Here is a 66,917-nt window from a genome sequence, read left to right as displayed (position 1 = left end):
TTCACAGTGGTGACCCCCATGCTGAACCCCTTCATCTACAGCCTGAGAAACAAAGACATAAAAGGGCTCTTGGAAAAGTGGTTGCTATGAAATTCTTTCTACTTTGTAATGAAATGGGCTAAGAAAATCTTGGAAGGAACTAATTTCTAAGAAGATCATATTTGTTTTTTCTATTGTGCAAAACTTAGCCATTTGTCATTTGAAAATCATTCTAGTTTCTGTCTTGGGAGATCAAACTTGATATAGCCGCTTCAGGTTAAAGGTGGAAAGAGAGATCCTTTTACCAAATCACCTGTTAGAACTGTCAGTGCCCTCCTGCCAAAACCCACTAGGAATATATATGTCTTGTTGAATGATTCTGGTTTATTAGGCTCAAAAGGGTGAATACATACCATGGAGAGTAGTGAGCATCTTAGTAAGAAGGTGCTACACAGGACATACTAAAAGACTTGAGTTTGTGTGAGGTGAATTTAGTGAAGACTTAAAGAATTGGGTCTGTGCTCTGGATTACATGTGTCACATAGTGGGGATGATTCTGATTGAGTATCTGAAAATATTTTATCCAGGAGGGGCACCTGGGTAGCTCAGTTGGTTAAGCATCCGACTTGATTTCCACTCAGGTCGTGATCTCAAGGTTGTGAGATTGAACCCTGCATTGGCCTCTGCGCTCCATAGAGAGTCTGCTTGAGATTCTCTCTCCCTTTGCAACGCCCCCCCACCCTGCCACACACTCTCTCTCTCTCAAAAAAAAAAAAAAATTAGGAGGAGGGAAGACTAGACTAAGGCCAAAGCTATGATTGGCAAAGAATTAGCGGTGACTCATATCAGCCAGCATAGGGGGGAGGAGTTTGGTCATTTTTGTGGGTTGGACAGTGTTCACGTTTTTGTGTTCAGACATGATTACAGAGTAGTCTCTTTTTGTTTTGCGCCATAACAGTCACAGAATGACCTTGTGTGGTACTGATAGTGTCTGTGTCCATCGGGAGAGCACCAACACTAGCTGTGAATGCCAGGAAATCTCCTGTATGTCAGCGCTGATTTCTTTTTCTCACAACAGAGACGTAGAGATAGGAAGACATCTTACTGGAGAGCCAGACTGGCAGGAAAGGGAAGGGTTCATTTAGGGCTCCAAGAAGCCCTAATTTTGCCGTGCATTCAAGCTAATTATTTTTTATCTTCTTACCTGAGCCTTCTGTGTCACACAGCATTACAGCAGGAATATGGGTAAGTTAAACAAGAAATATCTTCCAGAATCTCAGCCATGTCAATCAACTGCATCTTTTTTTCCACCCTGCCTTCAATTTATGTCAGTGCAGAGATATTTTATGTAGTTACTAATTTATATCCTGATTTTCTGCTATAATTTTGTAATAAAGCTTTTCTAAATTACTATATTGTCTCCACAATTTTATTTTACTGTACTTATATATTTCTATCAAGTTGCTCCAGGAAAATATGCTGCCTAGTAATTGTTTCTAAAATAAAACATAAGGGAGGGGTGCCTGAGTGGCTCAGTCGGTTAAGCGGCTTCCTTCGCCGAGTGTCCTGGGATCGAGTCCCGCACTGGGCTCCTTGCTCAGTGGGGGAGCCTGCTTCTCCCTCTGCCTTCCCCCTGCTTGTGCTCTCTCTGTCTCTCTCTCCCTCTCTCTCTGACAAATAAATAAAATCTTAAAAAAAAATGAGGGAAATATACTATTTAAAAGTATAACTAGGGACGCCTGGGTGGCTCAGTTGGTTAAGTGACTGCCTTCGGCTCAGGTCATGACCCTGGAGTCCCGGGATCAAGCCCCGTATCGGGCTCCCTGCTCAGTGGGGAATCTGCTTCTGCCTCTGACCCTCCCCCCTCTCATGTTCTCTCTCTCATTCTCTCTCTCTCAGATAAATAAATAACATCTTAAAAAAATAAAAGTATAACTAAATTTATTTTGAAAATGATTGCAGAACATAAAAATCTGACCAACATACGAAACTGGTTAAAACATCACTGAACAGGATGCTCTGGATTTTGAGGAACAAAGAGGAGATAGTGTAGTTTCCCTTGATTTCAGAGAGAGAGGTAAAATGACATCTTGTATAAAACTGAGAGAATTCAGAATCAGAGGATGTTTCTGAGTTTAACATGTGATTTTTATATTTGTCATATTTGTGTATTGATATGCTTGCCTAATGGAATAAATAGTAACATTTCAATTTTGTCTATATATCCAAGAATTCTTAGTAAGATAAAAAGTACCTGTTCCTTGAAATTTTGAAAGAAAGCACCAGCTTTTGTTTCTTGTATTTTGGTGCTCTCTTGTTAGATGCATATATGTTTATAATTGTTATCTATTTCTGTTTTATCCTTTTATTAATATAAAATTTATGGGCATAGAGATATTCATAATGTTAACATTAAAAGTAAAACTCAGTTATTTTACTAGCAAAAATGGGTTTATTTGGGAATAGGAGAGAATTGTAATTTGGGACATGCTAGCAGTGGCAAAACCATAGGCAATCCCTGAAAACGAAGTAGAGGACTGCTCTTTTACAGAGAAAGGCAGGGAGTTGGGAGGGGCTGTTCTAAGGAAAAAGTCCACTGGAGTTAACTGGGAGTTCCAAAGTGTAGTGCCTCCTCATTGACTGAGTTGTGACTGTCATTGTCTGGGTTCTTGCTGGGCAAGGAGAAAACTTTTCTTTCTCTTGCTGAGGTAGTCAAGTAGTATCTACTCAAAAAGCTTCTCTTCCTGTTGGGTCTGTAATTGATGAAGAGTGGTAGGGTGTGAGCGCTCCTTCTTCTGGCCTCCCTACTCCATTTAAAGTGAAGTTTCCTGGGGTGCGTGGGTGGTGTAGTCATTTGAGTGTTAGACTCTTGATCTCAACTCAGGTCTTGATCTCAGGGTCCTGAGTTCAAGCCCTGTGTTGGGCTCCATGCTGGATGTGGAGCCTACTTAAGAAAAAAATAAAGTTTCCCTTATTTTCACAATAATATTCCTTTAGTGTCCTTTTCATGTCCAAAGGATTCATACTGATGACCCCTTTTTCATTCCTGGCAGTAGTATTTGTGCCATTTCTCTGTTGTTAGCTTGGCTAAGGGTTTATCAATTGTATTGAACTTTTCAAAGAATCAGCTTTTGATTTTGTTGGTTTTCTCTATTGACTTTCTGTTCTTAATTTCATCAATTTCTATTTTTTTATGGATTTTCTTCTGTTCACTTTGGATTTAATTTCCTGTTCTTTTGTAGATCTCAAGGTAGAAACTTAGATTATTGATTTTAGATCTTTCTTTTCTAATATATGCATCCAGTGCTAAAAATTTCCCTCCAAGCATTGCTTTCACTGCATCCTACAAGTTTTGGTAAGTTGTATTTCCATTTTCATTTAGGTCAAAATATTTTTTAATTTTTTTAGTGGTTTCTTTTTTTTTTAAAGATTTTATTTATTTATTTGACAGAGACAGACACAGTGAGAGAGGGAACACAAGCAGGGGGGAGTGGGAGAGCCCTATTTTTTAATTTCTTGAGATTTATTCTTTGACCTGTTATTTAGAAGTGTGTTGTTAAATTTCCACAAATATTTTGGTATTTTCCAGTTATCTGTATTTATTTCTAGTTTAGTTTCACTGTGATCTAAGAGCATACTCTGTATGATTTCTATTTTTTAAAATTTGCTAAAGTGTGCTTCATGACCCAGATGTGGTCCATCTTGGTGATGTTTCACATGCACTTGAGAAGAATGTGGGTTCTGCTGGTATTGGGTGAAATATTCTATAAATCTTCAGTGAAGTGTTGGAATTGAAGGTGAAACTGGAGTGGGCCCAAGTGAGAATGGAAAGAGGGGCGCCTGAGTGGTTCAGTTGCTTTGGCATCTGCCTTCGGCTCAGTTTGTGATCCCGGGGTCCTGGGATTGAGTCCCGCATCAGGCTCTCTGCTCAGTGGGGAGTCTGCCCCTCCCTCCCCCCCATCTCTCTCAAATAAATAAAATCTTTTTAAAAGAGAATGGAGAGGATGAGACCCACCCAGCCAACTAAAAGCACTGTTTTTGATTAGCTATATAATATTATACATATTTATTCATTTAGGTTGTGTTTTAGTATTCTATTTTTCCTTGTATTGAGAAAAAAATTGATGGGACACGTAGTAATTTTTAACATTGTCACAATAGATGAATGCTAATATTCCCCTTTTGCCAAGCTGAACATATACACACGCATGCTGCTTGTTTAATACACCTAAGATGACCTTTTGTTCTTCAATTTTATAATTCTTAGATTACTAGTAAGCCTGAAGATTCTTTCATACTTCTTGTAGCCATTGAAGGTTACCTAAAGATTGTCTGTTCATGTATTCTTATTGGAATATCCCCTTGCTGCCCCCTTCCTCTGCTATCTCATCCATCCGGTCTCAGTTTAAAGGCCACTGCCCCAGAGTCCTCTCGGGAAAATCCACCTGTAACACTCTTCTAGAATCCTTTGCTTCCTAGCACTTGTCAAGATGGAGCTGCATATGTATTTTTTAGTGAATTTCTATCTCCCCTCTCCCCCACCTCCCACCCTAAGAAATTCCATGGATACGTGGCTTCCTTTTACAGCCCAGGGCCTTGTGCTGCATCTTTAGGGGATGCATGCCTTCAATTTGTAGTTGCTACTGGAATCAGATATCTGGTCCGTCAGATGTTCTGACCCTTGCTGCTCTATTGGAAAACCATTCATTGTTGTGTGCTTACTGTTTTTCATTAACTGGTTGTCAGCTCCTTATTGAGCACTTTCTCATCTAACACCTTCCCAGTGTACTCCTGTTTGGGGATGCTGACCCTGGGCATCCTGCTCTGAGCTCAAGGGCAGGAGTGAGGAACATTCTGTTCCAGACCCTCTGGGGTCCAGGGGGTAGGTGCAGGGAAGTCAGGCAGCCCAGGCCCCAGCCTCTGGGGACAGTAGTTACCGACTTTGCACAGGTCCTCATCTGCACCACAGCCCAGGGCACTGAGGGCCCCTCCTGGTGTGGGGAGGGGGTTTACGTCGTGGGAGTATCACACACCGAAAGGCCTTGAGGACTGTGTAGTCAGACCCTTTCATAGAAGACAGAACAGTCTTGCCCCATGGACCCCACCCTCCCCAGTCACTGCCTGGCAGCCAATTAGCCTTTGTTTTCTAGGTGTGATAATCAGGCAGACCCCAGCCAGTCTTCTCAAGAAATAAGAGAATTTAACATTGCTGGCAGCCAGTTTTGTCCCTGGTTTTTAAAGGGTACTGTAGGCTCAAAATACAAAGTTGATAAAGGACAGTTTTTATGTGTCGCCTTTAAGTGTTTGAATTAGGACTCAGGACTGAACTGTACCATCAAAGGTCCTTTTTTTAGTATGCTTTGGACCAAAACAAAGCTTAGAACTACATGTTTAAAAAATGAAAAAGAACAAAACTATTATTTGTGGATGGTATAATTTTGAACCACAAACTGAGAAACTGAGAAATTACTGAAAATTAACAACATTCAGTGAGGTGGCTAGTTTCACAAATATATAATTAAAAATAACTCCTATGTAAGAACAATAATCAACTAGAAAAATACAACGAAAAAACTATTTACAATAACAAAATTGTATAGAATTTACATGAAGAAAATTAGAAAAATTTACTCAGGAATATAATACTTTAATAAATGGAAAGGCATGTTTCTGGATGGGAAACAAAATTTATAAAGCTAACATGTTTTCTCAAATAGTTTATAGGATTAACCTATTTCAATCAAAATACCAATGTAAAACCTTAGGAAACCTAAAAGAAAAGCAAAAACTGATCAGGAATCTTTAAAATAACACACCACAGGATCGGTCCCGTGAAGGCACCGCTGGCCTTGCCTCTGGGAAGACGAGTCAGGAAAAGTCTGGGTATCAGGCGAAAGAGAACAAATATCCACTACGATGAAGACTCTGGAATCTTGTCTCCATGAGGGGCAATGTGAGCTAGCCACTGGAGACAAATGCTAAAAATAAAACACTTTGCTTGTGAGGTAGTGACCACCCATTGCCAAGGGTCTGATGACTGCTTGGAGGGGAATTAAGCACATGGTAAGGTTATTGACCAGTCATGGGTCTAAGGAAATGTCTTCGTCTTCCTCTTCAGGCTCTTGGATTTCTTTTATGGGCAGGTTTTCTTCTTGGCTCATCAGAGGGACAACATTTCTGAAGAGCTTTTCCAGTAATGGGGCTGGGTGGCTGGGCCTGAGCGATCCAAACTTCTTTTGGCAATGGAAAGGCATGAGAATGCTGTCTAAGCAATAGCTGGACAAAATACAGTAAGAACAGTAGACACTTTAAAAGTATGTTGTGAAAAGTATTCCTGTAAAAGTCACTTTTCACTACAAAATGCAAATGTTACTGAGATCAATTGTTTAGATCACATAAAAATGACAGAGTAAGTCTTTGACATTCAATCGCTGTATTTTCCCATATTCCAGAGTAAACAATCCCTTTCAACACTCAGGCTTTAACAGGGTATTCTTAGAAGGTTATGTGAATTGCTAACAGAAGCTATTGGCTTAACAAATCAGTAGTTTGGTTCTTTCAGGGGAACACAGTTCCAGATAAGGACCTTCGCATTATTTTTTTGTCTCAAGTGTGATTTCCTATGTGGGGAAAAATGGATATGCTTTCCGTATACATTGAGTCACTCTGTTCACCTTGCAGGTAAGTGGCCTCTGACTCATATTCAGAGCCATTTTGGGAAAGGGATCTGCGGCCTCTACACTGTTGTATAAGTTCACAAAAGAAAGCTCCTTAATCCTGTATGCTAACTGAGGTATAGCCCTTGAGGATGTTTTCTTCCCTATGAATTTTCTAAAAATTTGAGGTTTTAGCCAAGATGGGTATTTATCCAATTTTGGCTATAATGAGGTTTTCACATATCTGTATATTTTCAAACAGCCTGGGAATTCAGAATTCCTTATGAAACATTTCAGGTTGAGGCAGGATCATCAGACCTTTCTTGATCCCATTTCTGCTTTCGGGTCTTACATGCTGAGTGGGTTTTTTCATGCCGGGTACAGTTGGACAGCCGACCAAATCTTCTCCCACATTTTTTGCAACTATATGGCCTTTCAGCCTCATGACTCTGCAGATGAAGCACAAATTCTTTGTTCTCTGGGAAGGTTTTCCCACATTCTGGACACTTAAATATCTTCTCCCTTATATGGATTCCTTCATGGCGACTCCGATGAGAGTTTTGACGAAAGTTTTTCCCACATTGAGAACATGAATAAGGTTTCTCTCCTGTATGGATTCGCTCATGTTTATTAAGGTTTGTTTTATGATTGAAGCTTTTCCCACAGTGACTACAGTCATAGGGTTTTTCTCCAGTGTGAGTCCTCTGGTGGGAAATAAGGTAAGAACTTTCATTAAACTGTTTCCCACACAGAGGACAAGTATACCATCTTCTTGTTCTCCGATTTCGGCTAAGTGCAATCACATTGATATCCACATATTTTGAGAGTTCCTCTAGTGGAGTATCATTTTCAATGGTAACTAGAAGATTTCTCATTTTCCTTTGCTTGGGAATAGATGTATTTAGTCTTTCTTTATGGCAATCTGGTGATTCCTCAGAGACCACAGAAAAATCTGCTTCATCACAATCTGAAGTCCCTTCTCTATGATCTTCATTCTCTACAGTTTCCTTCTGAAGATCTTCACTCTCAGGATTAACGTCATTAACTATGGAAACAAAGAGAATTTAGCTACTTTTGAGGGATATGACACCAGGCAGGAAAGAACAAGTTAGATTTCTCATCAAACAATAATCTTGAGTGTCAGAAATCTGAGGACCAGCAGATAATCATTATCAACACTCCTTTTCCACTCTTACTGTGGGTGGAATATATGACTGATAAATCTTTCTATGCAGTGTGAGCACACAGTCTTTTTTTTTTTAATGAAATGAGTAGGACTACAGATGTCCTATGTTTGCTTTCTGAATAGGCACTAATTACTCAAAAAGTGCATATTGATCTTATTATATTCTGTGTAGAGCAGTGAGCTAAGGATCAAGGGATGAAGGACATAAATACTAAAAAGGGTACCACTCATACTCTTTATAGGAGGCTAGTAAGTGAACAGTAAGATGAGTTATTTCTAGATTTTCACTACACTAAATATTACGGTATTATACGATTAGATCATACCATATAGTGTCCTATACTGTATAGTCCTATATACTGAAAAACTGGCAACAATTCAAATGACCAAAAATAATGAAGGCATATCACATTCACTCAGTGGGTGATTATTTGGGCATTACAGTGATTACCACAAATAATAAAACTATAAATTATGGTAGAAAACAATGTGGTATTTTTAGGGGAGGAAGCTTCGGGAGTAGTAATTGGGCAGTGGGCACAAGATGGACTTCTGGGATGCAAGGAATAGTCAATTTGAGTGGTGGTTAGACAAATGTGTACATTTTGTGGAAATTGGAGGGGAACACTTATGATTTGTAGACTGTTCTGTATTTATACCTCCAAAAGAAGTCTGTGTAAAATAACATTATAAAGACTAGGTAACAAAGTAAAAAAAAAAAGCACGCCGTGAAAAGGTGGGTGACAAGGGACCCCCAAAACTCTGGGCAACTAGCTGAAAATAAAGGGTTAAATCGACCACTTCAGTATGTGGCAAATCACAGCTGGAATATGCATCTTTGCTGGACTTTGCAGTTTCACACCAAAAGGCGTTTTCTTTTTCATTCACTCCCTTAGGTAATGAAATGCTGGGTCAAAGCAAACGGCAATAATTATCACAGCTCTTGACAGAGATTGCCACACTTCTTTCAAAAGAAGCTTACCAATTTTAATATAACCATCAACATGTGGGTATCAATTTTACCAATTTTACCTAATCTTGCCAGCATTAGATTGAACTTAAAAACATTTAATGGGTATGAAATGTTTTCTCATTTTAGTTTTTTTTGTACTTTGTTATTACAAACTAGTAATTTATTGGGCTGAGATTTTTATAAATTTAAATAAATTTTACATATTGCAAATCAATCTGTGTCAATCACTACTGATGTAAATATTTAGCTGAAATCTTTCTCTGTAACTCCACAAATTAACCATAAAAAAGTATCAAAATCTGACAAATTTTCTATTTTCTAGCCATTCCTTTATAACTTATATTTACACTTAACTTTTTTTTTTTAAGATTTTATATATTTATTTATTTGACAGAGAGAGACAGCTATAGAGGAAACACAAAGCAGGGGAATCAGGAGAGAAGAGAAGCAGGCTTCCTGCTGAGCAGGAAGCCCAACACAGGGCTGGATCCCAGGACCCTGGGATCATGACCTGAGCTGAAGGCAGACGCCTAATGACTGAGCCACCCAGGAGCCCCTGTGGTTAACTATTTTATAGCCATTCTGAATGACAGCTTCCATCATTTTGTGTTACTTTAAGAATGCTATTGTTAAACATTCCCTATCTACCTACTTTAAAACTATTAAAGATGTTTTTGTTGATCCTTTTAGATTTTCTAAGTACAAACCATATTTTGGTTCCGTCCCTTCCCAATATTTTTTCTTCTTTTTAAAGATTTTATTTATTTGAGAGACAGAGATAACAAGAGAGAGCACAAGCGGGCATGACAGGGCAAAGCAGGCTCCCTGCCAGGGAGCCTAACGTGGGGCTCCATCCCTGGATGCCGGGACCATGACCTGAGCCGAGGGCAGATGCTTAACCCGAATGTGCCACTCAGGCACCCCAATATTTATTCTTCTTATCTTTTTGCTTTATCCAGTTAATGATTTTAATAGTGATAGCAGGTTTCCCTATTTTGTTTTTCAAGATTTTATTCATTTATCTGAGAGAACGCACGTGTGTGAGAGAGCATGAGCAGGGTTGGGGGGGTTGGGAGGGGAAGGGACAGAGGGAGAGGGAGAATCCCAAGCAGGCTCCATGCCTAGTGCGGAGCCCAACGTGGGGCTTGATCTTACAACCCTGAGATCATGACCTGAGCTGAAATCAAGAATTGGATGCTCAACTGAATGAGCCACCCAGGTGCCCCAGTGTACTAATTTTTAAGATTAAAAAAATTTTAGTAGCTAATATATGGTTCATATGGTTCAAAAATCTAAATATGGAAAGGTATATGCTAAGAAGTCTTACTCCAGTCCCTGTCCCCATCCATTCTACTCATCGCCCAGATAGGTACCAGTTTTTATTAGTTTCTTTTTTTTCTTCCACTGTTTCTCTAGATGATAGATTTTCCTTTCTCCCTTCTTCTTATATAACTTACTTTATTTTGATCATTATATTCCAGTGCATGGCGATTACCATGGTATGCTGTGTGGACACATCATATCCAACTAGTCCCCTGCAGAGACACTTGGATTGTCTTCAACCTTGTGCTTTCACAAACAATACAACAATGAGTAACCTCATTTGCATATTATTTTGAATGTGTGCTGTTATCTGTAGGATAGATTCTCTGAAGTGGGACTGCTGGATCAAAGTTAAATTCATCTTTAATATTAGATTCCCATATATAGGGAGTGTATCAGTCTGCATGTCTACCAGTATTATACCTGTCTCCCAACAATTTCACTACCAATGTGTTAAGTTTCTGATTTCTAGAAATCTGATAGATGAAATAAGATGGTAACTTAGTATAAGTTTAATCTGCATTTCTAATTATGAGTAGGGCTGGACATTTTTTTTTTTTTAAAGATGTTATTTTATTTGACAGAGAGAGACAGCGAGAGAGAGAACACAAGCAGGGGGAGTGGGAGAGGGAGAAGCAGGCTTCCCGCTGACGTGGGGCTTGATCTCAGGACCCCGGGATCGTGACCCGAGCCGAAGGCAGACACTTAACGACTGAGCCACCCAGGCGCCCCTGGACATCTTTTCATGTAGTTTATTGGTCATTTGTATTCCTAAGTCAATCTGCTGGGGCTTTTTCTTGGTGTGCAAAGTAGGGTATGATTTGCCAAATGGCTGAGCTGTCCCGACACCTTTATGAGCCCCTTCCTCTCCACTGCTCTTCTTTCCAATTTTCCTGGTTACTCATATTTATTTTTCCAATTGAATTAGAGATCAGATTGTCTAGTTCCAGGGAGAAAAGTCCTACTGGTATTTTTAAAGGGATTACATTCACTTCATAAACCGACTTGGGGAGAACTGACGTTTTAATGTTAAATTTGACTAGTCAACATGGTATTTCTTCCCATTCATTCAAATCTACTTCTGTGTTTTACTATAGATTCTGAAACAGGGTATATGCTAGGAAAATTATGTAATTTTTTAAAATTTATTTTTCTTTAAATATTTTATTTATTTATTTGACAGCGAGAGGGAAGGAGGGAGGGAGACAGCAAGCACAAGCAGGGGGAGAGGGAGAGGCAGGCTCCCTGCTGAGCAGGGAACCCAAGATGGGGCTCAATCCCAGGACCCTGGGATCATGACCTGAGCTGAAGGCAGACTTAATTGACTGAGCCACCCAAGTGCCCCTAGAAAAATTGTGTAATTTTAATTTGTATTTCCCCTGTGACCCAAGGTTACTTAATAGTTTAAACATTTCTTGGTGAAGGGAACTTTTTTTTCCAATTTCATTATTACTTTCTAGTTGTACTGCACTGTGATAGATCCTATTGTGTTATTTCTACTTTTTGGAATCTATTGAGTCTGACTTTGTTGAATAGTAGGTAGTCAATCTGCATCAATCTTGAAAAGGCTCATATTCTCTTAGCACAGTAGAGGGCAGATATGACCACAGAAAACTATCTCTTTGAAAATTTAAGTGTTCTTTCTGCATTTTCAGTTGTTTTATGTGATTCACTTGAACTGAGACACACAGTTTATCCTTCTCTGCCAAGGATTCTCCTGTGATTCCTGCCCCCACAAGGTTCATTCCCTTACACTTTTCCCTCTCCAAACTACTTAATGTTACTGTTTCAAATGTCAGCTATATACTGATGACTCCCAAATCTCTACATCTTTACATGTGACCTCCAATTCCTAATATTCAAGTGCCCAGAAAATCATCTCACTTTATTTCCTATCATGGATTCAATCTCATCTGAAATCAAATCTGTCTTCTTCCAAACTCTGCTCCTGGGTCCAGACCCTATCTTGATCTTATCATAACCCTTTATAGCTACAATGGTTTTGTAATGCTTATCTTTTTATGTGAACGACTTATCTTTTAAAAACAAATTGGAAGCTTTAGAGGGCAGGAATGGGGCACTATGTATCGTTTGAACCCACTGATAATCAACTCCAGAATCCAACTCTACTTAAGGACACAGCAAGTAGCATTTATTAAATGTTGGTTTAAATCATCAGCTTTTGCATATGGGTGAGGATTGGGCCTGAGAGTTTCAAGGTCCATGACCAAAGTGTTCCTGGAATTGGCAACATACCCACCAACCAGTCACCTAAAATATATGCTAATTTTACCCAAGACTGAGAAAAACTCAGTGTAATAAATCTGTTTATGCTTATCTCTAAAATAAGAAAATATTAGGGTTGCCTGGCTAGCTCAGTTGGTAGAGCATGCTTGTTGTCAGGTCGTAAGCTGGAGCCCCATGTTGGGTGTAGAGTTTACAATAAATAAAATAATAAATAGGGGCGCCTGGGTGGCTCAGTTCATGATCCTGGAGTCCCAGGATCGAGTCCCGCATCGGGCTCCCTGCTCAGCGGGGAGTCTGCTTCTCCCTCTGACCTTCCCCCCTCTCATGTGCTCTCTTTCTCTCTCTCAAATAAATAAAGTCTTAAAAAAATAAAAAATAAAATAATAAATAAACGTGTGTATACACACACATATATATATATAATACACAAAATCTTTTTTTTTAAGATTTTATTTATTTATTTGAGAGAGAATGAGACAGAGAGCACGAGAGGGAAGAGGGTGAGAGGGAGAAGCAGACTCCTCACTGAGCAGGGAGCCCAATGTGGGACTCGATCCCAGGACTCCAGGATCATGACCTGAGCTGAAGGCAGTCACTTAACCAACTGAGCCACCCAGGCACCCTATAATATACAAAATCTTAAACAAATATTACATAGAATAACTTGAGAAATTAAGCAGGCTATGTACCACACTACCCTGACCACACAATGTAAGACAACTACAGAGTTCGACAGTCATGGATTTGATTTTTGTTACCCCAGCAACTCACAAAACCTACTTTCTGTTCCACTTCAGCCTCAGAAGCAAACAGCCCTGAAGGCAAAGTAAAAAGTATTAAGCACTCAGCAAAATGATTTTTGAGGATTCCTGACTCTAGGTTAGCAGTGCATTTGTAGAAAAAGGCTGAATCATCTCTTAGCTTACAGAGAAGCTGCTGCCAGATGAGTTCATATGTAGTCTCACAAAACAATACTTTTTAACCATTACTGGGAAATAAGCACAAATGAAGAAGGCCCCATTCACCAACCATATAGGCAATTCACCGAAAAAGTTATGAGAAATGCAGCAAGAAGGCAGTATAATTCTGGGCTAAGACTGCAAGCTCTGATGTTAGAATCTCTGAGTCCAAATCCCTGCTCTGCTACCTACTGCTTTGTAACATTTAGCAATTTCTTTTCTGTTTGTGTGTTTGTGTGTGTTGTGTGTGTGTGTGTGTGTGTGTGTGTTTTGGTGGGAAGGAAAGCAAAGTTTATTGAGCAATAGTACGAGGCTCCTGAAGAGGAAGGGGACCTGAGAGGATTGCCCGAACTTCAGCAATTTCTTAACATTTTTCTGCTTCAGTTCTGTCATCTGTAAAATAGTAATAATTCCTATATTCTACAGTACTTTTGTGAAAAATGTATGTGATAATAAATGCATGCAAAACAGACTAGTGCCTCGTACATAATGGCACATGGGTGCTTAATAAGTGCTAGATATTATTGCCATCAACATGGGATATATTTTCATTCACACTAGTAGACTTCACAGCTACTAGACATCAAGGGGGAAAAAAAAGACTTAAAAGAGTCCTGGGTCCAATGAAAACACATTTAAATACACCTCCTGGGGGACTAGCACTAAATCCAGAAAATGGACTCAGAAACAATCTGCCTGCATTTTCTATCTGTTTGAATATCTGACGTCAGTACATCAGCTGCAGGTCTTGCTTACCGAGACAAGTCTCCTCAGCCCCTGCTGCCCTAAAGATATAGGAAAAATGACTGCCACAGCTGGTGCAGGCTCTGCCACATGGGATAGAACAAAAATTAAATGTGTGTGACCATGTACTTAGCTAGTGTTAATCAGGTCTTTAAAAAGTCTGACAGAAGGGGCACCTGGGTGGCTCAGTTGGTTAGGCGACTGCCTTCGGCTCAGGTCATGATCCCGGAGTTCCGGGATCAAGTCCCGCATTGGGCTCCCTGCTCAGTGGGGAGTCTGCTCCTCTCTCTCACCCTACCCTCTCCTGTGCTCTCTCTCTCTCTCTCAAATAAATAAAATAAAATCTTTAAAAAATAAAAAAAATAAAAAGTCTGACAGAACAATGTGCTTTTTCCACAGCATTCAATATGAACACACAAGATTTCTTACCCAGTAACATCATCTCCCCAACATTGTCTTCCTTCTCTGAGGTGGGCTGTTGAGTAGCATCCAGGCTCACACATTCTTCTTGGGAATGAAATATATTCAAATCCTCAAGGACCACCAGTTCCTGAAAGAGCAATTAGGCCCCCTTCCTCTTAATAACAGAGGTTCTTTGGTTCTTTGACAGCTCTGCTGGCAAAAAAGACTGAAACCCAATGATCAGGGAAGGGAAGGTGAAAGGGGACTATAAGCTCCACGCAGGTGCAGCACGGACCAGAGAGCCAGGCTCGGAGAGGAGCCAGAGGACAAGCAGAACAGAAATAGCCAAGGAGGCAGTGAAAAACAAGCCCACTCTCCTACTGACTCCCAAGAGTGTGTTTTTATTTTATTTATTTTTTTATTCATGAGAGACAGAGAGAGAGAGAGAGGCAGAGGGAGAAGCAGACTCCCTGCTAAGCAGGGAGCCCGATGTGGGACTTGATCCCAGGACCCTGGGATCATGACCTGAGCCAAAGGCAGACGCTTAACCATCTGAGCCACCCAGGTACCCCCCAAGAGTGTGTTTTTATACATGGGTTGGCTGAGCAGGGAGGGCTGAAAGAGCAGAGAAGGTGATGTACTCAAAACAGTGAATGGGAAAACCAAACCCACCTCAGGCTCAGTTTTCAAATACAGAGACACTGGGTCCTGTTTCTGCTGGATTCCTTCTCTGGGCAGAAGCTTCACCATGGGATGAGGTTGCACTGGGTAAAGAGGAAGCTGTAGTTAATGGAAAAATCAGTGACTCTAATATGGGAACCCTAACCACACCTTAAGGCCACACTGTCCTCACTCCTTCTGAAGGCAACTTACGGCTTTTGCTGCTTCTGTGAGCCCAGGAAGAGTTCAAGCCATAAACCACAGGGTCTTGAACCTATATAGGGTCTCCTCATTATGAAAAGAATGATTATCTTAAGAACTTTTAAAATTCCCATTACTACTCAAGGGAAGGCTGGAGGAGGATCATGTCTGAAGATGCCCACAACATGCACAAAATTTCCAAAATTCCACATAAACTGCAGTCAATTCAACAATTCATCCACGTTTCTTTATCCTAAAATGATATACACCCTCCCAAAGTTTGGGTAAAACTGACACTGTTTATTTTATGGGTTTATACACACCCAGCAATCCACTCAAACTCCAGCTTGAGAAAAAATACTCCCTCTCCTCAACAGGTTGACATTAAAATCAACTTTTTTCAATACCCACTATCCTAACTTGAATTCGTTACTAACATAAAAACCTATTTCAGCCCCTAGTACCATTCCCTTCTCTTCTAGCGAAACAGCATGTGCTCCTTACGTCTGTTCTGAAAGTTTGAGCTCACATCCTTCATAATAACCAAGGTCTCCTTGACTTTCTGATTGGGCTGGACCAGGCTTGGCTTGGGCAAGAAGGTGAGGAAGTGCTCCAGAACCAGCTGGTGGATGGTCTTGGGCCCACTAGTAGCATCTCGAAGTAGGTCTTGGCCCAGCTTGGAGTCCGGAGGAACTCTCAGTATAAAGGACTGCTTTGGCTTTAGGGGCATTGGAACCACTTTTGCAGCCATCACGCCTTGCAATCACACACCACACTCGTTTTGCAGAGCTTCAGGAGTCACCTCTTACTGAAGGAAATCTGTCAGAGAGCCGAGCTGCAGATGAGAGAAACCATGGTTTACCCACAAAACCAGGTCCAATATACGGCCAGGATAGTGAGGCCACGTGAAATTTAAAGCGGAAGGAAAGATAAGTTGGTGTGAGGAACTCCTAACTGAAACGGAAGGTCGCTGAACTAGACACTCATAGCAAGGCCTGAGAGGAAGCTCTGAGAACGAAAGCCAGAGGATATCCAAACCCCAGGGATCATCCTCCTGAGAAATATGAAGTGCAAACTCCACTGGGAAGAGCAATGGGCCAGAAGGTAAGAAACCTGCTATCCAGTACCAAGGGCATCTGCTTAGAAGTTGGCCTAGCCATTAAATGAAGCCGTACTGCGCACCTTGGACCGCGGGTCCCTCGGATGCCCTTCGGGGGGCAGTTGATGGCTCAAGGAGCAAACGCAAGGCCGCACGATTAGTCCATACGCGACCTGCTGACTCCTTTCCGCCATGAAAGCCCTGTTGAGAGCGGCGAGGGACCAAACAGTGGGGCCCAGCTGAACAGGCCCACTCTGGAGCCTCTCCCACCGGCCAAGGGGTACCTTTAACACAAAGCCCAGGCGGCGGCATTGCCCGGGGTACGTTCCCGGCTCCCTAGCCGGCCAGGCTCCCCAGGCAACGGACCAAGCTCTGCTCCCCGCAGGCCACCTCAGCCTGGTTCCCGCCCTCGCGGAGCCCCTCACCTCTCAGGGGCTCTGCCGCCCCTGGGCGCTCGTAGGGGACGGCCCAGAGACCCTGGCGCAGAGACCGGGAAACTAGGCGCGAGAGGCCGAGCCCTCCCCTCGCCCTTCCGAGTGTCCTCACAGGCCGCCGGTGACTATTGGCGTGAGGAGCCGTCAGTTGGGGAGGACGGCCAGGACACGGTGCCTTCTGGGAAGCCGGGCGCCTCCGTAGCCGATACGTCACAACCGGTGCCTTGTTTCCGGTTCGGAAGCCTGGTCTCCCCGCTCGGAGCCGGCAGGCTGCGCTTGAGAAGGCGATGCTCGAGGACGACAGGCAGAGCTCTCAGCGCCAGAGGGAGAACAGGCTGGAGGCAACCGCTGTTTCTATGGCTCTATCTGGGAGACGGAAAGCAGAAGTTTGGCTCCAATCCTCCATGACGGGCTGGCTCCTCTCCAGGTACTGGCGGTGTAGCTCCATGGCCTGCTGGGAAATGTAGTTCGGCTCCAAACAGCCAATGGGAGGCCGCCAGGCGCGGCGGTTGGGGCGGGACAGTCCCACCCTCACCCCACCCCGCTTTCCCCGGGCTCGACCGGAAGTAGGCTGCCTACTCGCGACCGGAAGATCGCGAGAGGCTGCGGCTGTTTCCGCTGCAGCATCCAGGGTGGGTCGAAGAACCGCTGAAGCGGTGGTTGGGTGGCGGATCAAGGTGTATGCCTGGTTCTGGGTCCTTTCACAGCTGTCCCTTCCGGTGAGGGCGGCCCATAGGTCAGAACCGGGTGACCCTTCCCTTCCCCGCTTGCCAGCTTCTACCTTGCAGTCTGAACGGGCCATCTTGTTTTCTGAGAAATCCTAGTGATCCTTCTCCAGTCGCCTTCGTTTCCGTCCTCAGCCTCTCAGGGAGGCCGAACCGCCCTGTCTCTCTGCGTTGTTGCCATACTCAGTTCATTCCCCAGTGAGGCACTGATCAGCGTTGTGACAACCCTGGGGCAGGGATTGCTTTATTGCTCTATGTAACGCCAGGTTCCACCTGGGTGACCAAAGTAAAAATACGAATGGATTTTTTTTTTCTTAACGCTAACTATAGGTGACTCATTTAGCCATGGTTTAAAATATGTTACAGTCTAGTGTCAAAACTGTGTGGTACCAAAAGTTTTTCTAAAATTAAGGATACTTGCTTTTCCAGACATCAAAAACCAAAAACAAAGCAAACAATAACAAACTCCTTCAGGGGCGCCTGGGTGGCTCAGTCGTTAAGCGTCTGCCTTCGGCTCAGGTCATGATCCCAGAGTCCTGGGATTGAGCCCCGCATGGTGCTCCCTGCTCAGCAGGGAGCCTGCTTCTCCCTCTCCCACTCTCCGAGCTTGTGTTCCCTCTCTCGGTATGTCTCTTTCTGTCAAATAAATAAATAAATAAAATCTTAAAAAAAAACCTCTTTCAATTAAAGCAGTATGGTTTGAACTGGAAGTAAATAAATAGAACAGTAGAAAAGAGTAGTAAGTGCCAAAGTTGATCTGAATGTACCTGGGTCTATATGAAATGGTAGTATTTCAACTTAGTGTAAAATAGATGGTGCTAGCAAAAAATTGTCTATTCTTCTGGAAAGACAGAATGTGTCCTTATACTATATACAAAAAAATGGAATTTGATAACCAATAAGAGAAGACAAAAGAACATTAATGTTGGGGCACCTGAGTGACTCAGTCGGTTAAGCATCTGCCTTCAGCTCAGGTCATGATCTTAGGGTCTTGGGATCAAGTCCCCACATCAGGCTCCCCAATCTCTGGGGAGTCTGCTTCTCTCTCTGCCCCACCCCTGCCGCCCGCCCCCCGTTCATGCTCTCTCTCTCTCAAAAATCTTAAAAAAAAAAAAAAAAACCCTGATGAGTGGCTAAACAAGATGTAGTATATCCATATAACGGATTATTATTCAGCAATAAAAAAGGAATGAGTACTAATACATGCTGCAACATGGATGGACCTCGAAAACATGATGCCAAGTGAAAGAAGTCGGTCACAGAAGACCACATACTGTGTGATTCTACTTGCATGAAATGTTCAGAATAGGCAAATCCATAGATACAAAAAGTATGGTAGTAGTTGTCAGGGGCTGGGGGAAGGGGAGAGTGACAAGTGACTGCCAATGGACGCAGGGCTTGTTTTGAAAATGTTCTGGATTTAGTGGTGATGTTTGTATACATTGTGAATATACTAAAACCCATTTAACTATACACTTTAAAAGGGTGAATTTTATGGTTTGTGAATTATAACTCAATTAAAAAAAGAAACACCAGACAGGGAAATTTTCAATGTACAAATACAAATGTTTAGTATCTAAAATATTTTTGAGGGACGCCTGAATGGCTTGGTGGGTTAAGCATCTGCCTTTGGCTCAGGTCATTATCTCAGGGTCCTGGGATGGAGTCCTGCATTGGGGTCCGTGCTCAGCAGGGATCCTGCTTCTCCCTCTGCCTGCTGTTCCCCTGCTTGTATTCTCTCTCTGACAAATAAATAAAACTTTAAAAATAATAAAATACTTTTGAAGAAGTACTACGGACAACTAAGTTCAATATTTAGATTACACATAGCAAGTAGTCAAAGAAGCTGTGCTGTTTCTGTGGAATGAAGCAAAAGATAGAAGTCCGCATGGAAAATTCACAGCCTCACTAATAGATGATGAAATAAATTAAAACATAGGTAAAACCCCATTATATCTCTATTGAATGAACAATAAATTTTACTTTTTTATTGTATTTTATTTTCTATTATTGTTTAAAGATTTTATTCATTTGACAGAGAGAGACACAGCAAGAGAGGGAACACAAGCAGGGGGAGTGGGAGAGGGAGAAGCAGGCTTCCCTCGGAGCAGGGAGCCCAATGTGGGGCTCAATCCCAGGACCCTGGGATCATGACCTGAGCCAAAGGCAGATGCTTAACGACTGAGCCACCCAGGCGCCCCCCCCAAAATTTATTTTTTTTAAAGATTTTACTTATTTGGGAGAGACAGAGCACGAGAGGGGGGTGGGTCAGAGGGTGAAGCCGACTCCCCGGTGAGAAGGGAGCTTGATGCGGGGCTTGATCCCAGGACCCCAGGATCATGACCTGAGCCGAAGGCAGACGCTTAACTGATTGAGCCACCCAGGAGCCCCAGATGAGCAAAATATTTTAAATGACAAACATTGCTTTGGGCGTAAAACATTATTTAATCTTTCTGAGGGATTGTATGACCAACTGTAGCAAGTGTTATGAAATAGTTCACATTCTGGAGCCATTTTAGGAATAACAGGAGAAAAAAATGTGTATGGGGAGGTGGTGGAAAAAATACAGGAAGCTGCTCTTGGAAAGGTTATAGCAAGGGAGAATTGGGAACAGCTAAGCAAATAAAGCACATGAACTCTGTCAGGGTATGGATTATATTCATAGAACAAAGCTCCATGAAGAAACCAGGGCCACAATCATGGAGAAGCTGAGTCCAGTCTAGAATCTAGTGTGAAGATGGAAAGATGAGTTGGGGTAAGAGGGGTTTGGAGCCTAATCTTCATCTGATTCCTTTTTTCCCCTTACATCCTTTCTCTTTACATCTCTTTAAATGGGGGATGATAGAGGGGATATCTTTGAACTAGAATAGATTTTCAGATACAGATCAGGACAGAATTTTAAAAAAATCTGATACTTGGAATATTTGTCAAATTTTTTCCCACTATAGCAGCACCATCTTTTTCATGGTGTTCAGTAGGGAAATGGGATCTTACAATGATTGACTAAGTGACAACAAATTGAGTGCAAATTGAGTGCAATTATGACCAACTTTTCTAATTGATTTATTTATGATGCCTAGCCAATACTCTTAATATCCATAGCTCATTAATCCAGGTACAAAAATATAACAATCCAGTCTGCTTGTTTTATTTCTCAGCTTTGCAAGTCCTTAAGAAACAGGGGGATAGGATGAAGCGACACATCCTTGCCATAGAGTTCTGAGGGAAAATGAAGGTGAGATCTCTGCCTTAGGGGCATCTTAGGGTGCTAATTCATACAAGGATTTATTAAGCATCAGCCATGTACTTCTTCCTCTGAGGTGTCATCAGTACATGTGCTCTCTTCACCCTTGGCTTACCAATATTTAGGTACCCAGCTTATTTCTGCTACCATTCCATAGGCTCTTTGGGCACAGGCACTCTTCTCTTTGTTATATTACCCACAGCAGCTGGAACCCAGTAGGTGTTCAATAATGACCATTGAGTGTACAGATTCAAGATACAAGGCTGGGATCCAGAAGAGAGATGCAAAGTGTTGGGCATTCAGTGAGTCCCCTGGTCACCCACTGGACAGATGGTCAGAGGATCCATGTTCTTCCCTCCATCATGTGTTCCAGGGCTGAACATAGGCTGAAGGGGCCCAGAAGAAGAGAAACTGGTGAATGTGTAGATGAGGGATTTGTATGTTACATTGTAAAAGGAAATGTCTCCAGCCTTGTAGTCCAGGAAGATGCCCACACGTCTGGGGGGTTCCTTTATCTGCAAGCGTGTTGGGGGAATGGTGGACACCTGGTACTCATTCCGCTTCATCATCATCACCACCCAGTAGCCATTGTCGGGTGATAGAGTCATGCTCCCTTTCCTGCTCGCGGATGCCTTGCAGATGCCCAGGATCCACCCTGTCTTGTTTCCCACCTCCACTTCCCAGTAATGGCGGCCAGAGAGGAAGCTTGGAAGGCCTAGGGCAATGATGCAACTATCAAATCTTTCTGGATTATCAGGCAGACGATTCCACTTGTTTCCAAGTTTCACACTCTTCAGGTTATTAGAGAAGATGAGGTTGGGGTGGGCAGTTTCTGCATCCAGAATCACATTAACTGCAGAAAGAATTAGAATACCTAGCTGGGGTTGCATGGGCAGTGTACCCACAGGGTTCTCCCCACCTCCAGGAAACATGGATAGGGACAGTCTTCTGGAATGCACTAGAGTTCAGCACAGGTACCCAGCAGGGAAGTCCACTCGCCTTAGTCTGGGCACTTACCGGCATGTGCCTGAGCGCAAATCAGTTCTGGAACTACAGAGAAAAAGAAGATGTGGGGAAAAACCTGAGTATTCCAATTCAGAGAGGCTAAATGTACCCTCGTCACCACAACAAGGAAAGACAAGGACCCCTACCCCAGCTCAGGACCTTGCTTCCTTTGCTTGGATTAACCCCACTCCTCCTAGACCCTGGAGACTGCCTTGGTGACTCTGTGGTCTGATGAGTTGACCCAGCCAACAAGTCCAGCACAGAGCCTGTGAAGGCTTTCTTCTGCCTTTGTTACAGATGTTTTTCTCTCTTCTAAATAATGCCCAGAAATCAACAGTGTAGGGAATATCACAGTAACCCCTGGCAAGCACATTCTGCCATCACCATACTTACCATTAAAGGTGTCCATTTCTGAACGCAGGGTTTCTAAAAGAAGAAAGGGAGCTTGAGTTAGGTTCCCCATTTAGGGACAGATCAGGAAGAGGCTGAAGGCAGTGTCAGAAAGGCCATGGGAGATGAAGAAGGGATGCCAGAGGGGTTTGGGCTACATGGACATCAGGGAGGAAGTGAGCAGGTGCCTCCCCTTTTCCCCCAAGCCCACCTACCCAGGAAGGACTTCATGCTCTTCTCCACAAACTCTGATTTCTGGTAGATGAAGTGGATCTTTTTTTCCACCTCTGGAGGAGTGTTCCATGGCTTAGGAACAGTCGCCATCTTGACCCTAGAGACAAAAGACTGCTGGCCAGAGAGGGCTGGTGCATGGGGGTAGCCCAAGTTTCCATGAGGTGGAAATAAGGTGCAGGCTCCACAGGGGACACCCAGCCCACTTGAGCTTGGCAAAGAAAATCCTCTCTGGACTCTCAGTTTTTAACACTGGTTCTCAACTTTGGCCACAGATTGGCATCACCTAGGGAGTTATAAAAACCACTGATATCGAAACCATGGTGAGTTTTAATAGTGGCCTTAAAATGGTGCTAATATTGAAATGCTCAGCCTAGAATTATCTATGTCAAATTAATTATACTTCTTTAGTCCTTTTCTGTTGAAATAAAAATGATAATAAGAAAAAAACCACAGTGAGATATGACTCATTAGGATGGTTATTATTATTTTGAAAAAATCAAAATGACAGGTATTGGCAAGGATGTGGAACAGTTGGGACCCTTGTGCATTGGTGGTAGGAGCGTAAAATGGTACAGACACTGTGGGAAGTAGTATAGTGGTTCCTCAAAAAACTAAACATAGAATTACCATATGACACATCAATTCCACTTCTAGGTATATGCCCAAAATAATTGAAAGCAGAAGGGCGCCTGAGTGGCTCAGTCGTTAAATGTCTGCCTTCAGCTCAGGTCATGATCCCAGGGTCCTGGGATCGAGTTCCACATCGGGCTCCCTGCTCGGCGGGAAGCCTGCTCTCCCTTTCCCACTCCCGCTGCTTGTGTTCCTGCTCTCGCTCTCTGTCTTTGTCAAATAAATAAAAATCTTTAAAAAAATAATTGAAAGCAGAGACTCAAACAGATATATGTTCAGCAATATTCATAGCAGCATTATTCACAATAGCCAAAAGGTGGAAACAACCCAAGTGTCCACTGATGGATGAAAGGATAAACAAATTGTGGTATATACATACAGTGGAATATTACTCAGCCTTACAAAGGAATGAAATTCTGACACATTCTATAGTGTGGATGAACCTTGAAGACATTATGCTAAGTGAAATAAGCCAGACACAAAAGCACAAATACTGTATGATTCCACTTATATGAAACAGTTAGAGTAGTCAAATTCATAAAGACAGAACATAGAATGGTGGTTGCCATTCCTTGCTTCCTGGGTGAGGGGGCAATAGGGAGTTATGTTTTAATGGTATGGAGTTTCCATTTGGGAGGATAAAAAAGTGCTGCTGATGATAGTGGTGTTGGTTGTACAATAATACGAATGTACTTAATGCCACGGAACTGCACATTTAAAAATGGTTAGAGTGGTAAATTTCATTTTATATGTATTTTACCACCAAAAAAAGAAAAAAACAAAAAAGTTTATGCTAGGGTCACACTCTTAAAGATTTGGATATAATTTGTGTGCCAGGGCCTGGATGTCAGGATTTTGTAAAGCTCGTGGGGTGATTGTAATGTCCAGCCTCCTCCCTTCCCTCCCCTTCCTTCCCCTGTCTGGACTTAGCATCTCCACTCCTAGAAAGTGCTTCTCTCCCTGAGACCACAAGCACTTGTGGCCTCGGGGAGGGAGGCACTTCTGCAGGAACAGTTTTCATGAGGCAAAGTGCAATCTTTAGGGAGGTTTCTTAGGAACCATCATTAGCACGATAAGCTGTGTTCGTTCTTTCCAGTCTTCAGCCCATGCTCTCTCTCCTGATCACACTCCCATTTTTCCTACACAAATCCAGAAAGGCCTTAGGAAGCTGCAGGAGATAGGAGGAGCCCAGGAGGTGTCACAGACCCGGGGTTGGGAGCATCTCCCTCCTAGGGATGCCTCCCCGACTGCTTTCTGCAGGATACCCAAGGGAACACGAGGGGACCTCTCGGTACCTGTGCAGGGTGACTCCGATGTCCTAGGAGAGAAAAGACGGAAGCTCTCCATTACCAGTCTCCTAGGGGCTGCATTGACTCCTGGTCTTTCCTCCTGGGCTCACAGCCCTGGGGTGTCAGCAAAACTGGGGCATCTCTCCCCCATTCTAATTTTCATCACCCAAAATGGCAGCCTGGTGGGGCTTGCAACAGAAGTGCACCCAAACCCTGCTTTTCTCTTCTGGGAGATGCCAGGGGATCCCTTGAAAGCTGGGCCACCCTGGGCTTCTGACAGCTCATTAAAGGGGTCTGGGCACAAGACCTTTGTCTTGTACTGACTTGGGCAGAGTTAATGGCAGTGCTGGGAGCCCATGTCATCCTACTGGGCACAGCGGGCAGGGGAAGCCACACTCACCTGCATGAGCTCCCATTCCGGCTGGTACTGCTTGGCCTCCAGCTCCCCAATCAGCTCGTCAAGAAGGGCAATGTCCTTGGATACTTGGGTGCTGTATTTCTCCCTGACCTGGCCAATGGTCTGGTTCAGATCCTCTATTGAGGCCACAAAGAGCTTCTCTTGCTGCTCCAGAAGATGGTACAGCTGCTCCAACTGGTGCCGGAGTCTCTGCTTCTGGGTTTCAGTTTGTTTCTGGGGGAACAGAAAGGTGTAGGGGTCTATGCAGTGTCCTGATGTGTGTGCCCAGGGAATCCCAAGAAGCCCACCTCCTGGAGGTGGCTACGAGGCTGGATCCCTCAGCTTCTTGGAGGACTAGATTTCCTAGAAGGAAACAAAATGGGCCAGAACCTTCCAGAACAGACTGAAGGTGGCAGGGACTGGCTCTTGTAAAATGCCCTAAAACCTAGTATTCTGGGTTGATTTGTATCTCCTCCAAAATTTATGTTAAAGTCCTAACCTCTAGTACCTAAAGAATACGATCTTATTTGGAAATAGCATCATTGCAGATGTAGTTAGTTAAGATGAGATCATACTGGAGTGGGCCACTGGAGTGGGGAAGTTAGGACACAGACACAGGGAGAACACCATGGGAAGAAAACACAGGGAAAAGATGACATCTACCAGCTGAAGGGAGAGGCCTGGAAGATGTCTCCTTCATGGCCCTCAGAAGGAACCAGTCCTGCCTACATCTTGACTATGGACTTCTGGCCTGTAGAATTGTGAGAGAATACATTTTTGTGGTTTAAGCCATTCAGTCTGTGGTACTCTGTAAATGGCAGCCACAGGACACTAAGATATCTGGTGTCATCTTTTTCCTTCCTTGAAAGCCAGTGTGAGGATGACATTTGCCTGGGGTTGTAAATGGACAAGGTTATGACTACCAAAGTGTCCAGGAAGGAGACTTCTCTCTACTTCCCACCAAAGCGCTGGCATGCAGAAGGTCCTCAATGTGGCTCTGAATGAAGGCAGTCAGTCCATTTATGTGACTGTAAGTGAACTTGACTTCTACTACCATTGCACATAGGTCAGCCATCTGGCCCATGTTCTATCCAGAGTTTCTGTGGAAAGGTGAAGTGGCTCTAGGGAACCTTCTCCTTCCTCCATGGAGGGAGAAGCCCCTTCAGATCTTCTAAGACTGGACTTATGAAGTCTCATCATTTTGAGCTCTTTAGTCCTTTCGAACCAGAAATGTTTCCTCACCTTTTGTTGTTGAGGGTGCTAATGTTGGCTTTTTTTCCTTAAAGAGGACAGGTTAGTTGTCATGTTCAATGGCCTATGTTCTAAAATTGTCTGATAATTTTGCTCATGATTAAATTCAGGTTAAGCATCTTAGACAAGAATACCATATTCTTAATGTGCTGGGCTCCCTAGCACAGCCCATGGGGAGGCAAAGAGTGTCCAGTTTGTCCATCACCATTATTGTGATACAGAGATCAGTCACTTGGTTGAGGAGGGGTCTGCCACATCTCTCCAGTGTCAATATATATTATTTCCTTTATAATTATTAAGTAATTGGAAGAGTGGTACTTAGAGGATGTCAATATCCTGTTCTGTTATAATCTGTGAAAAATTTTAGCATTTGTTGATGATCTCTTTTGGTGTTGATTGTTATACTGGTGTTTGTATAGTGGAAAATTTCCTTTTTGAGATTTTTTAGAAGTTTTTATTTATTTAAGTAATCTCTGTAACCATCTTGGGGCTTAAACTCACAACCCTGAAATCAAGAGTCATGTACTGTCTGACTGAGCCAGCCAGACACCCCATAACCATTCTTCCATACTTGTTTTAGCTGACATTGTGCTATAAAAAAGAGTTTCCCCTCCCCCTTCCATATGATTAAAAAATTATATATATATTTTGACTATTGAAAGGAGGATGAGCAGAAGTCTTGAAAACAACATCACCTTTCCACAGGAGCTCATGTCACTGTAGTGTCTTAAGGGAAGACCAGACCTTCTTGTCTCCCTGAGTTTCACTGTGGCCCACGCTTCTGCCTCACCGTCATGGTGGGGGGCATCCCTGACCTCTGCTTCACCCACAAGCTCTAAGCCACCTGGTATTATAGGAAAGGTGTTTTCTTTTTTAGAAAGAGAAAGAGAAAGCTGGTGAGTGCAGGGGAGGGGGAGGTGATGATGGGAAGGGCAGAGGGAGAGGGAGAGAAAGAATCTTAAGCAGGTTCCACACCCAGTGTGGAGCCCGATGCAGGGCTCAGATCTCACGACCCTGAGATCATGACCTGAGCTGAAATCAAGTCATACTCTTAACTGACTGAGCCATCTTGGCGCCCTAGAAAGGGGTTTTCTTTTACTACACTTCATGAGTTTCCCAAAAGTTAGACACCTGGACCAATGCCATGCCCGCTCTCATTCCTGCCCTTTGTTATCTTTGCCTGTTTCCCATTGTGGTTTGGGAGATGGGATCCAACCAACAGAAATGGGTCAGACAATTTAAGGCTCTCTGGGGTAGCTGAATTTGCTTGCAGGGAAAATGGAAGCAACTTATGTGTCCAGGTTCAACAGAGGAAGGCCAACAGTGTATTTATTGAAATCCGTGGCATCACAAAATGACAGTTTTAAAGAGAATGTCTAACCATTTGAATTTTAAAATTCCATATTTAAAAAAAAACAAAATGGACAACAATTATAAAAAACGATACAAAGGAGTATTTAAAATGGAAAAGTCTCTCCTCCCATTTCCTCAATCCCATCCCTCAGCGACAGCCACTGGTGTTAAATTTCTCTAAACCATTTTGTAGTGAATATGAGAAAGCACAGGCTCCTCAGAGATTTCCTTCCATGCTGAGGGTGGGTCTCCCTTTTCAGGGACAAGCTCATCCTTGGACTCCTATTACCTTCCTGCCCCCTCAAGAGCAGGTGATTCTACATAGGTGATCAGTTCTGCTTCTCTATGAACCAGAACATAATTTGGGGACCCCCTGCTCACTTTTGGTCCCCTCCCTCCTTTTGCAGGGGTGAACTCAGGCAAGGATTGGCCACAGAACACCCCTGACCTTACCAGGAATTTCGCAGTCTTCTTATCCCCCTGAGATCTCTGCTCCTCCCCACATTTTCTCAACTCCTTCAGATGCTCCAGCTGCTTTTGAATTTGCTCCTGGAAAAGGGGCACTTGTTGAAGCCTAAACTTGGCCTCTTCCATCTTTAGTTGGTGCCAACTCTAGAGGGAAAAAATCTGCTTTAGGGAGTAAAGCTGAGGGTGCTGCAGCCAAGAGCACAGGGATGGTGCCCAGGAAAGAGGAAGAATGAATCCATCATACCAAGGGAAGCAGATCCAAGAGGTGGTGAGAGAGAGATTCTTAATGACATGTGGGCACCTGGAATTAGCAATACCTGAAGCTAGTGCCCTTGGATGTCAACTACATGAACCAGTAAATTCCCTCTTTGCTGGTCTGGTTTATATTGTGTTTTTGCCACTTACAGACCAGGGATGCTGACTAATGCACCAACATCCCAGGGTTGGGAAATAAAGTAGCCCTGACTACTTTTTTTAAAAAAAAGATTTTATTTATTTATTTGAGAGAGAGAATGAGAGAGAGAGAGAGAGCGCGCGCATGAGAGGGGGTTGGGTCAGAGGAAGAAGCAGACTCCCTGCTGAGCCGGGAGCCCCATGCGGGACTCGATCCCGGGACTCCAGGATCATGACCTGAGCCGAAGGTAGTCGCTTAACCAACTGAGCCACCCAGGCACCCAGCCCTGACTACTTTTAAAAACCCCTCCCCACCCCCCCCCAAGAAGCCCTACCTTGTATTCCAGGGCAGCCTCTTCGATGGGGCGCACCCAGTGGCCTTGATGTTCCTGACTCAGCCTGCAGATGAGGCAGATGGGCTCCTTATGGTCCTCACAGAAGAGCAGCTGGACCTGCTTCATGTGTCGCTCACACTGTGGCAAGGACTTGGGACTCAAGCTGGCTATCTGCAGGCCTTCTTGATGCTTGTAGTCTTCAGAGTTATTTACTGTGAGTGAGGCCAGGCTTAGGAAGCCGCTGGGTGAGCATTTGCCTGAGGTCTTAGGATACCTAGAAGCAACGGAGTATCTGCAGGAATCATCTCCTTCCTGGGCACGGCAAAGGGGATACACAGCCTCATCCTGTGGCTTCCCTGGGGACATAGCAGTGGAAAAATTTCCTGAGTGACAAACCCAAAATGTTATGAAGGGGTGCTACAAAACACAGAAGAGAGAGATAGAGAGCCCATGCCTGGGACACACAAGTTCCTGGTTAGACTGTGGCAACTTCTAACTTGTCCTCCCCTGACTTCGCTCCTGCAAGGTAGCAAACCACCCAGCAAAAGTGAGGGCAAAGGGCTAGATCTCATGACAGCCCTGAGACTTGGAATTCCTGGATATTTATCCTAATGAAAAGCCTTTTGTTATAAATTCTATGCCTTCCTCCCACACATATACAGATCTAGCAGGTGATATAAAGGCAGTGAGACGTTCTAACCAGTGTTTGCTTTGCCACTTAAAACCAACCAGGCTGCTCATGACTCGAGTGGGAGCTCCCTGGGGACAGTGATTCACTCATAGCCTGACCCCTAGCAGAGTCCCTGGCACATGGTAAGGATTTGAGAAGTGTGTGTTGAATGAAAGAACTAAAGGGACCTCTCCTCACATCCAGGTTCATGAAGAATTAAATGGAAGTAAGGAAAGGGTCTTGACTTTATAAGGATGAAGGGTATAATCCACCATGATGACAAACAGCCATGACTAGCTGTGCCCCAAGACCATAGCACAACTTCATAAAGCAGAAATGACAGGAGGTACAAGAAGAAACAGAGCCCCAGTCAATTCATTAGTCCCCTCCCACCACCTCTCACAAGGTCCCAGGAATTCATATCACATCTGTAAGTGAGACTGTGGGAGGCCCCCCCAGTAACCATTCTCCTCTCCTTCCCTTATGATAGAATTGATTGCTGCCCATCAATTGATGGCTGCTTCCCTCCCCGCCCCCCAAAAAAACCCATTTCTTGCAGTTAGGTGTGGCTGTTTGACTACATTCTGGCCAAAGGGATATAAATGAAAGCATCATGAACAGCTTCTAGAAACTTCTGGAAACTTTCCCTAAGTGATACTCTTCTCCTTTGTCCTTCTATCCTGCTGCTTGGAATGAGGATGCCACCGTCTGAGACCATGAGCTTGAGAGCAAATTTTGTGGAGCAGAAAAACAGCAGGAGCCTGGGTTCCTGGCCCATAATGTACCACATCTGTTCTGGACCATCTGTGTTATTTATGTGAAGGAGAAACAAACTTCTATCTTGTTTCAGTTAGCATTATTTTGGCATTTCTGTCATCCACAACCCAACATAATCCCAATTTCTGCCTCCTTAGTAAAAGAAATTTAGGATTTTAGCCAACAGCTCTCCTCCCTGCCCAGAGAGGTGAATGGCAGAATCTCAGTCCCATGACATACTGCCATGGGGTCATTGTGAGAAGCAGGTATTTTTACCCAGTCTTTCCCAGATGCTCAAGCTGGGGTCCATGAATTCCTTGGAATTCTAACGGATTTCAGAGTATCTAAGAACTTGAACTTTGATGCAACATTTTATGAAGATGTGTGTATGTGCATTTTTTTCAGGATTCACAGCCTACCTCAGATCCCAGGGGCACCCAGGGATCTGGTGTTGTGAGGAAACACCTGCACAGGTCACCATTCCTAAGGATACCAGGTTTTCTGAGTTTTGGGGTCCTTTCTTACCTGAAGAAGGAGGGACTTCTGGACCTGAAGGCTGGTGGAGCTCACTGCCTACCACCTCCCTCAAGGTCTCAGAAGGTTCTTGCCCCTCGATTCCATTTTTCTTTGAAGGTCCTGTAGATTCTGGATTCTCCCAGGTCGTCTGGTCTCCAGACAGTGATACATTGGAAAGTGTATTCCTGAATACTCCCCCCTTCAGGATCATGGACTGTTCTGGATTCTTGGAGCCTTTCTCTGGAGCCACAGTAGTACCTACATCCAGAGTGGCCACTTCACTGGGGGTGGCTGCTGAGTCTGGATGATCACTTCTCATTTTCTCTTGAGGCAGAAGAGTTTCTGGATTGGGGGGTTCTCTCTCTCCCAAAAAAATGGTAAATTCAAGACTTCTGGGTCTCTTCTGCTCTGAAGGTAAATGTTCTTCAGAGATCCTGGATTTTACTCTTCCTAGGGACCCAGTAAGCGACTCACAGGCAACTCCTTGGAGCCTTCCTAAAGAGCTGACATTCCTGCGTAGCCTGACACTAGGACTCCACTTCTCCACCTGTGGCTTGCCAGAGAGTGGGCTTCTCCTGGAGGACAGAGTCACGCTCCTGGCCCCTGGCTTGCCCAGCACATCCAGGCCCTCAGAGCTCTTCTGACCTCTCCATTTGCCCTGAGGCTTCTTCTGGGGCCCCCTTCCAGCCTCATGCTGGCTGGATGGCAGGCTGAGGGCCCCATCACCACTTTGCCGCTGCCTATCACCTTCCAGGCCATCTGGTATCTTCAGGCCCTTGGGCTTATTCTCCCCAGAAGAACAAGACATTGTTGAACTGTTTGGGCCACTTTCTTGTATCAGATACTCTGCGAAGACAACAGGATGCAAAGGCATGAAATTGTGCAGTGTTCAGGGCCAGGGGTTGGGAGAGAAGGGAGAGAAGGAAAAATCCCCTCAGAAATTACAGAAGTTCAGAATGTTCTAGGCAACAACAGTCAATTACCCTTAAATAAGAAAATGCTAATTATTTGTTATATATTTCTCAAATAGTGCTTTTCAAACTTCTTTGGCAGGAGAAGTTTCCAATATAAAGTCTTACACAAAATTGTTAATTCATAAAATAAATAAACCCCTAGTTTACTGGTATAAATGTGTGTGTGATTATAGGTGTATAAAACTCATAAAATCCATCAATAAAGAAGAATTAAGGTATTTGGCACAAAAATTTGAAAACAGATTTTGAAGGACAATTAAAACTTCAGAAACTAATTTACTTCTGTTTTATTCTTTGGTTTCACGATGTGAAGAAAATCCTAACACACAGGTAAGTAAGTGTAAATGGAGATTTTTTTTTTTAAACAGCTTGCTTGGTTGGAAGTTTCAGGATACAGTTTCATTAAACAGAAATGACAGGAAATGCTTAATTCCAAGGTCTACATAAAAAGGAATTCAAGTACAGCACAAACTATCACCTGGTGGCCTCTAGCATTTCAAAATTTGGTTAATGACACATTTTATTTTTTTGTTAAAAGATTTTATTTGTTTATTTGACAGAGAGAGAGAGACAGCTAGAGAGGGAACACAAGCAGGGGGAGTGGAAGAGAGAGAAGCAGGCTCCCTGCTGAGCAAGGAGCCTGATGTGGGGCTCGATCCCAGGACACTGGGATCATGACCTGAGCCAAAGGCAGATGCCCAACGACTGAGCCACCCAGGCGCCCCTAATGACACATTTTAATATGAATTTGTTGGTTTTGTAAATCAGAAAAATTAATAAAATTTGGATTAAGTGTTTGTTAACATTCTAAAGAATCCCTGAAATATCTTCCTTGGATGTAACTTGAAAACCACTAGTCTAATAAAGAAATGAAGATATCCTGTAATCAGCAGTTTAATTTGTGGTAGAAGAGGCTCTCATTAAAATTGCTTCAGAGTTGTTAAAACACTTTGCTGTTGCAAACACTTTGCTTCCTAGGAAAATGTTAAGTTCCCTGAACTGGCTCAAGAACTAATGGGAAAGCCCTAAAGATGCTAATAACCAGGTTTTATTGTTTCTGGTTTTTAAAAAAATTCATTTATTTGTCAGAGAGTGAGAGAGAGAAAGCATAGCAGGGGAAGCAGCAGGCAGAGGGAGAGCAGGCTCCCTGCTGAGCAAGGAGCCCGATGTGAGACTCGATCCCAGGACTCCGGGATCATGACCTGAGCCGAAGGCAGACGCTTAACCAACTGAGCCACCCAGGTGTCCAAATAACCAGGTTTTAAAACATGAAAAGGTAACTTAAAAATTCTACTCATCAAATTACACTGGACTCAGATTATGGTTTAGTCTTATCAGTCTTTCAAAGAGTGGAGAAATTTTATGTTATTTAAACATTTACTTCAGAAAAATACATAGAGGCCACATTCATTGATCACAGTGGGATAAAATCAGGAAGTTACAGCAAAACAGGAATAGAAGAAGGAGGAGAAGAAGGAAGAAAAACAAGGAAAGAGAAAAGATGAAAGAAAGGAAGGAAAAGAATTGAGAATTTTAGAATACCTTTGTGAAATATGTCAAAGAAGAACTCAAAACTGAAAACAGGTGGATTTCAACGTGAAGATTACCAGTCCACCCAGCTGATGTGGTCAGTTAGCAAGCCCTTTTTTTCTCTCCTGAAGATACTGGTCTGTACATAGGGGTTAATCACAATGAAGTTAGGGCCCCTCTAAGATCAGGCATCTTAGCTCTTGCTCTCCTGATTCTGCCCCACAGTGAGAATCTCAGCCTCCCTCGCCCTTTTTTAAAGCCATTGGGAGCCTTAGCTGTACTAACCCAGCTCCAGAGACCTAAGCAGCAGAAAGGACTTGCTCGGCCAGAGTCACTGGGGTCATGGTAGACCTGGGACTCCTAACCCCCCAAGTCACAACACAGTGGTCTAAACACAAGTTCCCTCTTGCACCTTCTACCCCACTCCATGAATAGCCAGCAGTCACACTGGGAGAGGAATGGGGCATGGGGCCTGCTTACCTGGGCTGATGGCCCTGTCAAGCTCCTCTGCCAGAAAGTTCTGGTTGATGGCCCTCAGGACTTGCAGGGTCAGCCTCACAGCATACTCTTCCCCATAGTGGGTGATCATCAGAGTGGCCAGCTTCACTGGCTTGGCATTCAGGAGCTGGCCCCGGGGGATCCGGGAGTGATCCTTCTCCAGGCTGGTGTTCTGCAGCTTAAACTTGAACTTCTCAAAGTCACTGGGCACCAGTGACTCCAGGGAGTCCAGCACATGGTCACTGGGGGTCTTGATCATGGTGTTGACCAGGAGAGGCCAGAGCCAGCTGTCTGAAACAGCCTCTGCCCTGGAAACCCAGAGGCTGGGCAAAAAGAAGCTGTTTGTGAAATAACGGAAGAGGCACAGGAAATGCTCTGCGCTCTGGCGGGAACTGAGCTATGAGTGTCATCATTTGTTTGTTCCCAGTGATGACACTTGTGTTCTCTTTCTCACAGATTTGGAGGCTTTTACAGCTGGGAGGGCTCAAGGTCAGCCACGTGGTCCTCTAGCGCCCCAGCCCTCACCTTCGAATACTGCCCAGCAGAGCAGTGGTAAATATGTGAAGGAGGGGCTGGGGCTGGATTCCAGAGTATTGATCCTGGGCAGGCACTCAGATGCTTCTTCTCCCTGGTCCCACGCAGCAGAGGACCATGATGAGGGTCAGTCTCTTTGGCCAGTTGTTCTCCTCCAGACTCTTGGGATTTTATTGGCCCTCCAAAGCAAATGGTGGGGAGGGTCGGACTGGGGGCAAAAATGTAGCCCTGCAAGTTTTGCCCTTCCCTGCCCAAGAAGGAGGTGAAGCCAGAAGGACACTGCCAGGACACCAGCCCTGGTGTCACCCCTGTTGATGTAGTTCCAGTTGTCTGGTACTTTCAGCATCATGAAGGCTCAAAATGCCATGCCTGGAACTGTCATCCTGATTTGTGTGTTCTCTACTCTGCCTGGCTTCCCGACAGCATACCCATGAGGGAGGATGCTTGTCCATGCACTTTTACTGAACAAGTTTTTTTTTGTTTGTTTGTGTTTGTGTTTTTGTTTTTTTAAGTAAGCTCTACATCCAATGTGAGGCTTGAACTCAGAACCCCGAGAACAAAGGTCACATGCTCTACTGACTGAGCCAGTCAGGTGCCCCTGAACACATATTTTGGACACCCTGCCAGGATGTGGAGAAACAAGGGTGAAAAAAGACATAGTTGTCCTTTGGAGCTCATGTCCCAGTGTGGGGCTCCAGAAGTCACTCCAGAGCTAATGGAAGTTGTATGTGGGTGAGCGGACTTCTTCCAGTTAACTGCTTCTGTCTTTCTGCATACGCTGATTTTTATCCCGAACTTTGTGTTTTGAAAAATTTCAGACCTACAGAAAAGTTACCGAGATTCACCAACTGTTTACATTTTACAGTATTTAGTGATTCTCTCTCTTACATACACACATGCATGCACTTCATTTTTCCTTTTTTTCCCTCTGAACCATTTGGTAATGAATTGAAAACATTATCAGATGTCACTCCAAATATCCTAAATACCCTAAGTACAATGAACAAGGATATAAGGATATTATTTTAAATAATCAGAATACAATTATCATACTCAGGAAAATTAACATCATTATAATACTATAATGAGTCCATAATCAAATTTCTCCAAAGGACTGATAATGTCCTTGACAGCTTTATTTTTTCCAGCCCACGGTCCGATCAGAGATCCTGCACTGCATTTAGTTGTCACATCTCTATACTCTGCTTCTACTAGAACACTTTCACACTTCCCCGCCTTTTTAAATTCTGTCAATGTTTTTGAAAAGTCCGTTCCAAGCAGAATGTCCCTTAATTTAGGTCTGTGCATCATTTCCTCATTATTAGACTGAAGGTATATTCAGGTGCTCAAGATGTCTCCATTGTAAAAGGATGTTTTTTGTTGTAATTAGTAAGTAACCTGAGAATGTGGAAACGTCTTGTTCTCCTACAATCTTTCACCCCATGATTTTAGCATTCATTAACGATCCTTTCCTAAATCAGTTGCTACAATGGTACTTGCAAAATGGTTATATTTCTATCACTTAGCTGGCATCATTTGCATGTCCTGGTTTAAGCTTTCTGCATTTCTTATGAAGTTTTTGGCTTACAGATTTTTTTTTTAAAGATTTTATTTATTTATTTCACAGAGAGAGATAGCGAGAGCAGGAACACAAGCAGGGGGAGTGGGAGAGGGAGAAGCAGGCCCCCCGCTGAGCAGGGAGCCCAATGTGGGGCTTGATCCCAGGACGCTGGGATCATGACCTGAGCTGAAGGCAGATGCTCAACAACTGAGCCACCCAGGTGCCCCCAGATGTTTTGTTTTTAACACAATTGTGGTTACTGTGTGCCAGGCACAGCTTGCTTTGTATCCATTATCTCCTAAAATCTCTGCAGCATGCCTTCAGGGAAGGATTTATCATCCTCACTGCCAGGATTAGTGGTTCAGTGACTTGCTCAGTGACTGAGCCAGGATTCAAACTCCCTCTTTTAACCACTTTGCAATATCGTCTCCGTGCACGATAATAATTTATTATTTTACTGTTCCTCACTAAGGCCAGCTGTCACTTTTTTCAGCTGTCTAACGAGACTCAAAATGGGCTATTCTGACCACTCCCCACAGGTCATTTGCAACATTCTGATGCCTGGCAGAACAAACAACACTGTGTGACCAGCCTGTGTGTGACCAGCTGGGACCAAGGCTTTGATGAGTTCTGCTTGGTTGAATGTTATCTTACTATCCACTTGGTCCACATACTTCATATTTTACAGATTACTCAGTGCTTTTGGTTTAATAGCTGACAGCATCCAGTTTTCTGGATCCTGCTGAGAAAATAACCCCAACCCCAACATACTCACTAAAAAATGGATGGACTCAAATGCATGCATATTTGTGGTGCAAATGTTGGATGTGTGATATTCTCAGGTTGGGCCGGAAGGGTGTTGACTGAGCGTCTCTGGGATCATGGCCTGTGCAAGATTTCAGAAGGCAGTAACACAGCCACCTCACAGGGAGCCTCCCACTCCTGAGACAACTGAAATTGTGCAATAACACACGGTCCTTCTTGTTCCTGGGGTCCCTAACCCTGTCTTGACTGGCCAGGAAACTCCTTTAAGCTCAAACTAACACACCCACAGCAGGATTGGGCAGGAACTGGGGCTTTCCAGTCTATAGCAGGATATTTTGCAATTGCAGTGATACCTTTTGCAACAGGGAGCAATTCTGAAGCATGGACTTGCCTTTTTTTTTTTTTTTTTTTTTTTTGAAGAGAGAGTAAGCAAGCAGGGGTGGGGGGGAAGGAGGGGCAGCGGAAGAGGAGAGAGAATCTCAAGCAGACTCCCCACTGAGCTTGGAGCCCTACACTGGGCTTAATCTTGCAGCCCTGAGATCATGACCCTGAGGCATGACCTGAGGTGAAACCAAGAGTCAGTCACTCAACCAACTGAGCCACCTAGTTGCTCCAAGGCATGGACTTACTTGTGAGGTAGTGGCATTTATTTCTAGGTCAAGAGAAGCTGAAAGAGGTTCCATTTTTTGAGGTTCCAGTAATTTTTTTTAAATGAAGAAATGTGGGGGCACCTGGGTGGCTCAGTTGGTTAAGCGACTGCATTCAGCTCAGGTCATGATCCTGGAGTCCTGGGATCGAGTCCTGCGATCGAGTCCCAGGATCAAGTCCCACTTCAGGCTCACTGCTCAGCAGGGAGTCTGCTTCTCCCTCTGATCCTCCCCCCTGTCATGCTCTCTCTCTCTCTCTCATTCTCTCAACTAAATAAATAAAATCTTTTAAAAATAAATAAATAAAATGAAGAGATGTGAAAAGACGATTATAGCTCTCGGTGACTTTTGAATGTTTGATTGAACAGCGGTAGTGGAGTGTCGATGAAATCTTTCTTGTGCCTCTGTGACTGTATGTGTGCCCTTATTTGGGAACAACATGACCAATCTAAATCTATCGCAGCTGCTGCAAGCAGAGCTACTTCAGCCTCTGCTCTTATCCTAAGTAATGCACAGCCCAGACATCCCAACCTTAAATCCATGCCTGGGTTTCATCTTTCTAACTTACTCCATCAGGGTTTCACTTTCTAACACATTCATTTTTGCATCACTTTGAGATTTTTTAAATCAATATGTATTACTTTTATAAAAGAAAAGGATAGTTTTAAAAAAGTATTTTATAATTAGCTCAGCCTCCAAGGGGATATCAGTTCTGTCCCCACAACCATCATGTTGAGGTTTATGGTAGTTAAATATAGTACATACTGGTTATTGAGAGAGCCATAGGCAAGATCATGGAAGAGTTCCTGTGTTAATCCAGAGTTGGAAGTAATGGATCCCATTGTGACCCAAATTCTTCCTCACCCTCCAGTATATTGAATTTTAAGGGAGAAATCTGAGACTTTGAGAGGCTAACATCTCAATTTCAAAGTGAATTTCCAGGCAGTGAACCTCCCACTGGGAAACATACTTGTAACTGGGCTTTCTGAGAGCACACCAAGTTCTGGTGCAACCTCCAACCTCCTGAGCAGGATGGAAACAGGGAGAGAAAGGCAGCTTCCTAGGTGGACTTGACTTGTGGAGGTTGTGCAGTAGTAGGGTCGGAATAGTTCCCGGATTGGTCCACCAGTGAGAGTTTCATTTGCAATATGGTAACGCCAAGCAAGAAGCTTTATGAGCTCTAAAGTGCTATACACATTATTTATTCTCATTGTTAAATCTAGACGGAGGGTAAGTGGGTGTTCATTTTACTCTTTAATTTTTTTTACATATTTAAACATTTTATAATTTAAAACACTGAAAAAATTTTGTTTTACTAATATTTCTAGGGACCCTTCTAGGAGGCTGGCTGTGGGCATACAGTCCCGGACCGCCAAAGGTTTACATGTTAGTGAAGGGGAATAACCCAGTTGCCTGCTCTCCCTTCCCCTGCACCCTTTGAGGTTTGATTTACATAATCCTGTCCCACTCGCATCTCCCTGTCCTTTTACCCGCGACAGACCTGCCCCGGGTGCTTCGGTCAATGCCTACTCAGTAAGTTTCGAATATAAACGAAGTAGTGGGGGAAGAAAACGGGACTCCAAGATCTAGGACGTGTGGCCTGGGCCAGTTACCCGACGTCTCTGAGTTTCCTGCCAAATGGGTGGTTTGGGAATTTCAATGAGATAATGTATGCTAAAGAGCCTGGCACCGTGGGTCAGTGTCAGCTAGGTCTTTTGATGCTCCAGCGCCTAGCGCAGCGCCAGGCTAGTCGTGGGCGGCGTCTGAGGGCCGGACACAGGATCCCCGCCCCCGCACAGCCGTCACCTCCGAGACCCCAGCCCACAGCGCGCGGTTCCCGGCCGCTGCGCTCGCTTCCGCGCGTGGGGGCAGGAATACCCCACTCCGCGGGTCTCACGCCCGGCAGCAACCCCCTTGGGGCAGTCGCTCCGAGGGGAAGCGGCCTGGGCGGGAGGGGGTTTGTCCGCGGGAAGAGTAGCCCGAGGATAAAACGGAAGTGTCAACGAAGAGCCCCGATAGGCAGACTGGCAGGCACTGGAGTAGAGACAACCCGGCACAGAGTCCGGGGCCCCGCGGGCTCTGCCCAAGGCGGGAAAGCCCGAGGAGGCGCGACCCTCCCGGCGGCCGGCCCCCCTACCGCCGCGCTAGTGCGTCCGAGGGTCACGCCCTAAACTACATCTTCCAGAGGGCCCCGGGAGTAAGCGGAACCAATCGGAGGGCGAGTGGGCGGGCTCGGCGGGGCCTACGTCTCCCAGGGGGCGCTGGGGCGCGGCGCCGTGGTCGGGATCGGCAGCCCCAGCAGCCTATAGCTGTGTCTCCACAGAGCGGCCAACGCCTGGCGCGGAGAAGGAGTGGCCGTCGCCGCTGGTATCCTGGGCACGATGCCAAGAAGGGCAGTCGACGCGGCCGCCCGCGGCCCGGGGTTGGCGCGCGAGGGTGCCCGGGGGCTGCGCTGCAGCGTGGCTCCCTACATTGCTCCACCCTTTAAGAGCCCCTAGACCTCGTTCAGTTGTGTTACCGGCAAGTATTTACCAAATGCCTGCTGTGCACCCGTTGCTGTGCTGGGGCGAAGACTGGCAGGTCAGGCGGCACCCCTGCCCCAGGGCGCTTGTCTCATGACTTACAGGGAGGGGGTTGGTCTCCACTCGCGGCGAGAGCAGTGAAAGGAATTCATTCAGCCCGACGCCAGCACTGTCATCTTGTCGGTTTTCAAACACCAGGAACCCTAGGGTACCGATTCTTAAACTTCTATCGTGATTCATTTTGAAAAATCTAGGGAAATGCTATGGGTAGTGGAGTTAATGGTTTTGTTCAGAAAAAAAGCACATGGACCTGCAGTTTCGTGTATCATTTCAGGGGATTCGTGACTTCCTGAAGTCTGCCGGGAGGAACCTGGCACGGAGCTCTAGGTATGGACCCTCCCGTCAGTCAAAGCCGCCCGTACTTTTAAATTGTTTTATATATTTCACCTTCAAGGAAGATTTCCTTTGATCCACCGAGGGCGGAGCGGGGGAGGAACACCCATCCAGACGGTCTATCTGTATTTCTAGTCCCAACATTCTATTTGTTTAAGTCCTTCCCATCAAGACTACTTTCTAGTCTCAGGTAAACGTAACCAGACTGTATTCACCTCCCTGGTAACGTGAGGGGCACCTTCTTACTCAAATCCTTGTAACCCTCGTGGAACGTTCCCTTGCCTGCCACACTTGCCAATTAGTTAGAAACTGTAAACGACTTAAATGAGTATCACCAGGCAACTGGCTGAGTAAATTTTGGTGAATCTATTCTATGGACTGCACCGCATCCGTTGAAAATGTGCAGTGGGTTTTTTTTTTTTTTTTAAGATTTTATTTATTTATTTGACAGGGAGAGACACAGCGAGAGAGGGAACACAAGCAGGGGGAGTGGGAGAGGGAGAAGCAGGCTTCCTGCCGGGCAGGGAGCCCGATGGGGGGCTTGATCCCAGGACTCTGGGACCATGACTTGAGCCAAGGCAGATGCTCAATGACTGAGCCACCAAGGCGCCCCTGCAGTGGGTTTTTGTATGCTAATGTGTGGAGATGGTCAATATGTAAGGTGAAAAAGAGCATGTTTACAGTACAACATGACAATATAATCCCACGTTTGTAAATAACAGGAAAAATATCTTTAAAACTTAAATATCTAAAGGGGAACAAGAAATACCATGGCAACCTCCAGAGAGTAGAATTAGGGATAGAGGTTGTGCTTTTCACTGTGTCTTCTATATGTTTTTGTGTTTTTCAATAAGCATTTAAACATTTTATGACACATGAAAAATCATCTGTGAATATATTCTAAGTGTAAAATAATAAGGCAAAACAGAAAATATAGCAAGCTAATGTTAGAGGAAGACTTCCATGTTTTGCTCATTATTTATTTATTTATGTGTTTATTTATTTATTTGTTTATGTATTTTTGTAGGCTCCATGACCAACATGAGGCTCAAATTGAGAGCCTGAGATTGAGTCACACGCTCTACCGACTGAACCAGCAAGGTGTCCCTGCTCATTATTTTTTATAACAAAAACAAATAAAATCTCATGAACTGGAATATTTTTTTCATTATAGTGCAGAGGATTAGGAAAATGGTTTTTAAAAAGCACACTGTGCCCATAGAGAAACACATGAGTGACACTTACGATTGAAGCTAACATATATCGGGCACATTGTGTGTGATATATCATATGAGTGCCTTATATGCCTTCATAGCATAGGCTCTGGAGTCGGACTGCCTCAGTGAGAATACTGTGCCTACAGTTAACCATTTGTGTGACACTGGCTGAGTGATGAACCTATGTACTTATTCAGCCTTGAAAAGGAAGGAAACTCTGATAATGGCACAACACATGACAGACACAAAAGGGTAAATGTTGTATGATTGTACCTCTATGAGGTACCTGGAATAGTCAAATTCAGAGACATAAAGTAGAATAGTGTTTAACAGGGGCTGGGAATGGAGGGTAATGGAGAGTTATTTAATGGTTAGAATTTCAGAATGGGATGATGAGAAAGTTCTGGGGATGGGTGGTGGTGATGGTTGTACAACAATGTGAATGCACTTAATGTCACTGAATTGTATACTTAACAATTATTAAAATGGAAATTTTAGGTTATGTATATTTTACCACCCCAAAAACCTCAAAAATACACATACTCCTCAATTCAATTATTCTATTTCTGGGAGCATCCTAAAACAATTATTGAGTGTACACAAAGTTGCACTGCAAGATGTCCATTGCAGAATTGTTTATTAAACCAAGAACTGGAAACAACCTAAATGTCCATCAGTAGAGGAGATAGTAAGTACAGTTGTGGTACACCCATACTGTGGCATACTGTACATCTGATAAGAGTAAGAAAGCCCTGTTCATCTTGATCCAGGCACACTGTTATTAAAGGGAAAAGTGGGAAAACATGTACTACACATAATAAATACGTATATGTGAACACATCAGAAGGAGATTGGTAGAATGTACAGCCAACTGTTACCTATAAAAATGAGTAGAAGTGAAATAAGGGGGTGATGAAAAGTTTCCTCACTTTCTTTGTATACATCTGTATTCTTTGAATCTTGTACAATGACTATTCATGTATTACTATTGTTGCATAACAAACACCTCATAAGTTGGTGGTATAAAAGCCCTTTTTATTCTCATGATTTTGTGGTCAGGATTTTGAGCAGGACACAGGAGGGACAACTCATGTCTGCTGCATGACTGGAGCTCCAACTGGGGTGGCTCCTATGTCTGCAGATTGCTGGAATGGCTATAATTGACTGGGGCTATGTGTCTGGGGCCTCGGTACTGGCTCTCTGGGTGACTGCTTGTTTCTTCTCCCCCTTGTTCTGCTGGGACTGGAACATCCAAATGACTTCTTCACTTGTATGTGGAGTGCCTGGGCTGGGATGGCTGGAACAGCTAGAGTTTGCTGCACATCCATTTCTGTCCATGTGCACAGCTTGGGCTTCCTCACAGCATGGCAGTCTCAAGATAATCAGCCTTCTTAAATGGCAGCTGGTGTTCCCAGAAGTAGCTTTCCCTGAAGCCTCTGGTTGTAGCTTTAAGACTTCTTAGGTAGTCCCAGAAAGTCACTTCCATTTCATTCTGTTGCCTAAGCATGTCATTAAGGTTAGTCTAGGAACCCCCTCTCAATAAGTAATAAGGAATTTGTAGCTGTTTTTAACCTACCACACTTATTTGTTAAAAATAAAGACTTTTTACAGGAAATTCACCCTGACCTATGATTTATAGTGACCTTCATTCCAGCAGAGCACACCCACCTCTTTCATTTCTCTCACCAGTCATTGCAAATGTACAGTCTCTTTGGAAATCCTCTACTAGGACTGTTGCTTCCATTCAAGTTTCTTATGCCATTCTGCAAATTAATGTTTAGCTCAGTGATTCTATCTTTGGTTACACATTAGAATCATCTGGGGAGGGACGCCTGGGTGACTCAGTTCTGCCTTTGGCTCAGGTCATGATCCCAGTGTCCTGGGATCGAGTCCCACATCGGGCTCCCTCCTCAGTGGGGAGCCTGCTTCTCCCTCTCCCTCTGTCTGCCGCTCCCTCTGCTTGTGCTCTCTCTCTCTCTGACAAATAAATAAAACCTTTAAAAAAATGTTTAAATCATCTGGGGAGGCGGCACCTGGGTGGCTCAGTTGGTTAAGCGACTGCCTTCAGCTCAGGTCATGATCTCAGGGTTCTTAGATCGAGCCCTGCATCAGGATCCCTGCTCATCAGGGGGCCTGCTTCTCCCTCTCCCTCTGATTCTGCATGCTTTCTCTCTTTCTCTCAAATGAATAAAAAAATCTTAAAAAAAAAGGATTATCTGGGGAGCTTTAAAAACTCTTGCTGCCCAAACAAAATACATCAGAGTCTCCAGGGGGTACCACTCAGGTGCTATGGTCTGCATGTTTGTGTCTCCTCAAAATTCATATGTTGAAATCCTAATGCCCAATGTGATAATATTAGATGGGTGGGACATTTGGGAATTTCTTGGGTCATGAGGGTAGAGCCCTCATTAGTGGGATTAATCCTCTTGTATATGAGACCACCACAGAGCTCCCAAGTCCCTTCCACCACGTGAGGACACAAAGGTTGGCAGTCTGAAACCCAGAAGAGGGCATCCACCTGACCATACTGGCACCCTGATTTCTCATAGTCTCCAGAGCTATGAGAAATAAATTTCTGGGGTGCCTGGCTGGCTCAGTCAATGGAGCATGTGACTCTTGATCTTGGAGTTGTGAATTTGAGCCCCACGTTGAGCATAGAGATTACTTAAAATAAAACCTTTAAAAAAGAGAGAAATTTCTGTTGTTTATAACCTACCCGGGCCATAATATTTTGTTACAGTAGCCCTAATAGATCAAGACTATTTTAGGTGTCAGATTTTTTAAAGCTCCACAGATGATTCCAGTGTTTAATAAGGATCAGAACTTCTGGTTCAGATTTTTAGTAACTTCTCCAGCACCAGTGGCTTCCAGAAGTGGCTGCTTAGCACTTGTCAGCCAACAGTCATTGTTGGCAAAGCAATGGGTTGGATGTGTGAATCTGGTCATGGAATTGCAAGAAGTTTTGACTGATGGCTAAAGCCAAATCCTCCCTTTCCAGGGTTGACTGCCATGCTCCACGGAGGCCCCTTCAAGCTCTCCAGTTAAGGAGGTTGCATCTTTCACCTGCTTACTGCAGCCAGCTCCAAGGATGAAGCATCTCTGTGGGCAGCTTCTGCCTGTGCTGGGTCTGACTCCTATTCTATAAGTCCTTTGCTCAAGGACCTTGTGGTTGAGCAAATGATTATAAGGACAGAGAACACGGCACTTTCTGAAGTAACATAAATCCTACAAGCTGCCTGTTTACTTCCCAGAGGAAGCTCTATCCTGTTGGAGCTGCCTGATATAACCACAGGGAACTTGGCAAACCCTGAGTTTCTGGGGGAAGGAGACAGAAGGGAGCCCTTGGGAAATAGAGGTCTCATGTGAATGGCTCATCTGTCTGCCAGCAAGGTCTTGAGGAAAAAAATGCAAAGGTCTGGGGGGGTACTCCCAGCATCTCAGAGCAGGTAGGGTGGACAGGAAGACTTGACAGGGCCAAGGACCCAGATCCCCATCTCTTGTGTTCCCCACCACCCTCCCCACAGCAGAACCTACAACTTTTTTCCTTGTTGTTTTTGGAAGAGATTTCTTCTTGTGGCCAGAGTGTAAGCCTTTCTTCAAACCAATAGTCAGAGATTGCCTGGAATAACCTTGGTAATTATGCCATTATGCTTCTTTCCTTGGAGATGGATATATTTTTTAATACACAGAACATAATTACCTATGTAACCATCTCTCACAATTAACACATGTTATGATGGCTATTTACTTGATTTTTGTTATTTCTATTTTTAAGAAACCAGGCACCTCTGGACTGCCCATGAATGGAGAGGCTATGTGTGGTACTCTTAGGGTAGTTAGACTACTTAGGTGAGATTCCAGAGCAAATTCTTCTAGTCAACAAAGTGGAAGGTGCAAGACCTTTTATGTTGGGGGCTCTCTAGCATTTGGACAACCCTGAGAAAAACATTTTAGGAGGAGGGACTCCATCCTGCCCAGGGTGAACTATACTGTCTCAAGAGATAAGGCACTGGAAGTGTGCCCTGAGCCCAGATCAAGGTGAGGGGCCACTTGTTCTTTTTTGCTCCCCTACACTCTCCCTTCCCCTTAGGAAGGGGCCCAAGTTTTAGAGAGGTGACTAAAGAGTTACTATAGAATGCAAAGTGGTATGGATAAGCTTCTCTTAGGGCCATTTGGTATGGTCTCACCTTTATGAAAGGTCTCAAGTTTTTTATTTTTGAAGTTCTCTCCAGGAAAACACCTAGTTGTGTTCTTGTGTTTGGTGTTAAGAATGCCAGATGCAAACATGTAAACTATACCACAGTTTTTATAGTATCTTAATTTTCTAGGAGGCTTAAAAAATGTGGGGATAGGCTTTGCTAGACTTCTGAGAAATCCTGTCTGATCAACTGGAAAAGACAGGATGGAGGGTGACTTGTCTCATTCTGGGGATAGAAAAAATCCCCAATGCCAGTTGTTCAAACCCTCAGACTCACACAGATTTGGGGGCTGACTGAACTGAATATAAGTGCTGAGGAGAGTCCAAGAGGTGAGCTCTCCTTTCCACCTTGTTCCACGTCCTTACAGGGGACTCAAGGGGAGGAAGCAGGGAGCTGGGCCTGTAAGCTTAAGTCTGAGCTTTGGGTGTTTCTGAGATTATTCTGCCCAGATCACTAGGCTAGAAATGAGAGAAGGTTTTAAGACTAGTACTCATTTCAGAATTAAAGATCAGTTTCCTGGATCGCCCTTTGTTTCTTCAGGAATGTGAAGATGACTGCATGTGCAGGAGGGCTATGTATGCTCTCTCACCCTCACCCCTCCCCCACCCCCACCATGTCATGAGTCCCTTGGGGGCTCAGTCACCAGTCTGTTCCCTGATTTCCTTGATTTTAGTCTAGACAACACACTGTGAAAGAATCCCTGCAAATTCTGGAAGGTCACAACTGGAAAAATCTTAATGTGGTCCCTGTGGTTTTTTTCTGCTTTCAAGAAGACAAACAGCTATGGCATCTTTGGGAAGATTGTCTCAGCTGGAGAAAGGGATGAAGCCTCTCCAAGGCCCTTTGGCCTTCTATTCTCACTGCTAGCTTTAATAGCTAGGGAGATATTAAGAATTGCTGTATAAAGTCCATAAAATAGTTTTGTTTGTTTGTTTTTAAAGCCTCTTAACAAGGGAAGAGGAAGTAAAAAAAACCTCAAGGAGGCAGAATGGGAAGCAACCCAAACTCCTCTCCCTCACTTCTCCTTTACGCAAGCACCAAGGGTGTTTCCAAAATATTTGAGAGGTCCAAGACTACATCTGTGTCCTATAAATAGAACCCTTGTTTTCTAGGGCCTTGGGGATACTTAACAAGCCTTATCAAGTATAAGTCTAGAGGAAAACATAAATGAACTTTTCAAGCACAGTAGAATGAACCTCATTTTCTAATCAATGCAGGAAAAAAATTTAAGAGGAAAATTTTTTTGACCAGTTAACCAACTCTTGGCTGAAGGAGGAAATAAAATAAAAACTATAATGACAAGCTATTTTGAAACGACCAGTGAGAATATTGTATATTAAAATTATGGGAAATAATCAAAGCTGCACTTAGAGGAAAACTCATAGCCTTAAATGCTTTTATCATTAAACAGAGACTAGAAATTAAATACACTGGGGCACCTGGGTGGCACAGTCTTAAGCATCTGACTCTTATTTCCACTCAGGTTGTGATCTCATGATCATGAGATGGAGCCCCATGTTGGGTGCAGCATGGAGTCTGCTTGAAATTCTCTCTCTCCCTCTGCCCCTCCCACTCATGCACTTGCTCTCTCTCTCAAATAAATAAATAGATCTTTTAACAAAATTAAATACACTGGTATTTATTGAAAGTTTAATTCGTATGGAAATTGCACTTAAATATATTTTACTTAATCTTTGTAGTGCTTATGAGGCAGACACTATTTTTTGCTCTTGTCTTTTTTTTTTAAGATTTTATTTATTTATATGACAGAGAGAGACACAGTGAGAGAGGGAACACAAGCAGGGGGAGTGGGAGAGGGAGAAGCAGGCCTCCTACGGAGCAGGGATCCTAATGCGGGGCTCGATCCCAGGACCCTGGGATCATGACCTGAGCCGAAGGCAGACGCTTAATGACTGAGCCACCCAGGCGCCCCTGCTCTTGTTTTTTCAAAATGCTCTGAAGTATAACTAGCACTATCCATGCAATGGCCTAGGTTCTTAGTATTCAAGAGTACTTCACACCTTTCTTGATTCACTGCTACATTTATTAATGTTTATTATGTATACAGAACTTTAAGGGATGAAGAGATGAATAATTGATGTTCTCTACCCTATACTCCAGTCAGTGTATGTGACGTTGATGTATGTATGTTGGAAGGGCAGAAAAGGACACAGGTCATAGTATGATTGTAACTAACCCTCCCAGTTAAGGCAAACTTTTAGTGCTAAAAAATAAGGTCTTAACAAAGTATCATGGGAGCCCAGAAGAAAGTGATTTTGACTTGTGGTAGCAAAAGTCAACTGCAGTGCTTATTGCCACAGTTCAGGGCCTTGTTTAGGAGTCCGTGCTTCATTATCAGGACAGTGGGGAACCACTGGAGGGTGTGTGTGTGTGTGTGTGTGTGTAGACCTTTCTAAACTTTTAAATTTTTGTTGTTACTATTTTGTTTTGTTTTTCCCCTTCAGAATAGTTTCTCAGATGTGGAACTACTTGATCAAAAAGGAAAAAAAATTATGATCCTTAAAACACACCATCAAATTGCTTTCCATAAAGTGTAATGCATTTACAGGGTCTCTCCCCCGTTGGGAGATGTTGGTGTCTATAAAGGTCTGAATGAAGGAAGCTTTTCCCACAGCTGGGGCACTAGTGAGGCTCCTTTCCTGAATGAGCCCCGATGCTCAGGGAGTCTAATGTTGACAGGTTCTTCTAGGGTGAAGTTCTCAGGGTTTCCTCTGTATAGAGTGGTTTGATGCTCTGTTAAGTTCTAAATCTTGGGATTTCCAAGTTGATTTTCTATTTTTTGTTTGTTTGTTTTTTGTAAAACAGAACCTCAGAGAGCATTCAATTCTAAGGTAACAGTGAATGGATGCAGAGTTCCCAGGTTTTTTCTGCTTTTAAGAAGCTTCGTCTCTCCTAATTTTTTAAATTAAATTTTAGTAATTTAACATACAGTGCAATACTGGATTCTGGAGTAGAATTCAATGACTCACTTACACACAACACCCAGTGCTCATCACAAGTGCCCTCTTTAATACCCATCACCCATCTGTCCCTCCCCCCACAACTCCCTCCATCAACCCTCAGTTTATTCTCTATCATTAAGAATCACATATGGTCGGGGCGCCTGGGTGGCTCAGTCATTAAGTGTCTGCCTTTGGCTCGGGTCATGATCCCGGGGTCCTGGGATCGAGCCCCGCACTTCCCATGCTTAATGGGAAGCCTGCTTCTCCCTCTCCCACCCCCTCTGCTTGTGTTCCCTTTCTCGCTGTGTCTCTGTCAAATAAATAAATGAAATCTTTAAAAAAAAAATCATGTATGGCTTGTTTCCCTCTCTCCTTTTTCCTTTCTCCTTTCCCATATGTTCATCTGTTTTCTTACTTAAATTACACATATGAGTGAGATCATAGGGTATTTGTCTTTCTCTGACTGACTTATTTCACTTAGCACTCTAGCTCCATCCATGTCATTGCAAATGGCAAGATTTCATTCTTCTTGATGGTTGAATAATATTCCATTGTGTGTGTGTGTGTGTGTGTGTGTGTGTGTGTGTGTGTGTGTGTGTCTATCACATCTTTATCCATTCATCAGTCAACGATGGACATTTGGACGCTCTCCATAGTTTAGTTATTGTTGATAATGCTGCTATAAACATCAGGGTGCATGTGCCCCTTTGAATCTGTATTTTTGTATCCTTTGGGTTAAATATCTACTGTATTTTGTATCCTTTGGGTCAAATACCTACTAGTGCAATTGCTGGATTGTAGGGTGGTTCTATTTTTAACTTTTTGAGGAACCTCCAAACTGTTCTCCAGAATGGCTGCACCACTTTGCATTCCCACCAACAGTGAAAGAGGGTTCCCCTTTATCCACATCCTCCCCAACACCTGTTGTTTCTTCTGTTGTTAATTTTAGCCATTCTCACAGGTGTGAGGTGGCATCTCATTGTGGTTTTGATTTGTATTTCCCTGATGATGAGTGATGTTGAACATCTTTTCATGTGTCTGTAAGCCATCTGGATGTCTTTGGAAAAGTGTTCATGTTTTCTGTCCATTTCTTAACTGGATTATTTGTTTTTTGGGTGTTGAGTTTGATAAGTCTTTACAGATTTTGGATACTAACCCTTTATCAGATATGTCATTTGCAAATATCTTCTCCCATTCTGTAGGTGGCCTTTTAGTTTTGTTGATTGTTTCCTTTGCTGTGCAGAAGCTTTTTATCTTGATGAAGTTCCGATAGTTCATTTTGGTTTTGTTCCCTCGCCTCTAGTGACGTGTCTAGCAAGAAGTTGCTGCAGCCGAGATCAAAGAGGTTTCACCCTGTGTTCTCCTCTAGGATTTTGATGGTTTTATGTCTCACATTTAGGTATTTCATCCATTTTGAATTTATTTTTGTGTATGGTATAAGAAAGCGATCCAATTTCATTCTTCTGCATGCTGCTGTCCAATTTTACCAACACGATTTGTTGAAGAGACTGTCTTTTTTCCACTGGATATTCTTTAAAGATTAGCTGACCAAATAGCCGCAGGTACATATCTGGGTTTCTCCTGATCTTAAAACCTGAGAGAAAAAATGAAAATTGAAAATGTCGTCCTGTTCCAAGGAGAAACAAAGTGAGGGGGAGAAAAAGTTGTATTAAACCAGTAATGGGATGATAGAAACGCCTAAGTAAATCTCAAAGGTTTTTACTCCAATTAAGTCTGATGTTTTCTTTTCTTTCTTCCCTTGTATCCAGTGAACGCCTTAACTTGAAGCCAAATCCTTGTTTCATTTCTTTGGAATTCTGCAGTCCTTTTACCCATGGCTCTTCTCTGTGCTCTGCTGGGAAGCTCAGGCCAGGCTTTGGTACTGGATATCCTGGCCACAAGAAAGACAGGAAGCATAAGAGTTTGGGTCACCACTGATTGTTCCTGGATTCAGGCTGATTTCTGGGGCAGACGGCCTCTATTTCTTAAGTAAGGATGATTTCACCTAGAACCTCTGTCAGGCAGTATTTCAGTGTTAATATAAAACCAAAATGAGGGGAAGGCTTTTGTGCTCAATTCAAGGCTATTGTCCTCCATCCAATCTGTGGACGAGGAGTGAATTAATTCTGTGTTAAAATCAATGCACTAAATTAGTCTTATATTATCTTTTGAAGACTTTATTAAGAGAATTATCTAAGTCAGGACTAAAATGCCAAAAGAAGAGAGAGAGAGGGGTAAAAGTGGGAGTTTGGGAACTGTGTCCTGAATTAATTTTAGTTAAGAGATTTTCAAATAAAAATTGATATCTGAACTTGGTTGGTGGTGACCAGCAAATACTGTCTTTATATGTTTCTTTTAGCTGAAGCCTAGAAGTGGATTATCTTGAAGTTAACTGAAACAACTATCTAACAGTGTTTCTGGCAAGCCAAAGACAGCTAGGAAAATCATGTCCAGCTTAGGTCCCTGCTACGTCCTGCCACTGCTTCCCTCGCTGAGAGCAGCTATAGGTTGCATCCTCTTTCTGTGTCCCTTCTTACCCCTCCTCACCCCTGACAAAATTTACTGCTCTGCAATAAAGTGTGGGTTGGTAAATGGTGGTTTATGATACAAGGAGGAAACATGAGGAAATGTTTAAACATGATAATTATGTTTAAATATGAGGAATAAACATGAGGAAAATGTTTAAATATTAACATTACCAAACAATATTAGCAAGTTAGTTTGGTTAATGTTAATCTGAAGGAAAACTTAAATTCTAGAACATTTTATCAAAATACAGAAAGTGGTGCAACATGCCTTATTTTATTATTTTCATGGAGAAAGGCAACATATTTCAGATTAATAAAAGTAAAATGTGTTGTAAGTCAGTATTTTGTTTATAATTGAATTTCAAAGCTAAGAGTAAGATCAGAGTAATTTCATACATGTAAAGCCAAATCCTGAGCCATAGATCACAGGAAATCTGTAGTCCAGTAAAGTAGTATCAAACCAAAGCTGGGAAGAGTGGCAAATAGCAAAGGCTTAGGGTGGCAGAAACCTGGAGGCCAGGGTATCCTCAGGGGAGAGGCAGGGAAAGCAACATTTCAGACTGAGAGGAGCTGCTTATTTGTCTGCTCCCTCACCAAAGAGCACAGACCAAAAAGTCTTAACACTGTGTATTTCATCAAATACCGGTTTGAAGACCATGCACAGACAACTGCCCCACTTGAGTGCAGGGGAATCTATAAGACCTAGGTAAGGACTGAAAGCAGCTCCAGAGACAGAATCTAGTGACCATGACAGCTAAGGCCAGGATTATTCTTTATCTGAGATTCAAATTTGTTTTTCTCGGTTATAATAGTCAGGGAGCCACTGACAGCCGAGGACAAGAAAATATAAGAAAGCAGAATCAATAATGGTTGCCAGAGGGCATATTTACTTCCCTGAATTTACTTTTCACCAAAGACCTAAAATAGTGGTTCTTAATTTTTTTGGTGGTTTTGAGAACTCCATGAAAGCCATGGATCTGCTTCCTAGAAAATACACATATACATGCCGTTCTGCATACAGTATCAAAAGTTAAAAGATCTCCAAATCCAACAATTGTGACCCTCCAAGAGCTGCACTAGCCAGGACAGTAGCCACGTAGTGGCACTTAGGAACATGAGCTGCATTTTACCATTGCAGCAAATTCTACTAGACAGTGCTGTTCCATAATTTCATGGACTCTAGGTTAAGAACTCCTGCCCCAAATGAGCCCCTGTAGATCTACTGGCCTGTAACCCCACTCCCAGTAATATTCCAGCTATTTTCTCTGTCTGAATAGGCCTCAAAGAAACGGAGGAGGAATATTAACAGTAATTTTTAATAACTCAGAAAGTCCATCTAGCTTCAAGTCTCCATTAATAACCTTAACTTAGGGGTGCCTGGGTGGCTCCGTCAATTGGGTATCTATCTGCCTTCGGCTCAGATCATGATCGCAGGCTTCCTGCTCATTGGAGAGCCTGCTTTTCCCTCTCCCTCTGCTGCGCCCCCTGCTGTGCTCGCTGTCAAATAAATAAAATCTTTTTTAAAAACCCTAAACTTAAATAACAGATGATTCATTCTTCCCCATCTCAAGGTATGTGTAGTTTTGCAAACATTCCCATGTCCCACATCCTGCAATAAAAATCCAAGTGGCTTTTCTGTGAGATAGGGTGAGCCTTCAGGAGTTTACTGTGCATTAGTAACAGCTAGTATTACACTGAGTTCATACTAAGTGCCCGGTACCATTCTAAGCATCCTACACGTTAGCTCATTTAATCCTCACCCAATGTTACAAGGTCGGGATAGTCTTATCCCCTCAAAACAGATGAGAGAACTGAAGTTTGCGGATTAGTGAGATTGAATAACTTGTTTGAGATAACGTAGTAAATGCCAGCGAAATGGTTATTAGGTTAGAATCTGTAGTCTTCTGAAATATGTCAAAAACATGAAAATGGCCTTAGAGGACTCTGAAGTCACATGTCTCAACAAGGGTTTATGAAATGGACGTATACCTGCCTGCGTGCTCTTCGGCTGCTGAGGCCATATTTGCCACAACAGCTGTGGACCTCTTTCCCTCGAGCACAAGAAAAAACCAAAATACTCAGGACTCTTTCCACCCAGTCGTCCAAAGCCAGCCTCTCGGTCCTCACATCACCCTTTACTATTATGGCAGCCTTGAACTTTAGCGACAGACTAGCTGTGTGACCCCGAACAGGGCGTTAACTGACACTTGGTGCTGTTATCCGTACATGGGGATGATAATAGCGTCTCCGTCCCACAGTTTTGTGTGCTGTGAGCGTCCAGCTGCATTAGGCAGGCGCTCAATAAGAGGTTACTGGTTGTCACGATTCACTTCTACGAAGCCTCTATTTCTTGAGCCCACGGTCTTGAATGTCGCCGAGGGGAAAGGAGATGCTGAACCAACTCTTGGGGTTTCCTTCCGTTCGCCCCTCGCAGTGAAGTTCACAGCTTTCATCACAAGACCTAGGACCTAGGAGGGAGCTGAATAACGATCCTGCCCTCGCAGGGCTGGACAATAAGCAGCCTCCAAGAGCCCTCGGGGACGTCCAGCCTCCAGGAGCGAAGCTCTGACCGGGTGAGGGACAGCAACCCGCGGGACGCACGGCCGCGGCGTATAGCTCCCCACCGCTGGGTACCTGCAGCGGGGTGGGCGCAGGCTCGGGGCGCGAGGCCCGTCACAGACTACGTCTCCCGGCAAGCCCCGGGGCGACGCTGACCGGGGCGGGTCCGCACGCTTCCCGCCCTTCCCCGGAAGCAGCGCGGCGGCGGCGAGCACCCTGGCTTGCCTGCTTCTGAGGCCGTCGGGGCCATGGGACCCTCTCCAGCAGCCCCGAGTAACCAGAGCGGGTGGGGACTGCCCTTAAATCGGGACAGTGGTTCTCAAACTTGTCTCTGGGGAAAGAGCTTAACAATTCAGATTGCTGCCCCCCTCCCCCGGACACTGACGCACTGTATTTCGTGTGGCTCAGGGATTTTCACTTTAGCAAGCTTTCCGGCGGTAGCCCACCGGTCACGCCCTCCTTAGGCTTGTTTTCCACTAAACTTACCTGCCCCGCCTCTCGTCTCTAATTGGCCCGTCGCTCGTCCCGCCCCTGGAGGCAAATCTTCCCTTCTGGTTGGTCGGCGGTGAGTCCGTGGCAAGACTTGTCCCAATGGGCGCTAGAGTTCGCGGATCGTGACCCGGAAGTTGGTCCCGAGGCTGCGCCGTTGGCTGTGGTCGCCAAACGCGCGCTGGGACTTCCGGCGTGAAGCCGAGCGCCTAGTCTTACGTGAGACTGCGACAATCGTGAAAGCTCGGCGTTCAGGTCGCGCCCTGGGTGGATGGGTGGGGGCGGCGTCCTGCGGGTGACTGGATCGGGGTTGGCGCTCGTGATCGACTGAGAGCAAGGTGCCGGAGCCAGCTGCGCCCGGGCTGGGGCTGGGCTCCTTGGCCGGGACTTGCAGCCGCGGGGCCCGGGGAGACTTCCCGGGCGGGCGCAGCTGGTTTCGGGGCCAAGGCGCTCCCGGGGCCTGACGATGGCGTCAGGCCCGGGCTCCCAAGACCGGGAAGGGCTCCTGATAGTGAAACTAGAGGAGGACTGCGCCTGGAGCCAGGAGCTGCCCCCGCCAGATCCAGAGCCCAGCCCTGAGGCCTCCCACTTACGCTTCAGACGGTTCCGCTTCCAAGAGGCAGCTGGGCCCCGGGAAGCCCTTAGCCGGCTCCAGGAGCTCTGCCATGAGTGGCTGCGGCCTGAAATGCGTACCAAGGAGCAAATCCTGGAGCTGCTGGTACTGGAGCAGTTCCTGACCATCCTGCCCCAGGAGATCCAGAGCAGGGTGCAGGAGCTGCATCCTGAGAGCGGCGAGGAAGCGGTGACCCTTGTGGAGGACATGCAGAGAGAGCTTGGGAGGCTGCGACTACAGGTGAGAGAAAGAGCTGTCTTACCTGCGGTTTGGCCCCGAGGACTAGGACATTGCGGCGGCCCTGTTCTCCATAACTTTACTTGGTCCCCCGAGTAGACTTCATATGGGCAAGAGGTCTTTTCATAGTTTAGTCAGGAAGGCTCATTTTCCAGGTTTTCCCCGGAAGGACAGAGTGAGCCGTGAAGAATGTCCAATTCCACATGGAGGCAGGGGTTCTGCATTAGTGTGACCCCCAGAGTTAATTTGCAGGGTTCAAATCCTCACTCTGCTCTGTAGCTTTGTGATTTTGGTCAAGTTACTTAATCTCTTTGGGCTTCTGATTTGCCACTGGTAAAGTGAGAACGATAAAACATCTTTTTAGGGTGGCTTTGAGGGTTGCAGGGAGAAAATCATGAAGTTTTGATCACACTACTGGCTAATAGTGCTTTATGGCTGTTAGCTGTTGTTATGTTAGGTGCAGCAGTCTGGTCTCCTCTGCAGAGCTAGGTCAGGTTACTAGTGAATTTAGGAAAACAGTTTGGCAGTGAGGTTCTGAGGGCATTTTCCCCCAGGGTCACCCAAGTTTAACTTATCCAGGAGTGAGGAATGGAAGCATATAGAAAGAGTGGGAGGAGGCAAGAGGAAGTCAGGTGTGTCAGAGAGCTGTGCGGGGAAGGTGTGCCCTGGGAGCGGACACCCTCCCCTCCTATTTTCTCCCATGCACGGAGGATCAGGAAAGCTTTTAGTGTGAACCATCCTTCTCTCTTGCTGGATCCAAAAGGATTGCCAGTGGTTCTCTGTCGAAGGCTTGCCCTCAGAATTCTGTACTAATTTCCCTTCCTCTCGGGCCCTTTTGTGATGATGAGTGATGTGGGTTGGTTCCCAGGTCACAAACCATAGGCGGGGAACAGAAGTGCTTTTGGAGGAGCCTTTGCCTCTGGAAACAGCACGAGAGTCACCGAGCTTCAAGTTGGAGCCAATGGAGACTGAGCGAAGCCCTGGCCCCAGGCTGCAGGAGCTGCTAGGCCCCAGCCCCAAAAGGGACCCCCAAGCTGTAAAGGAGAGGGGTGAGGAACAGTTGTCTGGGCAGGTGGGAGGGAGGAGGGGCTTCGGGGTTGCCCCCTGACACAAGCAGGTGGAGTACGGTTCCCTAGGTGAGGGAATTTCTGATCTCAGGGTTCCCAGATGTGGAGTGAAGGACCTAAAAGTGGTGGCTTGGGTTCTTCTGGGGATGGGAGGCGGGAGGGGGATCTCTAAGTAAGCCCAGCACAGACATTTAGAGCTTTGGATGATTGAGGACTTGAATGCTGCAGGCCAGCAGGGCAGTTGACTGGTGTTTTTTACCCGCACCCCGCCATTTTGGATATCGCTTTATTATGCCTCTGTTGCCTTCTTTTGCTCATTGTATAGTCCTCAGCAGAGATGGGTGTTGGGGAATGGATACCAAGAATTACAAATGCCATTCTCATCATGATTTCTGTCACTTCAGCATTGTCTGCTCCCTGGCTTTCTCTCTTTCCTGCTGAAGGAAACATGGAAGACAAGGAGATGACTGGGCCCCAGGTGATGTGGAAGTTCCCATTGTCTCCCCCCCAGTACCTCTCCCTGCAGTTGCTCTTGTGGGGATGGGGTCTTTTTGCCTCTCAGAGAGGATCCTTTCTCTCTCACCACGCGCAGCCTCCCCGCCTTCTTTATTTCCTCCACACCTCACTTGTGGGCCTGGCACCCTTCTTCCCCATGAAATGTGTCCTTGGCACCCTGGGTTTTGCCCCTATAACTCATGACTCTGCTTGAATTGTTCTTGGTGCCTCGGGCTAAAGGAGATCTTGTGCTGTTTCAGTTGCCTGAGAGCTTAGAGGACGTGGCTATGTACATCTCCCAGGAGGAGTGGGGGCATCAGGATCCTAGTAAGAGGGCCCTCTCCAGGGACACGGTGCAGGAGAGTTATGAGAATGTGGACTCACTGGGTAAGGACTTCTTTTCCAGGGATGAAGACTGAGCCGCTTCTTACCAGGGGCCTGTCCTTTAGCCACTCACCTCCAGGACATAAGTTCTGAGTTTTGCCAGAAGACCTCCCTTTTTCTAAAGCCCCCTGAATGAGGATCATTTAAACATCTGGCAGGTGGCGCAGTTGGCAAACTTATGGCCCCCAGCTGCCAGAGCTGGAGGCAGGGAATGTGAGCTTTATGGACTTCCCAGGGCAGAGCAAATCAAATCCACTGACAGCCTCCCCGACCCCCACATCACACAGACTCTCAGTTCTTGATGCCTTGCAATTTTGAGATGCTTATTCTTCTGACCTTGTATTTTCTATGCTTCATTAGTATTTCTAGGCCCTTCCCCAACTTTCAGGGGGCACTGGCATCAGTATTTCAGCTTAGCAGTTATCCCAGCCCTTAAAAATTCAGGAACGGGGGAGGCCTTTTCGAAATTTGAAAATGATATATATGTATAAAATGGGATAAATAAATTAAGATGCATCTCTGTGTTGAACTATTATGCAGAGATTAAAAATGAGGCTTGCGAAATATGACAAAAAACTGATAGTTGGATCTGGGTGAAGAGTGTACAGGTATTGTATAATTCCTTCAACTTTGGATGTATGAAAATTCTCATAATAAAAAGTTGTAGGAAGTCTTAATGTAAAACAATTCTATATGTTACAGTAGATTATAGCTGTATTAGCACGTGGTAGAGAAGAGTCACACGTACTTTTTTTCATACATCAGGTGTTTGTAAAGAGGCACAGGTATCAGCTCACTTGCACTAATTCTGCATAGGAGTCACCGCTGGGTTTGGTTCCCTTCATTGGGATCTTGTCCAGGTTATCCATCCTTGGGCCTGGCTTGGTGCCCTAACTTAAGCAGAGCTTTCAGTGAGTGCTGCATAGGAAGAGAAGTTTGGATCACAAGTTCTTAGAACGAAACTGTTTAAAGTCCATGTTTGCTGGGATTGGAATGAGGTTTTAGTTTTAGCATAGCACAGGAATGGTGCTTTTGGGTTTTAACCTCAGAGTCCTCCCAGAGCCCCGGATTTCTTTCTGATTGTCCATCATATTATGTTTTCTCCTGGAGTTGTCTAGTGGAACTCAGTTCTAGTTTATATTTATCTGTGAGAGTCAGGACTCTTTTATAATATTAAACTAATTCCTCAAGAACTGATCACTCTAATCATGTTTGTTTGATTGTTTTAATTACAAAAGGTCCCAAGTACTACAGAAGCGTAAAAAGAAAAAAAAAAAAGCCATAGTCTCCCTCCTCCAATTTCTTTCTCTGGAGGTAGTTACTGAGAACAGTTGAGTGTACATTCCAAGTATTTGCTGTCAGACTTAATGCACCTTCTGTGGATATGTCCACTAAGTGCGGGGAACGAGATTATCTTTGTTTCTTCTGCCTGTTAGAGAAAAACGGTGACATAGAAATCTGTTTCTTTCATTGTAAACAGAGTCTCAGGTTCCTAGTCAGGAGACCCTGAGCACCCATTTGGAACAAGGAGGAAAGCCATGGGATCCCAGTGTTCAGACTTGCAAGGAGGGCCTGAGTCTCAGAAGCCCAGCTCCAGGTAAGGAATGAAGATGAGCAGCCTGCCCAGCCAGCCTCCCACTGTTGGGAGGGAGGCATTTGAGGATTTGGGTGTAGGACTAGCTCATCGCTGCTGCCAGGAAGATACATTGCTTCCTTTGTCCCCACTGCCCGCTTCCATCCCAGGGTACAGAATGCAAGGAGGCATTCACCCCTGGGCCCCACCCTAGTCCCAGCTGTGCTCCATCCCACCCATTTCCACAGGGCAGAAGCTGGAGGCTCAGTTGTAGAGGGATTTGGGGGCCTGCCTGTACTGGTCTCAGGACTGGTCTGAGTGAGCGCTGGTTCCTGAGCAATGGCCCCACCCCTTTTCCTCTCTAGAGTACACTGCATACATGAGGAAAATGGGAAACTGGGGTAGAACCAGCCCTTCTGGGCTTCTGACCTCCAGGAAGTAGCAGATATGTGGGAATTCCTTTCTTCTGGTGTAGGAATAACACAGGGGTTTGGTTTTTGTTGCTCTGCCAGGAGAAGAGAAGTTTGAGAACCAGGAAGAAAGTGCTCAGTCTGTTTCCCCTGAGAGCGTCCACCCACAGGCACTGCTGCCTGGCCAGGCCAGAGGGGAGGTGCCCTGGAGTCCTGAGCAGGGAAGGCCTCGGGACAGGGCAGAAGGGCACTGGGAGCCTCCCCCAGAGGAAGGGATGGAGCCGTCCTTAGTGGGGGCCACAAGTTGCAGAGAACTGGGGCGACCAAAGGAATTGCAGCCGAAGAAGCTCCACTTATGTCCCTTGTGTGGCAAAAATTTCTCTAACAACTCGAACCTAATTAGGCACCAGAGAATACATGCAGCAGAGAGACTGTGTATGGGTGTGGAGTGTGGCGAAATCTTTGGTGGGAACCCACACTTTCTGTCACTACACAGAACACACTTGGGAGAGGAGGCCCATAAGTGCCTGGAATGTGGAAAAAGCTTCAGTCAGAATACCCACCTGACTCGCCATCAGCGCACCCACACGGGTGAGAAACCCTATCAATGTAACGTATGTGGAAAAAGCTTCTCTTGCAACTCAAACCTTCACAGGCACCAGAGGACACACACAGGCGAAAAGCCCTACAAATGCCCCGAGTGTGGGGAGATCTTTGCTCATAGTTCCAACCTCCTTAGACACCAAAGGATTCACACGGGAGAGAGACCTTATAAGTGTGCCGAGTGTGGGAAAAATTTCTCTCGCAGTTCACACCTTGTCATACATGAAAGAACTCACGAGAAAGAGAGGCTTTACCCTTTCTCTGGGTGTGGGGAAGCAGTGAGTGACAGCACACTCTTTCTTACAAATCATGGAACCCACAAGGCAGAGAAAAAACTCTTTGAATGTTTGACTTGTGGGAAAAGCTTCCGGCAGGGCATGCACCTCACCAGACATCAGAGAACGCACACAGGGGAGAAACCATATAAGTGTAACCTTTGCGGGGAAAACTTCTCTCATAGATCAAACTTAATCAGGCACCAGAGAATTCACACGGGAGAAAAACCCTATACCTGTCATGAGTGTGGAGACAGTTTTTCTCACAGCTCCAATCGGATTCGTCATCTGAGAACCCATACGGGAGAGAGACCCTATAAATGTTCTGAATGTGGAGAGAGCTTTTCTCGGAGTTCACGCCTTATGAGTCACCAGAGAACTCACACGGGATAGAAACAATGGGATTTCCCTTTGGCCCAGATAAGGTGGCATACTCAGAGGGTCCTGTTAAGAGCTGGTCTTCGTTGCCCAGCCTACCAAATGATCTGTTTTTAAAGTAATTACTATAAAGAGGAACAAGGTGGGGGTCATTGTGAGGGAGGTGCAGAGGCAGCAAAGGATTAGCGTAGAACTAAAATGGAATTCTGTCCAAACTATTGAGGGTGGCAAGTCTTTGAGGTGACCTTCTCTATGAAGCCTCTTGTCCCAGGGCACACCTACTCCCTTGGTATATTTAGCCAGGTTGTGATTTGGGTGCCTTACTGTATCCATTGTTTATCCCAACAACTTTGGGAATCCGTGTGACTTTCCGTTACCGCTTCCTCACTTGGAATGTTCAGCAGGGGCATTTGGGCTCCTGAAGCCTGGGACCAAAGAAGAGCGGAGTATTCTGGAAACCAGCTCATGGCCACAGAAGACTGGTTGGTGACTTGCAGCTCTCCCAGAAGCCATGGCTGGGAAACCATGGGCAGTCCAGGGCAGCCACCACAGCGCCTCTCGGATAGGAAGGCCCATGCACAGGCCAGGCTTACAACCATCACCTCAGACAAAGAGGAACCAGAGACCTGAGGGAAATAGTAAGATGGAGTTTGCAGTTCAGCCCAGGTATTGGCAGAGAAAACCGGATTCTGAATTAGTTCACCCTTGCAGAGATTAAGACTTACCCCACTTCTGTCCAAGAAAGAAACAGAGCTCTGGGGTCTTCAGAGGGTTCTGTGAAAGTGGGGTTTCCTTGGAGGCTTTGCAAATGTGGATGCTGGGGAAATTAGGGATCATGGCTTTCCCTGTTGAAAACATGTTTGGATGGTAATAAATATCTTCAGGAAACATGAGCGTGTGTGACTCTTCATTGAGAACCTTTTGTCTTGGCCTCCGTGTTGATTTGTTTCCTGTCTGCTTTGGCCACAGGACCAGCTTTTTCTGTGGTTGGTCAAAGAAGGTTTGGATGAGGAGGGCTGAGGTAGGGTGGGGGCCCTGACCGGTCCAGCTTGGGACTGCTTCACGGTAACAAAGGGTCAAGCCCAGTGGCTGCTTGGGGTCATGTTGTCATAAGGGTCTCCTAGAAGGCTGCTTTCCTTTGAGTGGTGGACAGCAGTAAAAATGTCTTTGATATTTTTAGAATGTTTACTTTCTTGTGACAAAGCTGAAGGAAAATCTGGCTCTTCAAAGACAGGACATAACTGAATTATTGCCTGTTAATGGAGGGAAGATAGAGGTAAGGGCAAAATTTTTAGGGGAAAGCTTTGTATTTTAGAATGGGGAATCGGGACTAGGAATTCCAGGAATGTGTATCTATGAGAAAGAGGTAGACTACCAGGAAGTATTCTAGGAGTAGGTAATTCTGATGCAGGGAAAACCTCTCAGGATTTGGCCCTGGAGGAAGATAGCTAACTGTTCTCTGGGAGAAAAAGGTGGAACATTACCTGGCAATTGGCTATGGAAACAACTGTGCATACCCCTCCCCCCATTTCCTGATCAGCCTTATCTCAGCCCTGCCTCCGTGTAGTATGAGTTTATCCTTGGTTTTCTGAGCCAGTTTTTTATTTAAAATCTTAGTTTCTTGGGACACCTGGGTGGCTCAGTTGGTTAAGCGTCTGCCTTCAGCTCGGGTCATGATCTCAGGGTCCTGGGATCAAGCCCCACATCGGGCTCCCTGCTTGGTGGGGAGCCTCCTTCTACCTCTGCCTGCTGCTCCCCCTGCTTGTGCTCTCACGCTCTCTTGCTGGCTCTCTCTGGCAAATAAAACCTTTAAAAAGGATTAAAAAAATCTTAGTTTCTTATTTCTCTTCCTTTCTCCACAAGAGGGCAGGGGTATAGTGCAGGGTTTGAGGGGCAGGAGAGAGGGTGAAGATTTGAGAGAGATTAATTTAGGACCGACTGGTGTGGCTGCTAATGCCATGAAATGTGTGGGTGACGTCAAGTTGATGTTATAAGCACTCTGGTTAAGATTGCAACTTACATGGATTGTAAATCTCCTGAGAATGGAAAGCACCCCTCCCTTTCACCCCTCTCCCCCATAGTGTCACCCATGCAGATCTGATAGTGGTTCAAGTGCTGTTGCTCCTACTGGGAGCACTGCAGCTTCAGGCTAGAGCAGTGAGAGTCCCCAGAAATTCACTCCCTGCACTAAAAAGTCTTTCCAATAGGAAGCGCCCCCCGTTTAGCTCCCCTTCTAGCAAATTCACAAGCAGAGCTGTTCTTGGCTGTTTTAATGAGATGATTTCACAGAATATTCCATGCAAATTGGCTCAGGTCCTGGCACATAGAAAGTATTCATCTATTGGTGTCATCTGTGGGCAGAAAATACTGGCAAGACTGCCTTCTGAGCACCTGCCACTGATGCCAGTGTAAGACCACGCTGGCAGAAATTTCTGTTACTGACAGGCAGGAATGATGATTTCTTTCCTTGTGGTTATATCAAAGAGCAGGTTGGAGGTCCTTACTGCAGGCTCCCATGAGGTCACTGCAAGGGATGGCCAAATGTGTGCTTTTTTACATTTGTACGTTAATGCTGCACACACACTTTTTATGTTTTTTTTTTTAAGATTTTATTTATTTATTTGAGAGGGAGAGAGAAACAGCATGAGAGGGGAGAGGGTGAGAGGGGAGAGGGTCAGAGGGAGAAGCAGGCTCCCCACTGAGCCGGGAGCCCGATGTAGGACTCGATCCCAGAACTCCGGGATCATGACCTGAGCCGAAGGCAGTCGCTTAACCAACTGAGCCACCCAGCCACCCTCACACTTTTTACGTTTATACTTTTACCCACTAGTCCTTGAAAAAGAAACCAGAAGTCTCCAACTGGCTCTTAGGTCAATGGGAGACTGACACTGGGGCAATAAAGACCCTTGCCCCCTCAGCCCAGATGGGTACAAAGGAGACCTGGGAGATGTGGACTGACCGTGAGCAATAGCCACAGTCCTTGGAGCCAAGGTAGCACAGAAGACCAGCAGAAGGAAGGAATCCTGGGTGGAGAATTAGTACCGCATTTAAGCACTATGAAAAAACGTGGCAGAGGCAAATTAAAGAGCAGCAGGCCAGACGTCACTGAGGACAGAGCTTGTAAGGCCAGAGACTGGAAAAAGTATTAAACAATTTTTTTCTCCAGAAAAAAACATTAGCAATCACTTAAGAATTTTTATTGCAGTAAGGGAAGGATTTATGGGTCTCAATATCATAATCTGAAAGTTTAAGATTCTGTACCCCTAGCCTTTTTATGAAGAGTTTACTGTTGAATTACACTGTCAACTGATAGCATTTTGGAAAGTGCAGAATCACCACCACTGCTTTAAGACTTGTAATTTTTGGAAATGTTTCACAAACATTTGAACAACTAAGTCATTAAAAAGTTCTAGCAAATTTATTAGCGCTAGGGGGCTAACTTTGGGTGTCAGCAACTCAAAAATAGTTAAGATTAAAGCAAAGCTGCATTTATTAGAAAAAATAGAGGCGCATTCATCCCTTTAGCCTTCAATCTAGCTTGCAAACACTTGTGATTAAAATTTGACTTCCACTGTTGAAAGGGAGACATAATTGTTTCTGATCAAGTCATTTTTACCAAAAGGAGCTATATGACGCCTCACGTAGGCAGGCAAGGCAGTGGGAATAGTCCAGGTAAATTCAACAATGAGAAAATGGTTGATTAAAAGTCGCTCGGAACACCAACACATTTGGACAAATCTTTCAGTTAATATCAATTTATCACTGAAATGTCCCAGAAGAAGCTGTAGTCAAATCAAAACTGGTGCCACGCCAGGTTCCAAACCTGCTCTGAGGAGGTGGTCAGATTTCCGCAGGCAAGAAAGGGTAGGGAAAGAAATTACCAAGTTTATTTCTCAAATCCTGGGGTATGTTTTTGGACATAATGCGGAGTCGTGTTTGCCTCCGTACCCCCACTCTTTCCTGTTCTTCTGGGGCTGGGGGCGGGGGCTCAGCCACCGGAACGAGAGTGAGGTTCCTGGGTTTCTGGGAGGAGCTCTAGTTCTGAAAATATGATTTCCAGAACCAAAGACACAGCCCCTTCCTGACGGCCTGACCGCCTGCCTGCGCTCCTGCCCCACCGAGAACGGCTCTTGCGCGGGCCCGGGAAGGAACAAGAGCTGACGGGGCGGGCGCTTGGCAGCCCAGTCCTGACAAACCTTCCCTCACCACACGCCCAAGCCCTCTGGCGGCCTCTGCTCCCGGACCGGGTACAGCTAGGGCGCGGCGCCTCCCCACTCTAGCCTCTCCAGTTCGCTGGCAGGAACTCCTTGGTTGCGCCCCGCCTCTCCTCCCTTCGGGCCCACCCCCTTCTTCCCGGCCGCTCTGGCCCGCCCCCTGACACTCTATGGCTGCGCCCATCCCCTGGGCCGGCTCTCCACCCGCAGCCTCTTCCCCTGGCCACTCTGGGCCGCTTGGCGGGCGCCCTATGGCTGCGCCGGGCCGCGACTTCCCCTAGGGCCGTCCCGCCCTCACGCTCCGGTGGCTCTGGCACACTGGCTGGCGCTCCGCACAGTTCTCGGCTCATAGGGCTGGGCCGGGCCACGTGGCCGCAGCCTTCCCTCTACCTTGGCCGACGCCGGCGGCGCTACAACCCTCCGCGAAACTTTCCCCGGTCTCTCAGGTGTGCGCTTATCCGGGGCCTACAGCTGGCCCGGCTCTCGTGGTCCAGCAGGGGGCGAGAGCAGAGCTGGGTGGTGTGGCCGCCGGGAAAGGGGAGGTTCAGGCGCCGGGAAGGGCGGGCCTGCAGGCGGACCTGAGGCCAGGAGTCTTTGCTTAAATGCAGTGGGAAGCCCACGAAGGGGCTACAGGATGAGAAAGGATCGGGAGAGGACAAGAAAGGAGACTGATGCAGTTGTCCAGGCAGGGAGTGATGGCAGCCTGGACCGGGACACGAACAGCAGGGAGGGAGAAGTGGAGACAAAAGGTGAGCCATTTAGAATGTTGAACCGACAGGACTTTACGTGGGCCCAGACGGATGTCTGAAATCCTAGGATGACCTAGCATGAAAATCTGGCCTGGACCTGTCTTTCCCGCTTTTCTTTGCCAGCTGCTCCTACAGCAACCATCCAGGGATCTTGCAGCTTCCCAGGGAGATTCACTCTCAAATCGAAGAGCCTGAGCTCTTTGCCCGGACTGCCCTGCCTGCACTAAATTTTAAAGCTCAGCTCAGAAGTCACACTTGACCCTCTTAGATACTTCCCCTGCTACCCAAACACTCCCAAAGCCCTCTCCACACTCACCTAGCACTTACACATTGAATGGTGGTTTGTTCCTATTCGTTTTCTTTCTAATTCAAGTCTAAATGCCCAACACCAGACTCGGTACCTAGCACGGAAAGGCAACGTGAGGCTTCCAGAATTAGTGAATACTTTTCAAAAGGGTGTGACTGCCGGTCATTTACTCTGGAAATGTATTACCTGTGGCGGGGGGGGGGGGGGGGGGGGGGGGGGGGCGTTTGATGCAATGACCTAAAAGGAACTAGAGAGCTGTCCAGTAAACTCATCTGACATTCCCATCAACTTCTTCCACAATCCATTCTACCCTAGGCTTAAGACAAATGCTAACGTTTTATTAATGCCAAGACCTAAAGCATGTTAAGACAATAAGATATAAAAACTTGTTATATACCAAGTAATCTGCCTATTTTTTAAATACATAAAATATACCAAAGTGTTAAACTATCATTGGTCGACAGATGTTGGGTGCTTTTCATCTTTTAAATATGTATCTTCTATAATCAGCGTGTTACTTGCACAAGAAGGCGGGACAGCAGGTGGTACGAATTTAAGAAAGCAGAGCATGTCACACCATTAGACTGAAAACCAAATCCATTCTTATCATTTTTTAATGTATTTTTAAAAAATCTTTTAAAAAATAACTAGAACTAGTCAGCATATAGCTTCTTGTTATATGCTCTGAATGAGATAGAACGTAATGCTTTTCCCACATCCATTCCACCTTAGATAATCTGGGACAATAACTCTTCGTTATTCAGATCCTTGGCTAAAATATAAATAAAAATGGATTAATGAATGTTTTTATATTCTAAGGAAATTTATTTTTAAGTTGTATGTATTATAAACAATATATAAATGGGCAGTGCTATGCAAAATGAGGTCAGCTGATAAAAATGACAATTCATAACAGGTCTGCATCATACATAACTACAGAAACCTTTAAACACAAAATCTAATTACTAGAAGTTGAAGGCATATTGAAGGAATCCTTCATAACACGAGGCCTAGGTTTCAAAAAACTACCAATCCTAGAATGGATTCTACTCTGGAACTCTTTTTTTATTATTTCTTGTTGCATCTCTTTCAGTGTGAAATGGAACCTCTGAAACTCAGGTGTGGCATCAACAAAGTCAAGTAGGTAGTCCAAACTCTCTCTGACAGCAGGTAACTTAAATTCAGCAGTCTGCTCTTCAGCTCCTCCTCCTTTCTGAACAACTTCCTTTGTAATTCCACTTTTTGTTTTTGCGGGGCTACCCTTTTCTTCATCATCCCTGTTGAACCACACTCTATCATCAGTCAGTGTGGTTTCCAACTCCCCACATTTCTCCAGGATTTCTCTATAATCTCCATCTTGTAAGCCTTGAAGATCATATTCAGGTTCCTTTTTGTAAAGAAGATTTTCCCATGCATTTGCTATAGTTATTTGTTTCACTTCATCCCAACTCTTTGCCCAGTTAAAAATTGCACTTTTTATGTTGTAGATTTTAATCTTGGAAACTCCTTTTTCTCCTTTATCTTGCTCATCATCACTTTCTTCAAAAATTACAAGACTCTCTTCAAGTTGCTTCCACCTATAAAGTCGTTTGCAGCTCAAAATCACACCTTGCTTCATTGGCTGAATCAAGGTTGAAGTGTTATGGGGAAAGAACATGCATTTTATTCGACCATCCTCACTGGTTAGTGATTCGGTGGGAGAGTGAACTGGAGA

General features: G+C 44.8%; 3 protein-coding genes, 2 long non-coding RNA genes and 1 other non-coding gene across 15 annotated transcripts in view; 3 read left to right on the top strand and 3 right to left on the bottom strand.

Annotated features, from left to right (window-relative positions):
* Window positions 1-6,395: 6,395 nt before the first annotated feature.
* Window positions 6,396-17,096, bottom strand: ZNF200 (zinc finger protein 200). The gene is made up of 5 exons (XM_025877308.2): window positions 16,855-17,096; window positions 15,835-16,165; window positions 15,142-15,233; window positions 14,497-14,617; window positions 6,396-7,680 (listed from the first exon to the last, which is right to left on the bottom strand). The coding sequence occupies exons 2-5, from the start codon at window positions 16,079-16,081 to the stop codon at window positions 6,929-6,931; spliced, it is 1,212 nt and encodes a 403-aa protein (XP_025733093.1). The 5' UTR covers window positions 16,082-16,165; window positions 16,855-17,096; the 3' UTR covers window positions 6,396-6,928.
* On the top strand, window positions 17,093-36,807 carry LOC112828324 (uncharacterized). 2 transcript variants are annotated; one of them, XR_012380473.1, is made up of 3 exons: window positions 17,093-17,290; window positions 33,978-34,073; window positions 34,572-36,807. It is a non-coding gene; the product is annotated as an uncharacterized lncRNA (long non-coding RNA). The 2 variants fall into 2 exon arrangements; XR_003209465.2 differs by having other exon boundaries at window positions 34,568-36,807.
* On the bottom strand, window positions 20,628-33,927 carry MEFV (MEFV innate immunity regulator, pyrin). Of its 5 annotated transcripts, none has more exons than XM_025877370.2 (10): window positions 33,504-33,926; window positions 30,529-31,365; window positions 28,578-28,933; window positions 27,835-27,993; window positions 24,781-25,011; window positions 24,387-24,409; window positions 22,443-22,558; window positions 22,231-22,263; window positions 21,850-21,882; window positions 20,628-21,706 (listed from the first exon to the last, which is right to left on the bottom strand). In XM_025877370.2, the coding sequence occupies exons 1-10, from the start codon at window positions 33,778-33,780 to the stop codon at window positions 21,132-21,134; spliced, it is 2,640 nt and encodes an 879-aa protein (XP_025733155.2). In that variant the 5' UTR covers window positions 33,781-33,926; the 3' UTR covers window positions 20,628-21,131. The 5 variants fall into 5 exon arrangements, with proteins under 5 accessions (XP_025733155.2, XP_025733157.2, XP_025733156.2 ...); XM_025877372.2 differs by having other exon boundaries at window positions 27,835-27,930; window positions 33,504-33,924; XM_025877371.2 differs by having other exon boundaries at window positions 20,628-21,685; window positions 33,504-33,923.
* Window positions 36,808-39,350: 2,543 nt separating the features above from the next.
* On the top strand, window positions 39,351-41,715 carry LOC141373985 (uncharacterized). Of its 2 annotated transcripts, none has more exons than XR_012380470.1 (2): window positions 39,351-39,937; window positions 40,971-41,715. It is a non-coding gene; the product is annotated as an uncharacterized lncRNA (long non-coding RNA). The 2 variants fall into 2 exon arrangements; XR_012380471.1 differs by having other exon boundaries at window positions 39,351-40,133.
* Window positions 41,716-54,085: 12,370 nt separating this feature from the next.
* On the top strand, window positions 54,086-60,821 carry ZNF263 (zinc finger protein 263). 4 transcript variants are annotated; one of them, XM_073899615.1, is made up of 6 exons: window positions 54,086-54,751; window positions 55,617-55,797; window positions 56,220-56,293; window positions 56,571-56,697; window positions 58,175-58,291; window positions 60,335-60,821. In XM_073899615.1, exons 1-6 carry the CDS (start codon window positions 54,365-54,367, stop codon window positions 60,421-60,423), a joined length of 975 nt encoding a protein of 324 aa, XP_073755716.1. In that variant the 5' UTR covers window positions 54,086-54,364; the 3' UTR covers window positions 60,424-60,821. The 4 variants fall into 4 exon arrangements, with proteins under 4 accessions (XP_073755716.1, XP_025733091.1, XP_025733092.1 ...); XM_025877306.2 differs by having other exon boundaries at window positions 58,780-60,821; XM_025877307.2 differs by lacking the exon at window positions 60,335-60,821 and adding an exon at window positions 59,174-59,383.
* A 5,186-nt stretch (window positions 60,822-66,007) lies between these two features.
* The window catches only part of LOC112818205 (uncharacterized), a 5,470-nt gene continuing 4,560 nt past the window's right edge, over window positions 66,008-66,917 (bottom strand). The window contains exon 2 of the transcript XR_012380472.1: window positions 66,008-66,917. This exon is cut by the window's right edge and continues 2,220 nt beyond it. This is a non-coding gene — a transcript (uncharacterized protein).

Source organism: Callorhinus ursinus, unplaced genomic scaffold (assembly GCF_003265705.2).
Source record: "Callorhinus ursinus isolate GAN/ISIS: 27379988/994484 unplaced genomic scaffold, GSC_fseal_2.0 scaffold13, whole genome shotgun sequence".
In the NCBI taxonomy this organism is placed as follows: Eukaryota; Metazoa; Chordata; class Mammalia; order Carnivora; family Otariidae; genus Callorhinus; species Callorhinus ursinus.
Note: the sequence above shows the minus strand (reverse complement) of the source record. Positions and strands in the feature narration are given on the sequence as shown.

What these genes read in the sequence shown, in the direction of transcription:
- ZNF200 (XM_025877308.2), bottom strand. Translation starts at nt 16,081, where the DNA reads ATGGCTGCAAAAGTGGTTCCAATGCCCCTAAAGCCAAAGCAGTCCTTT. An exon ending in CTCAAACTTTCAGAACAGAC is followed by an intron (nt 15,234 to 15,834) that starts GTAAGGAGCACA and finishes CTCTTTACCCAG; the next exon opens with TGCAACCTCATCCCATGGTG. An exon ending in ATTTGAAAACTGAGCCTGAG is followed by an intron (nt 14,618 to 15,141) that starts GTGGGTTTGGTT and finishes TTGCTCTTTCAG; the next exon opens with GAACTGGTGGTCCTTGAGGA.
- ZNF263 (XM_025877306.2), top strand. Translation starts at nt 54,365, where the DNA reads ATGGCGTCAGGCCCGGGCTCCCAAGACCGGGAAGGGCTCCTGATAGTG. An exon ending in CCAAGCTGTAAAGGAGAGGG is followed by an intron (nt 55,798 to 56,219) that starts GTGAGGAACAGT and finishes CTGTCACTTCAG; the next exon opens with CATTGTCTGCTCCCTGGCTT. An exon ending in AGGAGATGACTGGGCCCCAG is followed by an intron (nt 56,294 to 56,570) that starts GTGATGTGGAAG and finishes GTGCTGTTTCAG; the next exon opens with TTGCCTGAGAGCTTAGAGGA.
- MEFV (XM_025877370.2), bottom strand. Translation starts at nt 33,780, where the DNA reads ATGATCAAGACCCCCAGTGACCATGTGCTGGACTCCCTGGAGTCACTG. An exon ending in CGGAATGGGAGCTCATGCAG is followed by an intron (nt 24,410 to 24,780) that starts GTGAGTGTGGCT and finishes TTTCTCTCCTAG; the next exon opens with GACATCGGAGTCACCCTGCA. An exon ending in TTGCGCTCAGGCACATGCCG is followed by an intron (nt 21,707 to 21,849) that starts GTAAGTGCCCAG and finishes AACCCCAGCTAG; the next exon opens with GTATTCTAATTCTTTCTGCA.